At 33.3% G+C, this 72,089-nt stretch overlaps 5 protein-coding genes across 6 annotated transcripts; 2 read left to right on the forward strand and 3 right to left on the reverse strand.

Moving 5' to 3' along the window:
* Positions 1–3,859: 3,859 nt before the first annotated feature.
* LOC25488389 (elongation factor 1-delta) lies at positions 3,860–6,429 on the forward strand. Of its 2 annotated transcripts, none has more exons than XM_013608605.3 (7): positions 3,860–3,973; positions 4,321–4,415; positions 4,527–4,643; positions 4,808–5,022; positions 5,117–5,230; positions 5,921–6,082; positions 6,178–6,429. In XM_013608605.3, coding segments are annotated over exons 2-7 (696 nt in total). In that variant the 5' UTR covers positions 3,860–3,973; positions 4,321–4,329; the 3' UTR covers positions 6,180–6,429. The 2 variants fall into 2 exon arrangements, with proteins under 2 accessions (XP_013464059.1, XP_024631400.1); XM_024775632.2 differs by having other exon boundaries at positions 3,861–3,973; positions 4,318–4,415.
* Positions 6,430–8,101: 1,672 nt separating this feature from the next.
* On the reverse strand, positions 8,102–9,016 carry LOC25488388 (uncharacterized). The gene has a single exon (XM_013608603.3). It carries the CDS (start codon positions 8,657–8,659, stop codon positions 8,234–8,236), a length of 426 nt encoding a protein of 141 aa, XP_013464057.1. The 5' UTR covers positions 8,660–9,016; the 3' UTR covers positions 8,102–8,233.
* Positions 9,017–9,206: 190 nt separating this feature from the next.
* On the reverse strand, positions 9,207–16,551 carry LOC25488387 (uncharacterized). The gene is made up of 10 exons (XM_024777504.2): positions 16,060–16,551; positions 12,987–15,984; positions 12,712–12,878; positions 12,488–12,556; positions 12,251–12,403; positions 11,979–12,142; positions 11,715–11,862; positions 10,043–10,165; positions 9,856–9,943; positions 9,207–9,768 (listed from the first exon to the last, which is right to left on the reverse strand). Exons 2-10 carry the CDS (start codon positions 15,976–15,978, stop codon positions 9,551–9,553), a joined length of 4,122 nt encoding a protein of 1,373 aa, XP_024633272.1. The 5' UTR covers positions 15,979–15,984; positions 16,060–16,551; the 3' UTR covers positions 9,207–9,550.
* A 23,193-nt stretch (positions 16,552–39,744) lies between these two features.
* LOC25488385 (uncharacterized) lies at positions 39,745–40,374 on the forward strand. The gene is made up of 2 exons (XM_013608600.1): positions 39,745–40,081; positions 40,163–40,374. The coding sequence occupies exons 1-2, from the start codon at positions 39,745–39,747 to the stop codon at positions 40,372–40,374; spliced, it is 549 nt and encodes a 182-aa protein (XP_013464054.1).
* A 28,157-nt stretch (positions 40,375–68,531) lies between these two features.
* LOC25488383 (probable E3 ubiquitin-protein ligase RHY1A) lies at positions 68,532–69,862 on the reverse strand. The gene is made up of 3 exons (XM_013608598.3): positions 69,461–69,862; positions 69,221–69,336; positions 68,532–68,946 (listed from the first exon to the last, which is right to left on the reverse strand). Exons 1-3 carry the CDS (start codon positions 69,626–69,628, stop codon positions 68,661–68,663), a joined length of 570 nt encoding a protein of 189 aa, XP_013464052.1. The 5' UTR covers positions 69,629–69,862; the 3' UTR covers positions 68,532–68,660.
* Between the last annotated feature and the right edge of the window lie 2,227 nt (positions 69,863–72,089).

The raw sequence follows: 72,089 nt of genomic DNA on the forward strand, positions 1-72,089 counted from the left end.
CTACTCACCCATACAGGCAAGTAGGCGATTAAAAACCACTGGGGGGAGTATTACATCAACATAATCAATAACACAGATAAGCAGGAATAACATAATCAAATATCGTGTAATGAATCAAATAGATAAATTTCATACATACATTATCACCACAATCCAAGTCTCACCGACATATATTTAACGAACACATCATCATCAATAATCATCATTCACAATTCCACCACTTTCATGAGTTTATCAATTCACATAGTTAATCATGACATGACACAACAATCCATCAAATACAAACATCACCATTAATCACTTACAACCACAAGTACATCAAGTAATTTCACAACTAGGACTCATGTCACCTCATGATATGATCCTAGACACAACACCTATATGCATGCGGTACCGGTCATCACCAATATTTAGGCCGTCGCCCATCATCACCAAAATCATCACCAATTGGATATATAAAAATATCTGTCATCACCAAAATATGTATGCATGAACATATGACTCAATAATAATGCATATGTCCACACAACAACTCACCATATCATCACCAATATTTATTTGCATTTATGCAATCACATCAATAATTCATCACCTCATGCATAATTAATATTATATCATAGTAAACAATGTATATGGACTCACCAATATCATCTCATTCACATAATTCATATCAAATACATCACCTTGAGATAACTTCTCATTCAACATTCAATTAATGATCAAGTACTTCCATATAGTCATACAAAACTAGTCATGAAAGATTTATAAGGTGATTGGCTTAAAGGATATTTTCATCAATGTTCGTCTCTCTTTGACATTTCACAAGAATATTCCATTTTCAAAACCAAAATCAATTAAAGCTCAAGGAAACCAATCACTACCATTTTCAGTAATCATATAATCTCTATTCTATCTTAATCCCATTCCATTTCCTTGAAGATCCCATTTTCCGGAAAAGTCAACGTTCTTGAGCAATTTTCAAAGTTAAGTTTTGATTTCACAAACCAAGTCCAAATTTCATTCAAGGTGATGTTCCAGTATGATTAAGTATGAGACTAATGATTATACAAGTTAAAAGAAGTGTTTTAAGAAGTTCGGATTGGCCCTAAGAAGTTCGGAACAAAAATCAAAAGGTGCTGAAACTGGGCACGTTCGCTTACCCGTTCGCTTAAGCGAACTCAAGTCAGTAGCTTCTGGGCTGTTCGCTTACCCGTTCGCTTAGCGTTCGCTTAAGCGAACAGTCATCAAACATCAACTTTGCAGTGTCGCTTAAGTGACCATTCAAAATTCTGTAGAAAAAATGTTACGGGTTTCACCCCTTTTTTCATCCAAAACTCTCAATTTTGATCTCCCAATGCCCAAACATGTTTCCAAATATTGTTTATAGGTCAAATAACTCACAAGGACACTCAAAAACACATTGAACATGAAAATCAATCTCACTTTTAGCCAATTCACCAAATCAACCCATTTACATAAAACACCAACAACAATTCAAATTCTCATCATCAATTCATGAATATGCATACCCAAGCCATGATTCATCAACAACAACATCAATTAACAACAACAACATCAATTGAACATGGTTCTCATCATAATTCAACAACAACATAGCAAAATTCACCACTTGAGCACAATTTTCACAACTTCACATTTTTACATAATTGAACATGTAATTTCACCAACAATCATACAATTATCATCAATTCATGCATACAAACATAACATCATAGTTAGAGCACGAATTTAGCAACAATTATCCATTTATTCAATTCAACCCATATTCATACAACAAATGAGAAATTGCAATAAATGAACATGATTATGATGAAGACTAACCCCCTTACATTAGATAATGATTAATCCAAACCTAGGCTTCACTTTAGCTCCTAAGCTTACCCCAATTTGATTCTTCAAGCTCTTCTCTTCACCACTTTCTCTCTCTACCTCTCTCTAGAATGATCTTATCAAGTGAAAATGAATGATATTTTCCAATACAACTCATATGGTATCTCCCTTAATGGGCTTAACTTAATTTCTAGTGGGCTTAACCCATTTCTATTCAACTCGCAAAGTTTCTTCACACACAACGGTATAACATAAATAATGGTAAAACATCACTAACGGTAAAATCTCAATTTACTCTAGTAACTTAATGAAATAACTATTCTCACTAATCACTAAAAGTAATTCTCACCAAAACTTATAATTTTATCCGTTCTCACAAAATGACCAAAATACCCCTAAGTCTAAAATGACTAAAATACCCTTCTAACACGAAAATCTATGTAATGCACCCAATGATGAATAATCACACACAAACACACATAAAATACATAATAAAAGTAATTAAAATAAATCTAGCTAAAAATCGGACTGTTACAGTGTTTATTGATGACATCTTGATTTATTCTAAGACTGAAGAAGAGCATGCAGAACATCTGAAGATTGTCTTGCAAGTGTTGAAAGAAAAGAAGTTGTATGCCAAGTTGTCAAAATGTGAGTTCTGGTTAAGTGAAGTAAGTTTTCTTGGCCACATTATTTCTGGTAGTGGTATTGCAGTTGATCCATCGAAAGTTGATGCAGTATCACAATGCGAGACTCCGAAGTCAGTGACTGAGATTAGAAGTTTCTTGGGTTTGGCTGGTTATTACCGCAGGTTCATTGAGGGATTTTCGAAGTTAACACTTCCGTTGACTCAATTGACCTGTAAGGGTAAGTCTTTTGTGTGGGATGCTCAGTGTGAGAGTAGTTTCAATGAATTGAAGCGAAGGTTGACAACTGCTCCTATTTTGATTTTACCGAAGTCGGAAGAACCTTTTGTTTTTTATTGTGATGCATCCAAGTTGGGCTTAGGTGGTGTTTTGATGCAAGATGGTAAAGTGGTAGCTTATGCTTCTAGGCAGTTGAGGATTCATGAAAAGAATTATCCTACACATGATTTGGAGTTAGCTGCGGTGGTTTTTGTTTTGAAAATTTGGAGGCATTATTTGTACGGTTCCAGATTTGAAGTATTTAGTGATCACAAAAGTTTGAAATATTTATTTGATCAGAAGGAATTGAATATGAGGCAGAGGAGATGGCTTGAGTTGTTAAAAGACTATGATTTTGGTTTGAATTACCATCCGGGTACATGTTCATATTTTATAATCTGAACAGATGAAATTCTACAGGAAAAAATCGAACCATAACAGTTGCATGTTGAGGGAATGAGACCTAACTTTTAGTTTGATGTTTGATAAAGCTTCAAATGTGATGATTTTGAGCAAAAAAAAAAACTCAAAGACGAAATGTAAGTGTAAAACGGTAAAAATGGAAAAAGTTATTGTTTTCGTTTTTATATTTATACAGTTTTCAGATTTTAGAATTCAAAAGACGATTTAAAAAAATAGGTTTAAATATGCTTTTAGTCCTTGCACTTTCATCAGATTTTGGCATTGGTCCCTACACTTTTTTTTTTGTTTGGAATTGGTCCATGCACTTTGTAAAAATATTGGTATTGGTCCCTCTGTTAACTTTCTGTTAAAAAAAAACACAAAACTATTGGTATTGATCCTTTGTAAAAATATTGGTATTGGTCCCTGCACTTTGTAAAAATATTGATATTGGTGCCACGTGGCGTGAAATGATTGGGCCACGTGGCACTCCGTTGGTTTTGTGTTTTTTTTTTAACAGAAAGTTAACAGAGGGACCAATACCAATATTTTTACAAAGTGCAGGGACCAATGACACATTTAAACCAAAAAAAAAAATAAAATAGGGCGTTGTCTGGTGGGGTGGGAAAAGTAATAGGAATTGATTTTGTTTTTTTGAGGGAAGTAATAGGAATTGATAAAACCACACTTTTTTTTTTTAAAAAAAAAAACAACACTTCTCAACCTATATAAAACAAAACACTTTTTCAATTCACTCTCACTTTGCATCTCGTTACTACTCTTTGCCTTCAATCTCCTCGCCTCTCTCAACACAGGTAAACTCATTCAATCGATCTCTTCTTCTTCAATTTAAATTCACAAAACCCTAAATTCGATGTTAGCATAAATCTGTAATATATTATCCTGAATCTGTGTTTTTTTAAGGCTTTTTCATTATCCATTGATTTCAAGTAAGATGATTGTTTTTTTTTTTTTTTTTTTTTGTAATTTGTATTAATGGGTTTTTGCTCAATCATTGTTTTAGCTTATCTTCCTAATTTGAGTTTTTCTTTGGGGGTTTCGCAATTTAGTTGCAGTGATTGATTTCAATGTAAAAAAATTGAATTTGAATTTTTTGGTGATTTATGTTAATCATTGTTATGGTATCTGTTTTGTGAAGTAGAAGAAAAAAATGGCAGTCACACTCTATAACCTTAAGGCTGAATCTGGGTTGAAGAAGCTTGATGAGTACCTTCTTACACGCAGTTACATCACTGGGTAGGTTTTTTTTTCTTCTTCTTTTCTTTCTGTTCATAATTGATTGTTTATTTATTTGTTTTATTTATTTTTTTGTTTCTTATGAATTCTGTTTTTATTTGATCTGTTAAGGTACCAAGCTTCAAAGGATGACATCACTGTTTATTCAGCTTTGCCATCCGTTCCATCATATGAATATGGGAATGTTGCTAGGTGGTACAAGCACATTGATGCTTTGTTGAGAATTGCGTAAGTTCCCCTTACCGTCTTTGTCAATTATATTCGAACATTGTAAAATAAATTAGAAATTAGAAATTATAATAAGGATTTTATTTGTCATGACTTGTTATTCAAGTGACTTGTATTCATTATGCAATTCTTTGTCAAATTTTAATTGATTTTTGTGATTGTAGTGGTGTTTCTGGTGAGGGATCTGGTGTCACTGTGGAATCTTCTCTTGTGGCTGAAGAGACTGTTGCCACTCCTCCAGTTTCTGACACAAAGGCCGCTGAAGCTGAGGATGAAGATGATGACGATGTTGATTTGTTTGGTGAAGAGACTGAGGAAGAGAAGAAGGCAGCTGAGGAACGGGCAGCAGCCGTGAAGGCATCTGGCAAAAAGAAAGAGAGTAAGTTTCTGTTGTATCTCATATCCTCGTAATTATTTCGAATCTGGTTGGACATCAATTTAGAGTATTGGTTTTCTGCTGATTGCATTCTCAGGTGGGAAATCATCTGTATTGTTGGATGTGAAGCCATGGGATGATGAGACCGACATGAAGAAACTTGAAGAAGCAGTGAGATCTGTTCAGTTGGAAGGGTTGTTTTGGGGTGCATGTATGTTATTTGTCTCTTAACAATTTTTATTTTTCCGTCGATTGATATTTGTGCATTTCAGCTTTCTTGATTGTTTTCATTCTAATTCTAATATATGTTGTATGATGGGTAACCTTGGCGCAATTGGTAAAGTTGTTGTCATGTGACTGTAAGGTCACGGGTTCAAGTCATGGAAACAGTCTCTTGTGTACAAACAGGGTAAGGCTGCGTACAATACACCAAATGGTGGGATCCCTTCCCGAACCCTGCGTATGCGTGAGCTTTAGTGCACCGGGTTGCCCTTTTTTTTTTTTTTTTCCTTCTAATATATCTTGTATAATATATGATATGATTCTGAATAACAAGTTTCAGTTTATTGTATACTATTTTTCACGGCTATGTCTATGGTGCACAAATAAGATATTGGTGTACTATGCATAAGTTTGTTTTCCACTATTGGGTCAATACTCAATAAGTCCCTTTATATCTCACTTGATCTAATGGTGGAATGTTTTATCCAATAGTGAAATATCTTATTTTTCAATTGTAAAAGAGAAACTATTTTCAAATACTCGAATGCGTAAAAAGTATATATTAGTCTTTGTTTTGTAGAGATTTTGTAGCCATCTTTACTATTAATTTTATTTGTTTGTTTTATTTATCTATACTAGCTATCTCTGTGATTCTGATATTAGTTTATTGCTTTCATAGCCAAACTTGTTCCTGTTGGGTATGGTATCAAGAAACTTCAAATTATGCTTACTATTGTGGATGATCTTGTTTCTGTTGACAATATGGTTGAGGATTATCTTACCGTTGAGCCCATCAATGAGTATGTCCAAAGTTGTGACATTGTGGCCTTCAATAAAATTTGTAAGTAATTTTCAGATTTTATTTTTCTGTTGGTTTTATAATTTTTTTTCTCATAAGCTGCATATCTTAATGCCATATCATATTCTTTGGTACAGAATCTGCAATTCGAATGACATGGAGATCATGGTAGGAGGCAGAAATTGCAATTATTAGAAATGACAATCAAGGGATACTATTATCCTAAGATGAGATTTTTGTTTTTGGGAACCTAGTTGTTGTCGCTGTCATTTTTGTGATACTGTGTCTTTGTGATTTCATCCATTATCTGGATTGTGTTATAATTATTCAAACTTTGAGAATTGTAGGCATGTTGTGTTTTTTAAACTCTGATTCTTGTCTTGCACACACTCTTTGAATCATGTGACATTAAAATTTCATGGGGTGTCCTCTAACAAACCCTGGCAATGCAAATTACCCTAATGTTTCAGAAACATTAAAAATAATTTTACTTAAAAAAGTGGTTAAGTATGCTCTGCCAGGTCTTTTAAGTTTAAGCGAAAAGTTAGATGTATCTAGCATCACGTGCCTGTTTGGATTTTGAACTTATTTTCTTAAGCTCCCCAAGATAACTAACTAAAATAGCCCGTAACTCTTAGAAAACAATTTAACAGGCACAAGTGTTTATCGTAATAAGTTGTTTATCCAATCAGTACCTTAGTCCAAATTTGTAATAAGGGGTGTACATTTAAACTGTTTTCTTTTCCTAGATAAACTCATTCCTTTCATGGTACGGGGGTTAACTTTTACTCAGGTTGAAATTGACATTTGATATTTTCATAGCAAATTGATGTCAACTTTATTATTTTTATAGCAAATTGTTACTTAATGCATGTTGTGCAAAACTATGGTGTTACAATAATTGTTATGAAGCATAGCTTGTACAAAAAGAGAAGAGAATGCTTACCGGACATTCAATATCTATTTTACATCTTGAGAGAGAAAAGAATAAAAATATGAAAATTAATGTGATAACTGTGAATTGTCAATGATGTGATTGGATAAGAGATATCAAAAGAAAATAAAATGTTATAAATATATGAAAATTATAGGTGTACATATTTAATTGTTTGCAAAATCATGATAGTTCATTAGGATATTACTAAATTTACAGTAATACCAAGTGCACTTGAATGAATGATAAGATATCTCTTTTAACTTAAAAAAAGTATTGAGTTCGAATCCAACAATATGATCGCAACAATGATAAATCTCTTGAGGATGAGTTTTGTCACTCATTGCGGTCCTACCCAATTCGAGAGATTAGTCTCTGTTGTTGCGCGGAATAACCGTTTCATAACAAAAAAAAAAAGCACTAAGTTGAGTCAGAGTAGTCAATAGCGCATTGTCGCCTTCTATCTTTGTTAAAATTCCATCTATCTTTCTCTGTGCTTTGTTCTCTTCCTTTCTCCACCGCTGTTGTTTCCTTCCCATTCCCGGCAAAAATATTACGTGCAACCCCACACACTTCATTATTCTCTCTAACTCTTTGATTAGTTTCAATTTCATCTCAAAAAATAGATTATGATTATGATTATTCTATTCTATTTTGTAAATATAATTCAATTTCAGTAGCATTAAGTGAAGAAGAAGAAGAAGAAGGCTCTGTGATTGATTCAATACGTATTAAGTTGAATTGTTTAGTCTAAGTTTGGTCTGTCATCTTACTATGGGTCTTGCTGAAGTGTGGTATCAATAAATTTTGCTGATTAAATAAAAAAAGAGTTAAATACAGATAGACATATCTACCAAAAGTATATTCTTATGGGATCATTTCAATTCTCCATGTGCTTCTCCATCTTACATTTTGTGGACAAAATTATTCAGTCTACGTTTGGTCTGTCATCTTACCATGTTACATGTCCTAGTTCTTCTAAAGTTTTTTCCAGTTCAAAGTTCAGGAAACCATATGAGACACCATATATGATTATCTCTATCTCTCTTTAGTTTTTTATTTTCTATAATTTACATTTAAAAAATACAAAAAAAAAAAAAAGGAACATTGAACCAAGGGAAGGGAAAGGTCGGAAACAAAAAAATATGAATCAAAAGAATGAGATTTACACAATGAATGATGAATGAATCTACAAATATACCATCCAGTGCACAAATTTAAGCTATAAAACCTTAATCAACACGATATGCATGCATGAATCACAGTTCACCCTGGCGACGTCCAGAGGGAAAAGGAGCACTAAACCTAGCAGAAAAACTGTGCGGCAAGTCGTCATCTTCACTCTGAGCCCCACTACTGAAGTTGAGAGCATAGCTGTGTTCATCATATTGGAACTTACCCTTCTGTTGCTTCTTACCATACATGCTAATCTTTCTAATGAATGTCTTCCACTTAGGACCTGCAATCACTTCTGAAACCTCTTTCATCTTCCTCAACTTGCAAACCCACCAAGAATCTTCCCTTTGCTCCAATAGACCTTTACCTTCATCATTGCCTAGCCCCCATTTCAACCCACAAGCACGAAAGCACCCATACCCACATCCACTATCCTCTTGATGATCATTGAAATCTTCTCTACTGTGTTCCACCGCCTCGACCAATGGGCTTCCCTCAAAAGCAGCCATATTTTCAGAGAAATAATACCAAGTTTTTAGAGTTAGATCAGTTGAGGGGTTTTATTTGTTCAGATTCTTTTGTAGGTGACAATCATTAAAAAGGAGAGATGCAAGGGAGATAATGACAAAGAAAATGAAGCTACAACTGTCTTAAAAAATCTTCAAGCAATAATAATATTAATAAAAGGGATTATAGCTTTTTAAACTACAAGCAAATAAAGCATCCTATGAAGTTTGGTAATGCAAACAACAACATTACGCGATGTATCTGGCATTTGGCAATTTCAATTGCCAAGTCGGTAGCTCAAGGGACGGCAATATATAATTTAATATAATAGTATAAAAATGATAGAAAATATTCTACCAAAAAAAAAGATATAAAATATGGATTCCATTTAAAGAAAGATAAAGCAGACTCCAACGGTAAGCTGTGTCACTCTCAGCTGTTGGTGGCTCCCACGTAATTGATAAGAACAAAGAAATTTAATTGCCTGAGTGCACAAGTCAAACCCAGTAGTGGTATTTGTTAAAGAAAAGAAATGATCTTTGGTTGGTATTTAGTACAATAATCACTTTAAACATGGAACAACAGTAACAATTGCAAACACAGTTAAAAGTGCTGTTCCTCTTTACAATATCAATTTTTACAAGCACTGTAAAAAATTTAGAATACTGACAAACATTTTTCTTTTTCTTTTATCTTTTTTCTTTTATAGTACTGACCTTGGGTGTATTACAAGAATAGGTAGTAGTACTAGACAACCTGACACTTATTAACAACCATAGGTTACCTTCTGACACTTACAAGACCTTCATAAAGCAAATATTGCCAATTGGATGGGAAACACAAACCATAGACGGATATAGGATTAAGCATCTCGCTCCTGTAGTTGTAGGAAATTATTTCTGCACCTGATTCTGAGATGAAGCAGGCTGCTGCTGTTGATTTTGTCCTTTGGGAGAGATCTTGGCCGCCATGGAACGTAAATCATTGGCAATCTCGGTAAATGAAGGTCTTTCTGATGGTTCTGAAGACCAGCACCTCTCCATCAGCACTCTCCATTCTGGATCACAAGATTCTGGAACTGGAGGCCGCAAAGTGTTGTTCACAATTCCACCTGAATTATGTTTGGAAAAATCCACAGCTCAATAACCAAAAGCTAATATAACCTGACTCTATAGTATGGATTCAGCCTTTGGATTACCTATGATGGCCCCATAGTGCAAATCAGCATACGGCTCTTCTCCAGTGAGCAGTTCCCACATGACAATACCAAATGAGAACACATCAACCTAGGAGAACAAATATTAGAAGAAAACTAGTTTAGATTTAGAGAATGAAAAAATGTGCGAAAATCATTAAATAAATCAATGTTAATGAGTTAGATAAACCTTTTCTGAAACAAGGCTACTACTCCCATTCAGGAGTTCAGGTGCCATCCAAGGTAGGGTTCCTCTCACACCACCGGATATTAGAGTCTGGCATTTTACTTTGGACAGACCCAAGTCTCCAACCTGGTATCAGAATCAACGTGTGAATAACTGGGATATGGAACATAATACATTTAGTTGCTCTGTGCTGAAAGTAGAACTGTTTTGATTGTGACAGGAAGTACTATATACCCTAAAACCAGTTTAACAAAAAACTGAAAATAAGATGGTGCTTAATGTTGCAGAGGTGGAACTAATTTTAAATCGTTAGTAGATCATGGTGTCAATTGCATTGAATATGTAAACAAGAAAAATAAGGATGAGGCATAGGCAATAGGCATATTTAGGCCAGTAAAACTAACAAACTGCAGGTATGGTCGGTTAACAGAACAATCGGATACTGCGCAAAAACATCTCAAATTACTTGTATACTTCATGTCAGCCAGTATCAGGTGACATACACCAATGATGGTATGGAGTATCATCAATAAGTATAATCCTCAGGGGCCAGTTAAGTCACTTCCATCGTATTCAGGTAGATAGTGAACCCAAAACAATCTTCAATAAATCCCATTGTATTTGATTTGGGAATGCAATTATTCAGTATCAGCTTGGTGGTGGATAGTGGGAGAAGAGAGGCTCGAGAACATTCTTGTATCTTCATTGTAACCTAGTATTCGATTTGTGAATACAGGTATCACATATTCGGAGGAAAATCCCACGAGATGTCTAATAGGAAAGGTAATTTTGTTTATTTAAGTGTGAAACAATCATTGGATATGATAAGATCTTATCAGACTCATCCTATTATTCAATCTATCATTATCTCATCATGGCCAACAAACGACTCGTTAACTCTACACGGACATTTCTATGATATAGGAACATTAGTATGGAGCATACATTAAGGTTCAGCGTAAAATCATTGGTGAATGCTAATAAGTACCTAATTAGAATGTAGTGAAAACTCCAAAATTCAAGATTTAACAATAAATTTCAATTTTTTGTGTTAACCCCACACACAAAAAAAAAAAAACACTAAATTTCAATTTTTTGTGGGAGAGCTATGCATCTTCAATCCTGACTTATACTTGATGCATTTATTAGTAGTTGTGTATTCCTAGTGGCGCTCTAGGGAGAACACTGCAAATCTGTGATGAGAAATTGCAGACTAAACTCTAATGTAATAAAGAACCATTTTGAGTGATATAGCACTATCTTTTTTTGTATATATCAATCATGTCTGCCTAGACCTTGAGTATAGCTAAATAAAATATTAGTCTTTAAATTTGCCTTTCTGATGATTCAAATTTCTTAAATCCGACAAAAGCAGCAAATTGTAAATGTATCTCATCATGCTCCTCCAAGAAAAGCCACCTCAACATATCCCTAACACTAGTATCCAATCACCTTCTCAAAAAGTACAGAAGATGGGTTATATGTTGTCACACAACGAACTCTCACACCATTGAATTGCTAAGAGCCTTATAATATATTGAAGTTGGTTCACTAATTTGGTGCACTAGTTATTCAGCTCCTTATATACAAAGTGATGTGATGAATGTCTAACACAGATGAATGCTGCAGAACAATATTTTAAATATAATATTATCACATCAGAAACATTTAAAACCTTGCATATTGGGCGGTGTGGATCACGAAGATTCACAAGCAAGTTGTCACTTTTCAAGTCGAAGTGCACAATGTTTTTTCCATGGAGGTACTCCATGCCAAAGGCCACATCCATTGCAATCATAAGACGCTTGCGCTTGTCAAGATTCCTGATATCATAAAAAAAAGATGCAAACGTTTATAATATGAAATAGTAATACATAAAACCAGGGTAATGCAAAATAGCCAACAGGTAGAAGTGTGTGCATGCACGGTATACACATACCTTCCATTCTTCTGGCAGGCATTTCTTAGAGAACCATTAACCATATACTCTGTTACTGTTGCCACAGACCCTCCTGGGCCATCAAGAACAACACCATAAAAAGCTACCACGTTTGGGTGGTGCAAGTCAGCAAGCTTGATTGCTTCATTCCAAAAATCAGCTCTCTGCTTGATGCATAAACCGTGAACAATGTAAGCTAGTTTACTGATAATGAAGGAAACTAAGAGACAATGGAAATCAAAATCAATAATAATTCCTAATGAGAAACAGACCAAGCGCTCTTGCTCTGAAGGCTTTCCAGCAAAACACCTATCATTGATCCGCTTTATTGCAACATCAGTACCTCTCCACTTTCCATGATACACAGTCCCAAAGGTCCCAGAGCCCAATTCTACTAGCTCTTCAAGGTCACTATTTTTAATAATCTAGCCACATTCCCACAGCAAGGTTTTAGTTTAGCAGGGAAAGCAATTTTAATAGAAAAAAACATACAGTAGAAAACATTCAACCTGTAATGATCCAACATCTGATGCTGGAAAGCCAAAATTTGCTTTCTCTGACAGATTGCTTTTGTCATCCTAAGGAGGAAAGATAATAATTCTATTTAGAAGAATAATAAATTCAGAACTAAGAAGGAGCAAGAATGTGAGAGGAAGAAACATTTTATTTTGGAGACAGTTCCTGCAATTGCAAGAATGAAAAAAATAATATAAATAGAAAGGATGTCAGTCACCTGAGCTTTTTCTTTACAGTGTACATCTAGTAGATTATTTTGAACATCTCCATCTTCAATGTTTTCATGAAGGGACACATCTCGGGCATGTAAGTCAGGATTTGAAGTGCTTGAGTGCAAAACAGATGCAGCTGAACTTTCAGCAACAGCTTGAAGTTGTTGGTCTTCTGGTGATCAATGAAGAAACCAAAATACAATGAGTATGAAATACGAGATCTAAACTATTTATGATTGATAAGGATAACTGATATGCAAGACTTTAACAATTTACGGACCCTTGGTATATCGTGCTTCTTCTAATGTTGAATTCTGTTTGAATGTCTGATAGAGACCATCATTCAATTGACCATCAAACTTTTGTTCAACACCGTTACCTGAATTCTCACCTAACTGATCCATATAAGAATAGGTTTCTTTCTTTGATGTGACTTTGTCAGGTCTAGGTGGTGGATAGTAGGTACCGTGTATATTCCATGGATCCTGATTGCTAAAAAGTGAGTTTGAAGAATCCTGCACATGTCCAAACCCAACAGGTTGCGAAATTGAAGATAAAACTGCATCATCCTTCTGATGGTTTCCATTCTTCGATTGAGGATTTGTTCCAGGACTTCCCCAAACAGGCGAGTGTGCAACCTCATTGTACTCCACTGGCCTGGATTTATTACCATATGAAATTTCTACAGTGGGATTAGGAAGAGTATCAACCATCTTAATTTGATTTCCATCAGCAATCAATTTTGACCTGCCAATGTTATCCAAATCCACCCCTTTCTTCTCTATAGCATGCTGAGTACTATAATCAAAATTATCATTATTTACAAAAGTTTCAGGATTTCTTATCTTGAGGTTGTCCATCCCTCCATCAATAGGTTTGAGCAGGTCCTGTGCAATCCAATTCTCCACAACATCTGCTTTTGAAATTGTATTAGCAAGCTCATTAGTATATTCTGTTGATGATTCTTGAACCCTACACACAGAATTTTCAACTGATGTGCCACCAACTAAAGGTATTTCATTAACAGGCGTATTCAAGACCACATCTTCTTTGGCCCAGGTTTCAACTGGCACCATGTGCTGGCGGGCGAAATCATCAAGATAAGACAGTGGTGCTGTTCCTGTAAGCCCGTCCCCTGACGACTGTTTTTCACCTGTTCTTGCAACCATTTCCGGGATAATCACTGCGTTTCTGGGATGATCAGACCTATTTCTCTCACCTTCAGCCTCCAGAGGAAGACCACTTGTGTCACCACACGATATAATGTCCCTGGGTCTGGTCCCAACTGCTTGTTCAACATTAACATTGCCTTCCTTCACTTGTGCAGTCACCGACACCCTGTTTGTTGGTTGAGCTCTTAAATTGTCCTCTACCGGGAGACTGTTGTAACTTGGCATTGAATCAGGAACTGAACCTACACAGCTATTATGCTGATCCTGAACCACTGGATCTGAATGAGCATGAGGCAGTTTTTTCTGACACATATAACAATCCTCTACTCTTTGAGGGACCATTACTGGTTGTTGAGGTAACATTCCATCATGATAAAAAACATGCTCTGAAGGAGAAATTTGAACCCAGCCATAATTACCTCCGAAAGGGACTTGAACTGGATATGCTTTGCAACTTTGCTCAGAAATAAGCTGGTGGTGCATCCTTAGCCCTGAAGTATTTTCGTCATAATATTGCTCAAAACCGTTCTGTTGCCCATGTATGACTTGTTGTGGTTGAATAACACTTGGTCTTATACCGGCATGAGAAGATGGCTGAGTCATTGTCACATGCAATGCAGGGATTACCTGTTGGGATGTAAAACGAGCAGTATTATCATGAAAATACTGCTGAGAGTAGATAGTCCCAGACCTACCTACAGGCTGGGGATTTGGGAATCCCATGTGGGCAGGCATTGGGACATAATCTGGATGGTTCAGAACTTGTTGTCGAGGATCAGTGAATGCCTGCAAAGGCGCAGATGGTGGAATTTGCATTCCAGACTGCTGCAAGCCAAATTGCTGTTGGGATAAAGTAACAGGCACCAACTTCTCTACCTCAACCTCATTCTGGAAAGGTGGAGGCTGAGTTGGAGCTGAATTAGCCACAGGTATCCCCAATGAAACTGCAGAAACACTTGAGTGTACCGATTCAACAGGGTCAGAAACCATAACATTTGCAGTAGTAGCATCATGGGATGCAATGACATTCGCATCGGGTGATAAAGTGGTGGACATAGGTAGGCCATTAACATCAACTTGAGCAGCATTTGTGCTATCAGGAGCCTCGAACCCACTCAAATCAGAATTTTGAGTAGATGCAGCACTTGTAAGACTCCCTTTCCTTGTGAGTTTGTTTCCATCAATCCTCTCGAAAATTCCATTCACTGCTTCAACATATTTCTGCCCACCATCATTTAAATTTGCAAACTGTTGCAGACCTGAAGGATCCAATTCGGAAGCAGAAAACAGAAAAACCCTTAACTTAGGAGAACCATCTTTAGACCTCTGAATCAACCTTTCATACTCCTCCATCATATTATCAAGATCATCGGCACAAGAAACCGAGACCAATGCATCAAGATCCTCACCAGGAAGCTGATATTTGATGACAACAGGTTGGCCAAAAGTATCAACCATCTTTTGCACCAAATCATTAAAACTCACATTTCTCTTAACACTTATTATCCTAGTCTGCCCACCAACATACCTCAACAATCCATCACTAGGTCTAGGATAAATCCTCCCACCATAACTACACATAAACTTCAATTTCCGCCCGGAAACAGAATCATCCCCGCTGTTTTCACTCGCCTGGCTAGCGGATTGATTAACATGATCGGAAGGAGTCCCAATCAACCCAACACCAGTACCATTACCAATCACTCTGCTACCATACTGAATACTATTATTACTATTACTATTACTATTACTATCCAAAGCATTACCAGTAGTAACCCAATTACCCAAATTCAAAGGATAACCATTAGAAGTTGCAACAAAACTACCCGAAAGATCAACGGCATTGCCAACAGCAACACGATTGGGGAAATTAAACCCAACATTAGGGTTCAAAGGTGGATGAGGTCGAATACACCATGTTGTAGAAGAACCACCACCAGAAGCAACATTTCCATATCCTACTCCAACCAACCCAGTATCAGGATAATAAACCGGAACCGCCGCACCGGAACCTACATTCACCGACTCATCCGATCGGATAACGTTGTTCACCGGTGGTGGCAGCATAGTTTTAGGGCTAGAAGTTTGATCAAACGCCATGAAAACCTAGAAACAAAAAAAGCAGAATTGAAAACCCTAGTAAAATTGAGCAAAATGAGGAGAAAAATGGAAGAATCATACCAGAAAGTGAAAAAGATGGTGAAGTGTGCGAGTGATGATGTAGTTGAAGTCGGTGATTTTCGAAAAAGGACAAAATCGAATACGCGTTGAATCAATTAATCACAGAGTCGTCTTCTTCTTCTTCTTCTTCTTCTTCTTCTTCTTCTTGTTCAGTTAATGCTACTGAAATTGAATATTTTATTTACAAAATAGAATAATCTATTTTATTATAAATTTTATGAGAAGAAAATGAAACTATGAAACTAATCATCAAAGAGAGTTAGAGAGAGAGAGAGAGAGAGAGTAATGAAGCGCGTGGAGTTACACGTAATATTTTTTGCCGGGAATAGGAATGAAAGAACGGCGGTGGAGAAAAGAAGAGAAGAAGAAGAAAAATAGTAAGAGAGGCACGTGGATTATTCGACCGCTTCATGCAAATACTAATTAATGAAATTAGGGTTCTAAAAAGGAAAGAAAGTGAAAGGGATTAGCTAATAGGTGGGGTCGACTTCCCCCACCAAATCTTAATCTTACCACCGCTCACCAACTTCACACTCTCTCTCTAATTGTTTTTAAGACTTTGTTTTAAAAGAAATCTAAGGAGTGTCTTTGGAATATTTTTAAGAATAATAAATAAATTTTTGAATAAATATGTATATTTGTATTGATAATTGAAATATTTAACTATTTGAAAGAATTCCTATCAAAAAAAAAACTATTTGAAAGAATTATTATTTAATTTATAATGTTTAAAAGAGAAATGTTAGCACTTTTGAACACTCTCTCTAACATTTGTTATTTTTTTATTAGATAAAATCAATGTATGTCTCATCACTTCTTTGTGGGTTCTATTTTCAAAGTGTAGATCCACAATGATTTAAACCAATAAAAAAGTGAGTGCTAGAGAAAGTGTTTAAAAGAGAGTGTTGTTAGCACTAATCATGTTTAAAAAGTATCTTGAAGACACTTGTTAACAAGACTCATTGTTTATAAGGATAATGCATAATATATGCAAAATCTGGTTTGAATCCCGAAAAAGGAAAAAAAAAATGACTGTTGTTTAATTTTAAACTAGTGAGAAACTACTAACATTTCCTTTAATATTGGTAGACATAAAAAAGAAATCAAATGATTTTAAATTTGTATAAATTTTATATAGATGATTTATTTATATAGAAAAATGATAACAAGTGTCCTTGGAACACTAGATAAAAAAACAAATATAGTGTAAATATATTTGAACTTATGTAAAACTTTCCTTTTTTGTTTTTTTTGTTTTTTAACTAGTGTCACGTGAGCACTAGTTAGCATGACACATTTATATATGATAAAAATTTATAATCTAACGGTCAAATTTAAAAAACAATAATTGAGCGATATTGAGTAAATTTAAAAAACAAGAATTCAATAAAACGATATTGAGCAGTATAACGTTAAATTACTACTATAATTTGATTTCATATATATATATATAACAAGATATTATAGAATTTATACAGATAGACGAACAAGTTAGTGTATGATTTTTTGCTGGTAATAATAACTATAACTTTTTTTGAAAAGTATAGTTTAGATGGTAGAAAAATTGCAAAAATATTTGATATGTTGAATTTTGAATTATCAATTCCTTATTTTTTAACAATTAATGTGTGTGAATTTAGTGTTAACCTTTTGAAAGAAATTCTTGAATCTTCTCTCTCTTCCCGTTCTCTCTTGTGAGCCATCGTTAAAACTCTAGTTTATTCTCCTTCATCTATTAAAGAGGGGTGATTTAGAGTCAACTTTTGATCCAAAATCACCTCTCGAACTTGTTTTTCCCTTTCCCTTTTGTTGAAATAAGTTATTTTCACATCTATTTCGTTTTTTCTTTCATGATTTCGTCGTCTTAGTGCGACGTTGTTTTGTTCGTCGTCTTTGTGCGACATTGTTTGTTTTTTTCGTTCGGGTATTTGTTCGATTCAGGTTGCCAGATCAGCTTCAATCCAGTGCAGATTCAATCAATGACTTTTGAGTCGTCAACGTTGCAAATTCGGAGACATGAGTATTCGGGGGACTTAAATATAATCATATGTGTAGGCTTTTCTATTTTGCCGTTTTATGTTATTAACATGGATGTTGTGAGTTTGTTCCCAGATTTATCCATTTACGTTTTAACGAATTTGCATTGTATCGATATACTCTATCAATTTGAATGAAAGAATATCATTTATTTATTTTTTTATAAAAAGAAACCTTTTTGAAAGAAAAAAGAAAGTAACACTTACAAAAAAGATTGATAGTAAACAAGTAGGGATTGTTTATTGAAAATTAAGTAGGGATTCAGTTACTCCATAAAGTAAATAAAAAGGGAAAGTGATAAAATTGATAGTTATATTTAAAATGGAATTCAAATTTTTTTCACCACAAAAAGTTAAAATAGATTTTATAATATATTTTAGATATACTATAGACCATTGATTTGATTACCGATTATCAATTAATGATAATAGTCGGTTCATCTTTAAAAACAAACTAGACCATCGACCCGTGCGTTGACGGTAATAGGTAACAAATAGTTTAGATAAATGTCATGATTGTCATATAATATTTTATAATATTAAGAAGCATAGACGTTGGTACTGTACCATAACATAATTTTCCATGACATCGTCCTTGATATCGTAACGTAACATAATAGGTTAAGTATAGCAAGACGGGTTAACATTTATAAGTAAGAGATTAGGTTAAGTATAGCGAGACGGGTTAACAGTTATTCCTTTCCAAAAAAACAACATATACTTAGGAACATAATTTTATTTTACTTTAGATAAACATTAAATACAAAAGTGTGGATAGAAAAATTAGTTTAAGTATAGCGAGACGAGTTAACATTTATAAGTAAAAGATTTAAAAAAAAAAGCATATAATTAGGAACATAATTTTATTTTACTTTAGATAAACATTAAATGCAAAAGTATGAGGAGAAAATTAGGTTAAGTATAGCGAGACGGATTAACATTTATAAGTAACGTAACATAATAGGTTAAGTATAGCGAGACAAATTAACATTTATAAGTAAGAGATTATGTTAAGTATAGCGAGACGGGTTAACGGTTATTCCTTTCCAAAAAAACAGCTTATAATTAGGAACATAATTTTATTTTACTTTAGATAAACATTATATGCAAATGTGTGGATGGAAAAATTAGGTTAAAATTAGAGATGACATTTTGCATAAATTAAATCTAGGGTTAACATTGTAAACTCACGCGAAAAAATTAGGTTAAATCTAGGGTTAATATTGCGTCACGGGTTAACACTTAGAAATAAGAGATGACATTTTGCATAAATTAAATCTAGGGTTAATATAGTAAAGTCACACTAAAAAATTAGGTTAAATCTAGGGTTAATATTGCGTCACGGGATAAATTTAATCTAGGGTTAATATAGTAAAGTCACACTAAAAAATTAGGTTAAATATAAGGTTAATATTGCGTCACGGATAACATTTAGAAATAAGATGACATTTTGCCTAAATTAAATCTAAGGTTAATATAGTAAAGTCACATGAAAATTAGGTTAAATATAGGGTAATATTGCGTCACGGTTTAACATTTAGAAATAAGAGATAGGATAATTAGTTTGAAAATGATTTTGTTTTGTTTTCAATAAATATAGGATAATCAGGTTGGAAAGGATTTTGATTTGTTTTTCATAAAAATAGGATAATTAGCTTAGGTTGGAGGGAAACGTATCACAAAAATAGGAAACGATTTTGATATTTAGTTTGGATATGATTTTGTTTTGTTTTTTAATAAAAGGAAATAATAGGAGCGATCTTTTGTTTTTTTTGTTTTGGATAAGAATAGGAGGATCTGTTTATTTTGCGATTTGTTTAGTAAAATTAAGCAGAAAAATTAGGAGTGATTTGTTTAATTTGATGGAGATATTTGTTTATTTTGATTTCCATAACCATTAATATTTTGTTTAAATTAAATAGGGTTAATATAGTAAAATTAAGCAGATAAAAATAAGAGGTTTTGTTTATTTGTTTAGTAAAATTAAGGAGAAAAATTAGAAGCGATTTTTTTATTTTTATTTCCCTAACAATTAACATTAACATTTTGATTAAATTAAGTAGGGTTAATTAAATAGGGTTAATATAGTAAAATTAAACAAAGAAGTTAAGTTAAATCTAGGACAAAATTTTGCGTTCGGGTTAACTTTAAGGAATAAGAGATGTAATTAAATAGGGTTAATTAAATAAGGTTAAAATAGTAAATTAAGCAAAGAAGTTAGGTTAAATCTATAGCAAAATTTTGCGTTCGGTTAACTTTAAGGAATAAGAGATGTAATTAAATAGGGTTAAAATAGTAAAATTCAACAAAGAAGTTAGGTTAAATCTATGATAAAATTTTGCGTTCGGATTAACTTTAAGGAATAACAGATGTAATTAAATAGGGTTAATTAAATATGGTTAAAATAGTAAAATGAAGAAAAGAAGTTAGGTTAAATCTAGGGCAAAATTTTGCGTTCGGGTTAACTTTAAAGAATAAGAGATAAGAGATGTAATTAAATAGGGTTAAAATAGTAAAATTCAGGAAAGAAGTTAGGTTAAATCTATGACAAAATTTTGCGTTCGGATTAACTTTAAGGAATAACAAATGTAATTAAATAGGGTTAATTAAATATGGTTAAAATAGTAAAATGAAGAAAAGAAGTTAGGTTAAATTTAGGACAAAATTTTGCATTCAGGTTAACTTTAAAGAATAAGAGATGTAATTAAATAGGGTTAAAATAGTAAAATTAAGCAAATAAATTACGTTAAATCTAGGACAAAATTTTGCGTTCAGGTTAACTTTAAGGAATAAGAGATTGCTCATTTAAAGAGTTTTAGGACGATCCTTCATGAAGAACGAAGAGTCATGCATAGGTAGTGAATTATATTATTATTACTAGTATTATATTATTATTAGTATTATCTTTTTTATGATATTTTCGTAGTTATAAATTAAGTAATGTCCTTCAAAAAAAAATTATGTTAAGTAATTTTTTTGTCAAGGTGAGCAGCGTACAAACTTAAATGACATTAAATTTATCGGACCAATATCATCTTCTTCTTTTTTTTTGAAATAATTTCATCTTTGTTCTTACTACTACTTTAGGAAAACCCGGCACCAGATGTTGTTTATTTTCTCGTTTCGTGCATGCATATACAATAGATATGGATCATATTATATGAATTTGAATCATGCACGAATATTGGAATTCTCCTATTTTGGGAGTGTGGCCATATGAAAACGACTTTCCTTTATATTTTGACACAAATGAAAATGACTTTCCTTAAACCAACATCTGTTTACGCTTCCATTTATGCATTTGCATCCTTTCTAAAATACACAGATGGCGACCCACCACCAATTTATAATAAATGAGAGGATTTTTTTTTTTTAAGACACAAAAATGGTATATATTCACAAAAACCGCAAACACCCCTCTAGCACAAGGCGTGCTAAAGAAATTGCTCAAGAAACAAAGTATCTGTAATGTACGGAACAAGAACAAAAGCAGGTATTAGTCGATATCCAAACAAAGTAACGGGTTCGACTGCCTCTGCTGACAGCCATACATAAAAGCGGCATTATTAGCACGCAACCACCAAAAAGAATGAAACTTAACCTTTCAACTAGGTCCTCTATAGGAGGAGTAATGATATTATGAAAAAAATCTATTATTGCGGTCTTTCCAGATAAGCCAAATACAAAGGAGCCAAATTAACTAGAGAAAAGAGCGCCTATTCTTCGACCCACCTAAGTAATGTGTGAAGTGAAGGAAATGAGCATCAACATTTTGATGATCAACACCTGAAAAGCCAAGCCATAACCGCACATGATGCCAAATCGTTCTGTAAAAATCACAATGCAAAAACAGATGGTTAGCGGATTCCTCATGACCGCAACCCACCACACAAGAGATGTCTGCAACAGTAATAATGCCCCGTCGCTGAAGATTTATTTTAGTTGGCAATCTTTCACGAATCAAACGTCAAGCTAAAATAGACACCTTCACTGGGACCTGAGAATGCCAAATAAGGTTCTGTGAATCATCCCGCATATGTTGATCCTATGTAGTAAGAATCTCATAACCTGATCGCACTGAATAACCCCCTGCAAGGTCAGGGTGCCACTGCCAGATATATGTAATATTAGGCTGCAAAAAAACATTAGATAAAAAGTTAATAAAATAATTATAAAGATATTTGCCAACATAATGAAATTGAAATATAATTAAATAATAAAATATGCAAAATAATTTTTCACTTGGACTACATATCTTAATAATTACATCAGAATTCTTTAGGCGAGCGTTTGAATACTATTTATCTTTAGATTTCAAATTTATAATCTGATCCACCTCATATAATGAGACCACCACGGTTGTTGTTCGTCACGGACGTATGACGTGATTAAATTTTGACAACCATCATATCAATGCACTCAATGAAATCAATATATATGAGTGACATGAAAATTTAATCCAATGTGATCTTTGAATCATGCATATTTTTAAGTGGTCCAACTGAAAAGCTTTAGTGGGATAAAACTGAAGTTTGCAAATTCAATATTTGCATAAATTATATAAAAATGGTTATAACAATAATAACAACATGAACTTTATTTATGCATAAAATCATAACATAAATTATGTGTTTATAACAAAAACAAAAGTACACGTTTTAGACAGATTTATCACACAAATATTTCTTAATATCCGTGATTTTTGTTAAAGTTTTTATAGTAATAGGTTATAAATATAGCACATTTATGTTGCCAAACTATTGTGCAGCTTTAAACCATCACACCTTTTTGGGATCAAACCGCACATTTTCTTTTTGCAATATTTTTTTTAACCTTCTGATTCCAAAGGAAAAGGGTCTCGGGTAAGTTGGAGTTCAGTTATGAAATAAGTATAGTCTGATAAAAAATTGTTACAACCAAGAGTCAAACTTAAAATCTCTCAAACAATTTTTCATTTTGGTGGATCTCATTTACCACTTAAGGACAATCACTTGATTCATCTTCTATTTACAACTTCTATTTTGTTAAGAAATTGATGAAAAGCATTGCAAGATAATGTACAACATAGAAGAGTAGAGAGAAAAGGATAAAGGGAGAACAAGAGAGTGTATTGTATTGCTTCTCAAGTGTGTTCTTTACATTACAATATATGTCCTATTTATGGGACACAAATGAGCAAGTGAATGATCAAACCAATTAAGGACCACTAACCATACATTTACTAATGGGAGTTATAGGAAGGTGGAAGATTGAAGGACATGGACATCCACTAATATTCATAACATTCCCCCTTGGATATCCATCAAAGATATGCCTCATTAAAACCTTACTAGAGAAAAACCCGATGAGAAAAAAATTCTAGTGAAGGAAAATGAGTACAACATCCTTTTGTGTCATGATCTTCCTCATTAAAAACCTTACCAGGAAAATCTAGTGGGATAAAACCATGGTTAAGGGAAAAAGAGTGCAAAACACATTTTTGTCTCCCCCTCATAAAGACAACGAAGAAGTTTAAATAATCTTTTATACTAGTTACTCAAAATCTTTACTTGGCGATGACTCTGTAGAAAGATATGATCTATCTTCATACTCTTCTCCAAATTTGAGGCTCTTGAGATATCTTCATATTGAGTTGTTGAAAGAATCTCCTTTTAAAATTAGAAAACCGCAAGTTTCTTGTATGTATAAAATCATAATATTTAATAAAGAGCATTCTCCACTTCCTTGATGCGGTGTTAGCATTTTCAAACAATTGAGTGATATTGTTCTTTCTCTAAGGTACAAATTATATGCTTGACTTTGCTGCAATATATGTATTGATAAAACTAAAACACCACAATATATATAATAAGCATAATACATTAGTGTCCTCACTTGACCAATTCAAGTTGCTCATAATTTTCTTGAGGACATGATCCTTACTCACATCAAGTGACATCACAATCATTCTATTACATAATCAACTAGATTTGTTCATATCAATCTTTATAGGCTTAAATATGTATTTAATCCCTGCAATTAGGGGTCGTTTAAAAATTGGTCCATGTATTCGCTAATCCTAGCAAATTACCCTTGCAAACTTTAATCATTTAAAATTTCGTCCCTTGTCCCAGTTAATGACTGCCACGTCATTAATATGATGACGTGGCGCTGTTAATTGGTCAACCCACACGTGAAATGGCAGTTTTACCCCTATCTTCATTTTCTTCTCATTCCCTCTTCATTCTCCCCCTTCTGCGTTCTTTTCCTCCCTCAAAACACCACCTTCTCTCCAAATTTTCAACCAATCCAAATCATCACATACCAAAATTAAAACCAGCATTCCCATCATCTCATTGTCCTCTACAAAAGCCACAAATTTATTTGAAGATCCAAGAGGTTCCAATTTTGAGTGTTTCATTTCTCAAGAATTTTCCCAACACCTCTTGTAAAACGATATTGATCATCATCTTTCTTTTAATTACAGAAAAAAAAACGATCAAAGATATCTTGCTAGAAATCGGCTCTATGTCGTCGTGGTTTGTTTTACCTTCGTTGTCCCTCTCTAAAAATTCTTATACTGTTACTGATGTAGCTTACAAACACCAAAACTCACAACCCCAACGGAGATGCCGCCGCAACAAATTGAGCCGGATCCGGATCCGGATCGGAACCACCAGGCACGAAATCATCGTCAGGTAGCGTGAAGAAATCAATACATTAGAGTCCGGAATTGGTCACGAAATCAACGTAAACGTCTTCTCATCCTTCCGTTTCTTGAGTTTATCAGCTAAAATGGGTTTAACAATTATGAATAATGGGTTTATTAGAGTGATTCTGAATTGGGTTTATGAATGAATATGTATTGTTCAATTTGGGGTTTGTACTTATGAATCGGATTTGGGGTTAAATTTATTGCTTCTGCGTTGGTTTTTGACAAATTGAAGAAGATGAACAGTGCACCACCATATACATTGTTCAAAGGAAGAAGAAGAAGGATAGTGAGGGTATTTTTGTCCATTCGCATGCCATTTTGCCAATCTGATGATGTGGCAGTAATTAACTGGGCTCAGGGACGAAATTTTAAATGATTAGTAATTGCAAGGCTAGTTTGCAAGGATTAGCGAATACAGGGACCAATTTTTAAACGACCCCTAATTGCAGGGATTAAATACATATTTAAGCCATCTTTATATAACAAATTTTAGAATCTCGTCAAGAGTTCTAATAATATTTATACGATTATCAAAAAATTATTATAAGAAATTCATTTCCATATCCTTAAAATGGACAAATGATGTCATCTTTTCAATAACTTTGATAGTATGTCTTACGCAAATGAAATCCTTCAAGGAGTTTGATATAATCATCACTATCAAGTGAACCATACAAATATATTGTATCACATATTTCATATAATTTGAGCATTCCATGTGCTACCGAACTTAATCAAGTATGAAAAAGTTCTTGAATTCACTTCATGTGAATGTGTGTCTAAAGAATACATGCCTCTTAAAAATAAATGGTAGACAGTTACCAACAATTCACTTCAGGTGAACATATCAAACTCTATATATATGTATTCTACCATTATAATTCTCTTTTCGCGCGAAAAATCATATATATCCATTTAACTTCACATCTTCGAGTGTGTGGACTACAGGTCCAAAGAGTTTGATTTCACCTGCAGATATTTTCCTTTTCTATAATCTTTAATAGACTTGAATACATGATCCTCATTATTAATTATCACATATAGCGCTATATTATATCTAAAAACACGTTGATGTTGACTTCATTTCGGTTTCATCTTGTTCCATTGAGATCTTTCATTCATGACAAAATTTATTAATACTTCATAAGTTTCAGGTACCTGATTAGTTCTTCGGGAACTGAAAAATCAAATATGTTAGAAAACTCTTTTAGAGTTTCTATATCCTTGTTTGGGTTATCATTCATTTAAGCTCCTTTTCTTATTCAAGGCTTTTCATATTTGGAACCGATTGATCTACCATGCTCCAGGCACAGTTGAGACTCATTTGCATATTAGATTATCCAACAAGGACATCTATTTCATTTGGAGCATTAACAGCTGGTATTTGATTTATTTAACTTTGAAAATGAGTTATATCTTGAGGATCAAGATGAGACAATAATATTTCCTTTATTTGAACTTCAGGTTCATATTTTCAGCTGCTTATTATCTCCCCCTAATATTGGTAAATCAATTGATAATCAACCAACTGGACTGAAAATAAGTTGGCTCAACACAATTAATGATAGATGGAGATTCATATCAAATATATTTTCCCAATATTCTTTCAAGTTTTTTTGAAGGAATCTCAACAAGATTATTGATTTCCAAAATAGAGTTTATAAGACATGGTCTCATAACCAAACTAGAGTTTATAAGGTACGATATGATAAGTATCAATTATACAATTAACTTTAGACGTCTAAAGAATGGATCTTCAAGTCAATTTTTATGAGCATATGCTACTAGTTGTTCAATATCAATTGAGAAATGATACTTATCAAATGATTTCTGAAAAGTAAAATAAACTCTTAGTCAAACTTGTTGACATAATAATCTCCATTTCTTTTATCTAGTTTTTGCATCATAATAGATCTGGGATAACCCAACCGGTCTTGCCAACAATTTGTAAACTTCTAGTTTACAATAATATGTGCTTTCATTGCTATAATTATATAATATGTAAACTTCAGGTTTGTAATAATATGTGCTTCCATTGCACTAATATAAGTGCAGTCAAATCAAAGACATAAATAACTTTTCCACTACACTTATTTTCTCCAGATATAGAGATATAATATCTCCACTTTTTGTTAATATGATATCCATTTAGATGACTATCTTAAAACTCAATGAATTTTTTATGAGACTTAGATTAATATATTTCAATCTCAATGTGTAACTTTGTTCCTTCATGTAACAATATTATAAATCTTCAAGAGCCTTAATTGATCTTGTAGTTCTTCGGAAAATATATCACAAATGATCAAAATGAATCATTATTTAAGCACTCCTTCAGAGATTGTTTAATACACTCAGAGTGACATTTTGAAACATGATTTGTAAACATCTGGTTTACAATAATATAGATTAATTTATTTTAATCCATTTGAAACAATAACGAACAACAAAATAATTATGTTCAAATTAAATTATATAATAAATATTCGGGTTAATAGGTCTTTACCCCCTGTAAAATATTTTTTTTGATTTACCCCCTGTAAAATATTTTTGTTTTGAATTACCCCCTAATAGGCCAAACAAAAACGAAAATTTCTTGAAAAAAAAATAAAATTGGTTTTTGTTTGGCCTATTAGGGGGGTAAATCAAAACAAAAATATTTTAGAGGGGGGTAAATAAAAAAAAATATTTTACAGGGGGGAAAACCAGAAATGACCTATATTACAGGAGGGTAAAGACCTATTAACCCTAAATATTCTAAAGCCTTGAATCATCTTTTGCATTATCATAGATATATCAAATATAAAAAAAACTAAACACAATTTTTACAACAAATAAAACTTTATAAATCATACGCATTTATCAGCGAGTAATTTAGACATCACATATTGTCAGTAAGACATATTTCCAAGTTTGACATCTCCAAATTTTATATTATATGTAAGATCAAGATCGAATAAATTTATTTCGTAAGAAAATATACATATCTAACATATAATAATCTTAAAAGATTTAGAAGTAAATAAGAGAACGTCAATTCATAGAAGATGTTTCAAGAGTTATGTAGAAAAGAGTTTGTGCTTGCTTACCCTGTAGTAATTCAGGCCTTCTAGAAGTCTTTTGCAATAAGAAAGAAGAAAATCATAACCAAACTTAGATCGTAGAATAAGGAAACAATATTGCACGTTTCAATCCATATAATAGAAATATGACCGTATCAAGAAAATCATTGATCAAACACTAATTTCCATAACCACAACATTGGTTATATGAAACCAATAGTATGAACCATTCACTTCTGGGAATGACGTTCAATGTGACCTTTCACCATTTTGATCAAGAGCCAAATACAAATGTGACTAATCTATCAAAAATATTCTTGAAAATATTCAATTATTTTGCTACTTCAGGAGCATTTCGAATGACATAGAAATATACATATTGTCTCATATTTTCTTAGATTAAATAGATCTTATAAATATCAAGTTTTAAATGTGTTGTTCTTCATGAACTCAAACATAAACCTCTATCAACAATGACAAAGGAAATCACAATAGTTTTATTTCTTCAAAAACTATATATATCTCAAACCTTCATAAAGAAATTTGATTGTTTGCAATCCTTCAGGGACAATTCTATTGATCTTCATATATATTTAGTTCTTCAGAAATTATATTACACATGATCTTCATACTGATCAAGAACAATTCTTTTACGCAATCCTTCAGGGATACTTAATATTAAATTATTCAAAAATTTCTTATGATGAAAATCTTAAAGGAAGAAACGATCACAAATATCTAAGTAGTATGGCTTAAACATTAGTTATCATGTTAATGTACTGTAATATGCAAAAACTTAATTGACACACTCTTTCACATAATACATTACATATTTTTATGGATCAGACTTGGATATAATAATTGCTTACCTTTTGAGATTTCATATCATTAAGTTAAATCAGATTATTATTTGAGCTAAGCTCACTAGGACCATGCTCAACAATATATGTAAAACAAAGAGAGCGTGCATTCAGCTTGCAGATGGTCTTACTACAAAGAAAACAATTAATTGCTACACAATTTCAAGCTGACAGAAGCAATCCTAGCAGCACATTCAGCACACTGATGATGAGTAAATTTCGAGTGAATCCTAACAGTTTAATGTTTTGTTGGAAAACATTAAATTCACAGAATAATAGAAGAGGTAGTGGTGAAAAGCATTGGCCACAGCACTGCCATGTGAGGTTACTATAACTATCAAACAGGAATGGAAAAATTTCTTTAAAAAGTAATTTGGCAAATGTTTCTTTTTCAATCATCAAGAGAAGTTAAGGGAACACAAGTAAATTTTAAAAATGATGTTTAAGCATTCAAAGTAATGGTTATTATTCAATTTCTGAAAGAAAAAAAAACTTCGCATAATAAAAGCTTTATTATGGCTTTTTCTTGCAACATTTGGAAGAAAAATCAATAAAAGACTCACTAACAGTGAATGAATGGAAGGATGACAAGGAAACAAAACAAATAAGGATTTACATTAAAACAGTGATAAAAGAATAATACAACAAACAATACCAAAATAATAGGAATCAATTTTACCTCGGATTGTTTAGAGCTTCGTGCTGATAACATGTTTGAAGTTGATGAAAAGCATTGCAAGATAATGTATAACATAGAAGAGTAGAGAGAAAAGGATAAAGGGAGAACAAAAGAGTGTATTGTATTGCTTCTCAACTGTGTTCTTTACATTACAATACATGTCCTATTTATAGGACACAAATGAACAAATGAATGATCAAACCAATTAAGAATCACTAACCATACATTTACTAATGAGAGTTATATGAAGGTGGAAGATTGAAGGACATGGACATCCACTAATATTCATAACATATTTACAATTTTATTACTTGTATGAAGAAAAAAAAAACCTTTTAAAATCATGGCACTCATCTTGCAAGAATTTTTGAAAACACGACCACAATTTCAAACAAAAAACTAATATTAAAATTATGTATATGACAACATATACACACTGATATAATATTATAAATGCATCAATGATTTGAAATTTAAACTTAATTATAAAACAAAAATATATCAAATTGGGTTTTTTTTTAGATTACCCTCTCTTATTTAGAGGGTATTTTACCCTCTTATGATATCAACCAATCAAAATGTAATATACATTGGCAACATTAAATGTCATAAATGAGTCAATTTTTTTTTCTAAAAAAGGAATAAATTATAATCATAAAGTAACTTTTAATACTTTTAATTTTTATTTAATTATAGACATGATTACATTAGAGATCTTTTATCTTATTTATTTTTTACACTTGGGTCTTTTATCTTTATTTTTTTCGCTTAGATCTTTTATCTCTTATAAAAGCACATATACATCATTTTTCTCATTTTTTTATTAAAAAAATACATAATTTTATTTTTTAAAATATCTTTTTATTAAAAATAAAATAAATCCAGAAATATGATGAAGATGTTCATCATCTTCATCTTCTTTCTTTGAATCTTCATCATCTTCATTGAATCAAAAAAAATTCTACACAAATATATCTCAAAATATCATGAATTAATGTTATATTCACCTCAAATCTTCTTTTAAACACAAAAATCAAACCCCTATAGAGAAAGAGATTTAGTTTCATCACAAAAAAAAAAAATTAGTTATATAAATTGTCACGCCGTATATTATTATTATTATTATTATTTTCTAACTCAATATTCAAGCCCGACATAAAAATAACCCAAAAATTGATAGCAGCTTTGCACATCAATTTTGTTGTTTCCAGAACAATCTTAACTTTCGTAAAGCCTAACCCTTCCGCAGTTACTAAGCCTCCACCATTCGCCTTGCAACATTTGTGAAATTAAGGTTTTGATTTTTGTGTTTAAAATAAGATTTGAAGTGAATATAACATTAATTCACGATATTTAGAGATATATTTTAGTAGAATTTTTTTATTTATTTAAAGAAGATGATGAAGATTCAAAGGAAGAAGATGATGAACATCTTCATCATATTTTTGGATTTTTTTCAGTTTTAATAAAAATATATTTTTAAAAATAAAATTATGTATTTTTTAATAAAAAAATGCGAAAAAAGATGTATATGTGCTTTTAAGAGAGATAAAGGACCTAAACGGGAAAAAATAAAGACAAAGGACCAAAGTGTTACAAATAAATAAGATAAATGACCCATAATGTAATATTGCCTTAATTATATTTAGGTGTTCAATCTTAATTAATTTACACTACAGGACTCGCTTAGAACAATTAAAATTTCACATCAAATTTCTTTCATCTGAATGTCCTTAAATTTATCAGTTATATTCATAAAATTTATTCCTCCCATTTTGATTGTTCAATTTTGTCGTTCCCAACTGCCGCATTTTTCAATTTTCGTGAGAATCGTCATGATTTCAAATATCGCGAGAATTGCCGTTATTTCCAGTACAACGTCAGGTATGATGACTTGATTTTTCTTTTTGATTTGATTTTTCTTGGTTGTGAGGTAGTTAATTATAACAATTGAGTAAATCATCCGTTGCACTTTGAGGGCTGCTAGCAGGTGTTGCCGCTGTGATGTTGTGGGAGTTTGCTAGCATTTTTTTGGTTGCTGCTGAAATGGTTATGTGATGAGGCTTTTGTTCTTTTATTTGGACTTAAAAGGCTTTTGCTGATAGTGAGACAACGCGTGTTAACATATTTTATTAGGTTGACTGCTTAAATAAAAAAAATAAGTCACGATACCTGACGCGGTTCTAGAAACAACGAAAATTCTCACGATAATTGGAAATTGCGGCAATTTGGAACGACAAAATTGAACAATCAAAATGGGAAGAATAATGAAAAAGAAACAAAAATTAATCAATATGGAAGAATAAAGAAGAAGAAATTTGAAAGAATGAGATGTTTTTGTTCTCACGTTCGGGGTTCTGGAATCGAAGAAATTTTATAAATGTAAATGATGAATTTAAGGACATCCAGATGAAAGAAATTTGATGTAAAATTTTATTTGTTATAAGTCTTGTAGAGTAAATTAATTAAGATTGAACACCTTAATATAAAAAAAAAATTAAATCATTTGTTGTTTCAAAAAAATTAAATTAAATAAAAATTAAAAGTATTAAAAGTTACATTATGATTAAGAAAAAATCTCTTTTATTTTTAGAAAAAATCTACTCATTTATTTGATATTTAATGCTACCTATGTATATTACATTTTGATTGGTTAATATCATGAGAGGTAAATTACCCTCTAAACAAGAGAGGCCTTACCATCAAATCGTCATAATAAAGTGTCACGCTCATAAACCTGTATAAAAACATAAATTATCTCATCAAATCATAAAAGTATCCAAAAAAACAAGTTTAACAAATTTCTAGAGTAATTAAAAGTTTTAATAAACCCAAAAAGGAGGAGATAATTTCTTCAAAATCGAATTAAATTAATTCAATTTTATCGGATCCCTCAAAACGGGATAGAATTCCAAGTTCATTCAACTAGACTTTATCATTGATTTAACATGAAATTCATACTTTTTTTTTTTTGAAATAAACATGAAATTCATACATTAAAACATAAAATTGGATGATTTTAATTTTTAACATGCGATTTTGACGATATTGCTCATGAATGGTTGAATGAACTATATATGATGCTAAAGAATAACGTAGGTATATACTAACTAGCAGGAATTTTCTTCATAAAGAATATAATTTTTTTTTTTTTGAAGAAGAATATAAATATTTTGAAATGTGAATATTTTGTTTTTTGAATAACATTATTAATATTGAAAAAGATCAAGGATTGGAATATTCGAAAATCCTTTCCCCCGACAAATCACTTCTCAGTTCTCACTAAATAATTAAATAACAGACTAAAATCAAGGAAAAGTTAATATTCAATTAGAGAGATGCTAAAAGATAAAGGGTAGCGTTAACTTGTGCCCTTAGGCAGGGCCGTCCCCGTGAAATAGAAGGTTTGGCTCTTTTTTTAAAGTAGGCCCCTAGTAAAATAAAACGTAATTTTTTTGTGTAGCTAAATTTTATTAAAAAAAAAATCAAAATCAGAAAAAGTTCTAAACATGAAAGGAATTAAAAAAAATTAAGTGAAAGATGTGAAATTTATATAACGGTGTTGTTTGAATTTGTCACTCCTCTGTTGTGAAAAAGGGTAAAACGAATGGTTTATGCGAAGAAAAAAATGATTGTTGTGATTCTTTCAATGAAATAACTTTCTAAATTGACTAATTAAGTGATTATACAAATTAGGAATGATTTGATAGGATCCGATTTATGTACAAAAAGGAGAACTAAAGTCTAGAAAAAAACTCAAACGTGTACTAAAGAAAGAAAATGATATAACATATATATTTTTTATTTAAGTAGGCGGTCGGTATTAGATTTAATTTTTCGTTAGAGGCCCGTAGCATTTGGAGGCCCGGCCTGGTTGAGCACCTTTCATACCCTCAAGGCGGGGACTGCTCTTATGACACATTTTTTTTTTTTTTTTTAAGCAAAAGAGAAATAAAATAACATAAAAGAAAAGAGGTAGAGAGCTTGGGGGACATTAGACCTGACCCGGAAATAACCCAAATGGGGATACATCGTGATATAATAGAAAAAAAAGAAACGACCCTAATCAATCCTAACAAAACGAACTCTCATCATAGGCGCAACCCAGCGAACCCGCGTACGGATTCGAAACCAAGTTACAAAAAAGACGACGAGAGAGCGTCAGTAGGATACAAAATGGTTTTTAGATTGACGTATGGATCGACCGCCAGCATGGTACCAAGATCCACGTTCCAGCAACCCCCTGAACAAATCAGCAGGTATAAAGCTCTTTCGAGCAACAATCCGAGAACAATCACAAGGACTGCAACGGACAAGAAGACGGTACCATAGTGAAGGCGGACCTGATGCATCAAGACCTGCAAATCTCAACAGACCTGAAAATATCAGAGAATCAAGCAAGGAACACCAACACAGCCGGTTTCTCAAAAACACTTTTGAACCCATAACGCGAGTCCAAAGCGTTGACAACCAAACCACCCTTATGGATATCAAACCAACGCCAAATATGCAGTCACCAACACAACTCTGAACCTACAAAACACAACAACACCAAACACAAAATAACATAACAGACGTTTATGAACAATCAATCGACGAATCTCACACCAAAATCCACAACAGTAACCGAGACTGCCTTGTTCCAAGCAAACAGCTACGATCCAAAGGAACGATGACAGAGGAGGACTAAACAAAGCAAGTAGTAGTCACGAGGAAGAAGAAAAGGACAGAGCACCGTCGAACAAAGAGCCATCACCGACGAAACCCACTGGCACGACGACAACCTTAAAGGCTCACAAAAAAAACCCATCCACCAAACGAAATCTGCAGAACACACCTGCAAAACCGAAAGTACAGATCCAACGGAATCACCCTGGACTGGAACTAAATCGACGACAAAGCAGTTGATGAAAAGCAAGTCGCCGGAGGAGGAAGGAGCAACGACCCCTAAAGGGGAAAAGAGGTGAAGCGGAGAAATAAGAATCTCATCGCCTCACCGTTCGTTAATCACTACATCGTGGAAGAAAGGCTTTGGATTGTGGAGAGGTGGTAAGGCGGTGGAAGTAGTCTGGTGTTTGTGTTTACAGAGAAGGGGGAGGAAAAGTTCTAGAGGTCGTAAGGCGGTGGAAGTCCCCTTAGGGCACATGTTAAAAAATTCAAAAGAAGAAACATTTTCTAAAATTTTATGAATTTAATTGATTAAAAAATTAAAGATTAAAAGCAATACACAAATTTCAATAAATTATTTCTATATTTAAATAATTAACTTGTGTCTTTCCAAAGATAAATTTACACATGTCCCGGCTATGCAATGTTCAAACTGAAATAATAGATCAAATTAGCAATTAAAAAGGTTTCGTAGTTCATTTTTCGGAGGTCATGGGTTCCAATCCTTGTAATGAGAAAAAAAAATCTAATATAACACTTAAAATATTAAGTATTAATATTTGTCATAATATTTTTTAAAAATTAAATATGATTCTAGATCTTATTATAACTTTCTTACTAAATCAACGCTACGAAGTCGGCAGTCAAGAGTCAATCTAATAGGGGTGGTTTAATCAGTTATATATAGCTATCTTTTGGTAGGTATAGGTAAACAAATACGATAATAGGGGTGGTTTAATTCGTCATATAATGCTATCTTTTTGTAGGTATGAGATATAAGGACATTTATAATTCTTTAATAATTGTATAAGATATTAGAGTTCTCTTAGTATCGCTAACCGACACGACCAAATATTGTTGATGTATGTGAAAACAAGATAGGGGAAGAAAAAAAAAAAAGGACAAATATCCAATGTTGCATGTGTCGTCTATTTGGAAGTGGAACATGAGATTTGATTTCCATGATTAAGACATTAGTGCAAGTTAAACTTTTAGTTGGTGATAAAAAAGAGCACCAAAGTTTATACTTTATGGTATGCTAAGATAAGTGTTTAGAAAGAGATCACTGTCTTGACGCCGTGTGGAATACGTGTAAACGCGCTTTTACACTTTAATCTTTAGTAAAGACAAGATGAATAATAAAAACGGGCTCTTTTGTCTTATAAGTCCTAGCTCAATTGATAAAAAATGCCGAAATTGTTAGGTCGGACGTCATGACGGGGTTCAAATCCCGATACCTCCACTTTATGTGTGTGAATTTATGATAGCTTTATTATGTCGTCTATAAAAAAAAAAAGCTCTCTTGAAGAAAATTTTTACACTTTAATATTTAGTAAAGACAAGATGAATAATAAAAATAGGCTCTTTTGTCCCATAAGTCCTAGCTATAAAAAATGTCGAAATTGTTAGGCCGGACGTCATGACGGGATTCGAACTCAGGTACCTCCACTTTATATGTGTGAGTTTATAATAGCTTTTTCATCTCGTCAAGAAAAAAAAAGGGCTCTTTTGAAGGAGAAAAATAGACACAATCAATAAAATCAGTGAAATATATGGCTAACGTAGATTACTATCGTTTGCGTAAGAAATTAGTGAAATGTAACAAACTTCATCGATGAATTGACCAAAATCAAAGGTTTCAAATCACCAATGAAGTCATAATTTTTTTTATGAGTAAGAAATGATAGTAACGTAGATTATTGTCGTTTGCGTAATAACAAGATTTATGAGTATATTTTCTTCTAAGTTTAAATGCATTGTTAGGTGTCTTTTTGTTATAAATCACATGATCAAAGAGATGAATATTCATCTCATATTTGAAATAAGTTTGAGAGCTTGATAAAAAGAAAAAATATTTTGAATTCATATTAAATTGTTGATTAAAAGATAGTAGATGAATACATAATATACTCTACATATATAGAGTTTATGAGAGATTATCAAATCAACATGCTATTAAACTCTCGAAAAAAATATATGCTATTAACAAACTCTAACCATACTCTCTATTAACAAACTCTAACCACCTAATAATCTAATATATTTCTGATAGCCCGCCACAAACTTATAGTAAGAGAATTCTTAACCTAAGTTTGGATTTATCATAAGCTCTTTCGTCAAGAACCTACCAACCAAGCATATTGTTGTGTCAAAAGCTCCATTCTTCTTGCAACCTCTTCTGGTTTCTCAAATTCCTTCCCCCACTTCCTCCATATTCAAGTGTTCCATGATATCAAAGTGATTAAAAACAATGTGTTTTTGGATAAATGTTTACTGATCAATTAATGGAAATGGTATATCACCCTCACTAACACTTATGAAACCGCTCACAAGAAGCTAAACTAACCTACCAAAATTGACATTGAAGAGAATCGAATTTGAAACTTTGAGAAGAAGCACACTTGAAGGTCCCAAACCAACACCACTGGATCAACCCAAGTGGGAGAGTAAAAGTTACTAAATCAATTTTAACATAATTTATTTCAATAAATCAAATACACTTTTTCGAGAAAAAATATTTAACTTTATATATATTTTTATTATGCACATATGCGACTAACACAATAAAAAAATATTTTAATTAGAAATTGATTTTTTTATATAGAATAAATATCTCAGCAAGTATCATATAGCATAAATGTTAACTTTTATTAAAGGAAAAACTATATATTTATTTGCTAAATATAGTTTAACATAGGTATTGTCAAATCTAATTTATAATTCACTTTTAAATGAAAAATTGATAGAGAAAAAGGTGTTCAATACTAAAACACACCTTCATTAAAATAGGTGGATGTTATGAATATTTCAATTGCGAAACATCTTTCGACTTAAAATAAATGTATGAGCATTACTGTCACAAATATGTTTAACTGAATGATCATATTTTATTGAAAGTAAAAAATTGGTGTGTCTGATACATGTAAACTAATAAGAGCCTAGTATATATAGGCTATTAAGGAGCAAAAATTTTTAGGCCCTATCAATGTCTTATAGGCTCCTGAAATTTTTTAGGAAAGATAACTTTTTCAATTTGGGAATTACTTTTCCCACCATCTGGGTTTCCTCGCGCGCCCTATTTTTTTTTCTTCCAAAAATATCTTTGAGTTTCTGGATTTTATAATCCGCAATGATGTTTTCTTTTGTTAAAGGGTGAAAAAATGAGTAACGGATTTTTTCGGATTTTGTAATCCGGAAACTTCAAAAAATAGGGTGCGTTACATGATGTTTCCGGATTACATAATCCGGAAACCCCTAAACACCCCTTTTCAAGGTAAAACAGTTCGGATTATATAATTGTAGATAATATAATCCGGAACTGTATTAGCACAAATTCTAAACATGTTTGTAGCATGGATAGTCATTTTGGGGACAATTTTAATCTTCCTAACTCTCTTCCTTCTGTTTTTGGGTCATTGTTACCTGTTCTTAGTAAAAAATCGGGTTTTCGGGCTACTTGATCGGATTGCTCCGACACTTCTCTAGAAAATCAGAAAAAATTCAAGGACCATGACTCCCATAGAAGGGACTTCTTACGGGACTCCGCCCCTCAAAATCCAAAATTCTATCGTTTAGACCCATTTTTCATTTTTTTTTAATTTTTCATATTCTCAGAAAAATCCGAAAAAACTTGCATTAGTTTTATTTGTTTTTTAGAATTTTTTGGTTCTATTTTTATGATTTTATTTGACAGGTTTTTATCATTTTTTACTTAGTGTTTTTGTTGTTTTTAAAACAAAAACTTAAAACTGCTGAAATGTGAGAGAATCTGATGGCTGATTACACATAAGAATTGTTCGGATTATAAAATCCGAAATAGTAAACATGAATCCAGATTTTAAAATCCGGAATGCAGAAGGGCATTTTTGAAAATTTTAGAGGGCGCGGGTGAAAGGGTAAGAAAAGTAATTCCTTTTTTTTTTTTTTTTAAGGATTCCCTTTTAATTTTTACACATTTGAAAGATAACTTTTAGAAAGTATTTCTTTTAGGCCCCCCAAATATCTCTTTAGACCCCTTAAAAATATGAAAATATCCTTTATAATACGTCAGGTAGTTAAATACCGGTGGTGCATTTTAAAATTTCACATTTTGAACCTTCGGTATGTACATACCGGGGGCACATTTATAATTTTTCAGATTTAGCACATTCGGTAGTTATGTTCCGGAGGAACATTTTGAGATTTCTATTTTACGCCTACGGTATATACATACCGTACTCCACCCACATTGTTATATATAAAAGAGTGCAGCTTTTTAGCAGTTATTTTTTATTGTGCATTCAACTTCAATATTGTTCTATACCTTGTGTTTTTTGGCCAATTTTCTTTTTGTTTTCATCACAATCAATAGAACAAATAGCGTCAATTTTCACTCAATTGCAATCATTTAGAAGGTAAACCTTACTTCTTCCTCTCTTATTTTGTTTATGCATAATTTTTTAGAGTTCTGTCATATTCAATGAAAAGTTTGATCCTTTTATTTCTGTAAATTTTATGCACCCTACCAAAAGTTTGTGAATTTTCCAACATAGCAGAGCATGTACATTTGAATAACAAAATCACATTATAATGCTTTGAGTTAGTATTCTCGTTTTTTTTGACACTTTTTTTAAACAAATACATGTCAGAAAGCAACATATATAGTTCTTGAAAAAGAACAAAGACCTCCTTCGTACTGAATTATAATGTAGAACCTCCTTCGTACTGAATTATAATGTAGACAAAGACTATTGATCCATATTAGACAAATGTAATAGAATGAACAAGGTGGAGAAAAGTAACAGTCACACGAACAAGGTTGCTATATATACTAACTTTTGGAACAAAGTATATATCACAGAGATAGGGATAAATGGATTAACTTGGCTTATTTGCAATTAATCAAGTGGAAATAATTTTCTATAGAACTGTCACTTGAACAAAGGTTGCTAGAATTTTGACCTGGAAATTGTCATGAACCATATTTTAAAAGGATAGCCTCATAGGATTTTAAAACACTAAGGATATGTTTGGTTGAGCCGTTAGTTTACACGTTTATAATTGTTGAGGCTAGAAACACCGAACTAAACACAAGCTAAATTAGTAAATCACATTATTATATGAAATACTTTAATATTGTGTCTCGAATCAATAAGTCTAAATGTTTGATCCGTTGAAAGGGAATGTGCTGAAACTATTCTTTTCCAAGACTTTAGATGAAACAATAAGGTAAGTATGAGTAATTTGGAGCTCCACACTCTACTGCACATGTGGTCGGACTTTAAAAAAATTCTCTACTATGTACAATATCCATTTATTATATAATGCTTTTGTTTACTTTTTAATCATTTTATATCATATAATGAGTTTTTTTAACACAATTTATTATTTTAAGGCATTGGTTTATACATTTGCTTGGTATTCAAATGTATTTGTTTACACTATAATGAGTTTTTTGTTTACCATTTTTTCTTATGTAGACATAGATATGGTTGATCTTGTTGGGCCGGATCCAGAGGTCTATTCCGTTGATTCTGCTCTTGGCAAAACTCTTGGCAAACGTCCAGTTGCCAAGGCTTTTAGTATTTTGCCAGGGCTTCTACCCCTGGCAAAATGCAACATTTCTTGTAGTGAGAAAAAGAAGTATGAAGATAGAGAGGAGATGATTAAATGGGCTAATTGTCAAGCAATAGAGGCGGGATTTGAGCTTATAATAGATAAATCCTATAGTGATTCCGGACGTAAAAAAAAACTGAAGCTTGTTTTAGCTTGTGAAAGAAGTGGGGAGTACAAAGGAACAAAAAAGTGTAAACGAGAAGGCATAGGTTCAAGGAAATGCAGGTGTCCCTTTAGGTTGCTCGGTTATTTTAGTGTAGCAAAACTCTAGAGTCTGAATATTGTTTCAGGACTGCATAATCATAAGATGGAGCCAAAGTTAGAAGGTCATATGTTGGCTGGTCGTTTAACTGCAAAAGATTCAAAGATTGTTGGTGACATGACAAGAAATTTGATAAAACCAAAAAAGATTATGTTGGATTTGAAAGGTAGACGGAGAGACAATATGACAGTTGCCAAACAAATATACAATGCCTGTCAGAGATACAAACTGAGTATCTGAGGTTCGAGAACAGAGATGTAGGGGTTGTTCCAAAAATTTGAAGAAAACAATTATGTTTTCAATTACAGAACGGTTAATGGGTCACTGTACAAGATATATTTTTTGCACATCTTGAATCTGTGAAATTGTTTAACACATTTTCTATTGTATTGGTGATGGATTCGACTTATAAAACCAATCAATACAAAATGTCGTTGTTTGAGATTGTTGGTTTGACCTCGACTTAGATGACATATAATGTCGGGTTTTCTTTTTTAACTAGTGAGAAAGAGGATAATTTCACTTGGGCTCTACAAGAGTGTGCTAATATGTTGAAGTGTAAAAAACAAATGCCGAAGGTAATTGTTACTAACAGGGATACCGAGTTGATGAACGTTGTTGCCAAATTTTTTCCAACATCTACTGCTTTAGTGTGTGAATTCTTATTTTAAAGAATGTGAGAGCTAGATGCATTTTGGATTGCAAAGTAAAAGTTCCAAAGGGAAACATGTGAAGTCCTCGAATTTGGTTGACACCATCATGAATGCTTGGGAAGTTATAGTCAATTCTCCATCTGAGGAATTATATGCAGATGCAGTGCTCGCATTCAGAAAGGTTTGTGTACAATTTCCAAAATTTTTGAATTATGTTGAAAGTACAATATTGGAACCTTTGAAGGAAAAATAGTTAAAGCTTGGACCAATCGTGTTATGCATTTTGGTTGCACAACAACTAACAGGGTTGAATCCATTCATGGTACATTGAAAGGATATTTGCAGGATAATAAGGGTGATTTGGCAAAAGGATGGAAAGCAATAAATGCCATGTTAACAATATAGTTCACTGAAATACAAGCCACTTTTGGAAGAAATTCTACTGTTTTGGAACATAAATTTAACGGCAATAAAATGTACAAGAGCTTGGAATATAATGTTTCTAGACCTGCAATGAACTACATTTATAACTAAGCATCTCGAGTAAAAGATTGTGGTTCAGATAGTAAAAAGGGTGGGTGTGTGATACGATGGACGCATGTAGGCATGGCAACAAAACCCATATCCACGGGTACCCACCCGAACCAAATCCAATTTGACGGGTTTTCCCCGCTTTGGCTGTGTAACAGCCCGATTTTTAGCTAGATTTATTTTAATTACTTTTATTATGTGTTTTATGTGTTTGTGTGTGATTAATCATCATTGGGTGCATTTTCATGAATTTCCGTAATAGAAGGGTATTTTGGTCATTTGGCGGGTAAGGGTAAAATGGTAATTTTGGTGAGAATTATTTTAACAATTAGTGAGAACCCTTATTTTACTAAGTTACTAGTGTAGTGATTAGTTTTTATCATTAGTGACCGTTGGTTATATTTTACCGTTGTTAGTAATTACCGTGGAGTGTATAGAAACTTTTGAATTGTGTTAGGATGGATTAGGCCCATTAGAATTTTGAGTTAAGCCCATTAAGGGGGATAACATTAGGGTTGTCATAGAAAATATCTTTCATTCACTTCACTAAAATTTTCCTAGAGAGAGAGATAGAGAGAGAAGGAGGTGAAGAGAAGAACAAGGGTTTTGAAGAGAATAGATTGAGGAATAATTGGGGTAAGATTAGGAGCTGAATTGAAGCAAGGGTTAGGAATAATCATCTTCAAAGGTAAGGGGGTTAGTCTTTATCATAATCATTTGATTAATTCTTTTTCTCTTGATTCTATGCATAATTGATTATGAGAATAAGTGATTATCATGAACCCAATCTTTGAAATTCGTGCTTATGTTGTAGAGATATGTTTGGATATGTTACTTGATGTTAAATGAATGGTTGATGATGAAATAATATGTTCATAATGTATGAAAATGGGTTGTTGTGAAATTATGCTTAATTGATGACTTATGACATGTTGTTGTTGAATTGGGGTGTGAATCAAGTTTCAATTGATGTTGTTGTTGCTGAGATATGTTGTTGATCATGAATTATGGCTTGGGTGTTCATATATCATGATTGTTGTTGAGAAAAATGAGTTGTTGGTGGTGGTTTTGTAAAATGGGTTGATAAAGAAGAAATTTGATTTTGATGATGTTGAATGAGATAAAGAAGTTGTTAGAATGAATTAGGATGGTATGATTTTCTGTTTTAATCACTTGGTTTTGGAGAGAAATCGTTTTGGGAAGAAAACGGGTTTTTGAGTAAAAGTGGTTTTTAAGTGCTTTTGCAAAATAAGTCATTTTGGGATGAGTTTGATTAAGTTGTTTTAATGTTTAAATGTCAAGTTTTCAAGTGTGGTTTGTATGGTCTAAGTGTTAGGAATACATTGGCGAAAACGGAACTGAAATCGGATTCGAAAACAAGATTTTATGCGCAAAAACGTAAAAATGCATTTTGCTGTACTGGTGGGGTGACACGACCGTGCGTCTAGATGACACGACCGTGTCAGTTTCCCCTGTAAATGGGAGCACGACCGTGCTTCCTGATGGCACGACCGTGTCAGTTCTGCAGAATTCCGAAACATTGTTTTTTCATTTTTTTGTGTACTTTTAAGCATGCCAATGGATTCCAAACACCTAACCTTACTCAAACAATTTATAATTAAGCTTCTAAGAGTATCATAGCTTGATCCTAACTTAGTTTTGTTTTGAAAATGAATTGGTTTTGCAATATGGAAGAAATGATATGAACTTGTCGTAATTTGGTAATTTTGATGATTTTGTCGAAACGAACTTTTGTGAACCAAATAGGATTACAAGTTAAACCTACAGCTCTTATAGACTTAGGTAGGACTTGTATGATTGGTTAAACATCTTAATCATGTCAAAAGTGATATTTCGGGTGGGAATGTGAAAGATTGTGAAATTGGGTTTTCTCATACGAACTTAAGCTATTCTTTGAACTGATGTCTAATAGTTTGTAAGTGGCTTAAGCTCATGACTACATGATTGATTAAGATTTTTTGAGAGCTTTCAATTTGTCTAAGTTGCTTTGTCTTGGGAATTATCAATGTTGGCCGTTTGTCGCTTGATACGGTTTTTGTCGGAAATGTTTCCTTTGAACCAATTTTCTTATAATCTATCGTGACTATCCTTATATGACTAAGTGAAGATGTGTGAATGAATGATTGTATTGGATATGATGTTTATCATGAGATGTGTATGCTATCTTACTTAGAATGTAAGGAATGCTTGAATGGTGAAACTATATGTGATAGTTCATGTTGAATGATTATATGTTGGATATGATATTTGTCATGAGATGTTGTATGTTCTCTTACTTGGAATATGAGAATTGTTTGAAATGGTGAAACTATATGTGATAGTTGATGTTGAATAACATTGTTGATTATTGATGATCATGTTGATGTGATGATGATGAATGCTATGATTTATTTATGTGGGCATGTTTTCTTGATAATGCAATGTTGTGGAGATAATCAATATAATTGGGTGTTGTCCTATATATTGAGGTTGAGATTATGAATTGTTGTCGCATTATCGAGTTCTTATACATGTCCATGCATCATAGTCGAGTTGTTGTAAAAGAGTCCGGCTCTTTTACTTCGGAGATTATGTAAGGAGTGACCCCTTACATACGATGTTGACTTGTCCATCGGAGGTGACGACCTTTTGGAGATTTGATACCACATGCATTTATGTGTCAATAAGTGCATATCATAACATGAGTCTTATGTGAAATTCGTGATTGGTGATGAAATGAGATGAATGATTATTGATGAATATTTGTGAATTGATAATTGCTTATGAAATATGATTAATGATTGTGCATGGCTTGTGATTGGTGATTGTTCATGATGTATATGATCGGTGATTGTTCATGATGTATATGATTGGTGATTGTGTATGAATAATTGTGAATTGATAATTGTTCATGATACAAGTAATTGGTGACTGTTCATGAAATGTGATTAATAATTATTCATGATAAATGTGATTGGTGATTGTGAATGAATAATTGTAAATTGATAATTGTTCATATGATTGATGAATACTGATGTGAGATATCGGGGTGTGATGTAAGTATTAATGTGTAATTATTATTGATCAAGTGCATGATGTTTAAATTGAAATATCCATGTTAACTGTTATTTGAATTATGATAATGTAATACTTACCCCCAGTGGTTTTAACCGCCTACTTGCCTGTATGGGTGAGTAGACGTTGTGCAGGAGTAGTGCTCGGTGAGTCTTTGCTTGGGATATCGGGAGCTTTCTCCGATATCGGTGTCGTGTCGGCTCTGATCTAGGCTTGTTGTGTCGGTCTAGATTAGGTTGTTTATATTTCCTTTGGATTATTGCTTTGTTGATGATTGCCCGTATGTTTGGGTGTTGAGATTTATCTTTGGGATAAGATTTATTTTCTCATGGCATGTATATATTTGATCACTCTGATTTATATTCCGCTGCAACTGTTGAGGTTTATATACATGTCTATCGATTTTTGAATTTTGAATAAGACGTAATCTCTATTTCTTGAATAAATGTATTATTCGCATGTTTAATTGCTTTATTAGAAATAGGAGTGTTACAGGCTGGGTTTAGGTTTTTCCCGACTTTAAAACACGGGTATGGGACGGGTAACGAGGATATATGTACCCACCCCAAACCCATACCAAAACCCCTCCCGAATGTAGAAAATCAATTTGTTACCCATTTTATATAAATAGAAACTCAAACCCTAAATCATTTCACTCACACAGTCGGAGTCTCAGAATTTTAGATGGCACTCACTTATCATAGTTATCTCTTTTCACCTTTCATGGCTCACACTCTCGGACTCTCTCTTCTCCTACACCATAGTTATCGATTGTGATCATCCCTTTGCTAGATAATGTATTACAACATTGCGTTCGAGGTTGCAAAATATTATTTTTTTTATAAAAAAAAATATCCATTACGGGGATGGAGCGGGAATACCCGAACCCGTTGGTGACGGGGATGTTATTCGATATCTCATCCCCGCTGGGTATGGGTTGGGTAACGGGTAAGTATATGAAAGTAGGGTATGAGGACGAGGAAGGTAAAACTCGTCCTCACCCCACCCCATTGCCATGCCTAGACGCATGGGTTACCTTGTGCTTATCTAATTTCTAAGAAATTGAATTTAGGGAGGTCTATTTGACTTGATGAAATCAACATTCACTAGAAGAAGAAGTTATGTTTTGAAGTTGATGATGATGTAGAAGAAAGTAATCGACATGTTTCTATTCAAACTTAGTTGAATGCAATTCAGGTATGTTATAAATTTATAAGAAATTATATATTCGACTTTATGACAGACATGTATTATTTTAAATTATTGAGTCTTAGTAATTATTTATTTTTATGGATGTTTGTAGGAAAGATTCAATAAAGCTGATTACAATATGAAGTTGATTATTAAGGAGTAAATACGTGAAATGGCATTCCCTGACACGACATCGTTGACTCCGCCGATTCAAAAGCTTAAGACAAAAGGTGCGCAAAAGTGGAAGAGATCTACTTTGGATGATAGTTCTGATACTCGAGAGCCATCCTTTTGGGAGCATCTTGACGCACAATTTTCCAGATAGCCAAGCTTAGTAGACAAAACCATCATTACAGAAAAAGAAAAGTGTGTGTAGTTACCCGACACCAACACAATATATTCCTAATATTGATCAGATGCCTAATGTTATGAAACCTTATATTGAAAATATTGTGAATGTGGATGGTGATACTTACTGTGTTTATCAAGTTGTAGCTGAAAATCATGGTCTTGGTTCCGATAGTTACGGACTAGTTCGTCTTGCTCTCATTAAGGAATTAACAAGGAAGAGGAATGATTATTTGGGAATATTTGTGGGTGAAGATCGACTAAAATTTCTTACTGACTCACTTTACCCTCCAAAGGAAAAGACCTCAATTGTGCTAGTAGAAAAATGGTTGAGAATACAAGATATGGGACACGTCATTGCAACATTATACAATAAGGTAGTTGTTGTGCTGAAACATGGAAATAACTTTTCTGAAACATGTTTTCCTCTCTGTGCTCGCCCTCCAACAAATCCATCCGCACGGATTATGTGCATAGGATTGATTCCTAACCACTTTTTGCATGTTTTTTTGAGACCCGGATGCCCAATACCTCCAACAACACTGAAGTGGAAAAACTACAAAAGGCCAGAGTCTCAACCTTGGGAGGATCAATTTGTTGCGAGGCAGTGTTTATTTAATGAATTAATGGATATTGAAAAAGGTGAGCAACCACCCAAAGAAACAAATAAAAATGATCTAATTTTGTGTGATGATGATGAGGAAGATATGCTCAAGACTATTTGACTTTTCTTGTATTATTTGATTGGATTTTGGTTATTTGAATTAATGGTTTGTACTCTTATTGCTCAAGACTATCTGACTTTTATTGTATTACTTTGATTATTTGTTTGGATTTTGGTTATTTGTTTTAATAGTTTGTACTCTTGATGCTCAAGACTATCTGAACCTTCATGTTTACCCCCTATGAAACTATTAATTTCTTTACACTTTGCTCTAACTAACGTCCAAACACACATATATCCGTGCATCATGGATGGTACAAAAATGCTTGATGTAAATAGAGATGCCAATACATCTTTTTGAAAATACTGCCACTTGAAGAAAAAGATTAGATATCGGACTCTCAGATGAGCAATTACATATTGATTGTGGTTCCTGTTTAAGCACTTAAATGCAATCAAATATGTACTAAGCAAAACTATTTTGTTTAAATTAAGTATATTATGAGTGAAGGTTTTATAGTGTGCTGAATTGAACAAAAACATGATTAGAAGGCATGAACTGGATTAAGCATGAACTGTAGTCTCAAAACTACAATTAAGCAAAACTATAAATAAGCAAAATCATGATCTGAATTAAGCAAAACTATGATTAATATCTTACCAAACTGTGGTCTCAATTATCAATTGGTAACAAAAACATGAACTGAATTGAACAGTTTCAATACCTGCATATATGCTCATAACAAGCTATAATGCTCAACTACATAGGTTCATAAATTCATTCAATTACCAAATAGATTAATAACAAAGTACAATGCCTAACAACATAGGTTCATATCCAAAGTCTAAATTTCTAAAACAAAAAAACAAAATGCAGACATCACTCGGTGACTTGTGAACTATATTGCCTGACATTTCTCCGCTTACGCTTCAACGACTGATACTGAGTGGCCGGCGTGGCATAAGCTATAATTTATGCTCCAGAGCAATGTACAAAGGAGTACTTGCAAGCTCCTGATTTTGTTCAATGGAATTACTTTCCAAGTCATTGATTCTACAGATGGCAGTCAGTGGATCAACACCATGTTCCTCATGTAACAGAACCTCAGAATTAGCAGGCCTTGGCAGATTATTAGGAACATCAGGTATCAATTTAGGTTGAGAGACCTTATAGAACCACACCAAGTATCCATTCTCTGACTGCCAATCATTTTCCAATAGTTGCCCACGATCTTCTTTAGATATCGGATGCATATTATAATCCTAAAAAGCATGTTCCATCTGATAAATACTCAATGTGTATGGTGCGCTAATAGCAGGAGATCTAGGAATGTTCTGAACATATCTAAATTGCCTCTGCACATGCTCCGACAAGTATGGACGATAACATGACTTGCCGCACATTGTCCACCCTGAAAACCAAATGATGTCCATCACCGGATGGCTCTCTCGATGACTATCATATGTATAGAAATTGATGTCATCAACCTCAAGACGATCCAACGCCACCATGAAACAACATATTACCTCCAACAGGTATATGCAGCAAGCACGAAACTTCATCCAAGGTGATTTTCATTTCACCTACAGGAAGGTGAAAACTACTCGTCTCTGAGTGCCACCTATCTAAGAAAGCAATAAGGAGCCCGTGGTCCACTTGACCATAATTTGTCTCCAAGAGCGGGTAAACACCAGATGCCCTGATGACATTCTAGAACCACCCCACAATAGCAACATCTGGAGGTAATGCTGATTCCAAGTCTATTATTTGCTTGGCATTGTTAAGCACCCAAGGTGTGTTTTCACGTCCCTGAGAAAGAAAAAAAAATATAAATTGTTAAAACTATTATAACCAACAGTCTTACACCATATACCTCACCCTGAGGAAGAAATTAAAACTATTAGGCACGTGTAGGTTGCTTTTGTGGGGAAAAAAATAAAACTATTTGGTGGATGTGAGTTCAAAGTGAAAGACTAATTGGAAAATTTGACTCCTACAAGCACATAGTTAATTGGGAGTATGTGGGACCAGCCAATTAAGGCATTCTGTTTCATTATATAGTGTGAACAAATTAGTTTTCTTTCAAGCTTTAATATTTAATTTAGTAACTTTTTTTCAGAAATATTAGAAGTAGAGCTTCGTTTTCTGTTACCAGAAGAAAAATTTGTTTTGACGGCTTCACCGGTTATTTGGAAATCAGTGTAGATTTTCCATAGGATAGCGGATTCTCTATTCTTTTGTTTGAAAAATGAAAAGGGAGGAGTAATATTAATTCTTTAAGGAAATAAAATTGACAAAGTTAATGTATGTGTATCCTAAAGTTGTGATTAACTATGAAATCAACAGAAAAAAGTAGAAAAAGTGGGCAACACAAAATTGCCCATTTCAAACCCTATAATGCAGTAATTGACCCAACGGCTAACCCTATATGCATTATGAATCTTTGTTCCATATACTTTCTCTTCTTTAATGTTTCCCAAAAAATGGCTCTAAGTAATTATCTAATTGTGATTATGTTTTCTTCATTGTTTGTGCATTTTCTCCATCAATTTTTGTTCTGGATAACTAGCATGATGGTGAGCCGAAATATTTACAAATTTTCTTAATATAGATAGAATTTTCTCTGAAGGTTTTCCTATTGGATATATTCTGATGAACAAAACAAAAAATCTTTGAAGTGGTATGTAGGGAAATTCACTAAACTTATGGGATAAATTTACTACTAAACTACCACATTCAAAAGCAAATAAAATAAATAAAATAAATTTTTACCCCGCCATTCCAAATCTTTGCTGCAATATGTTGGCCAAAATTTGGCAACAAAGACGTATCTGAAGGTCCTCCATCGTATCCCTTTTGAACAACTCCCACGGAAGGAGGTTGTGAACCAGAGGCTGACTGTGATGATGGCATCTCGATATCAATCTGAGACTGGGAACTAGAGCCATTCAGTTCCTCTCTCCGACCACACCCACGACCACGTCCACATGTCCTTGGCAGAGCGTTTAAAACTTGCTCTTTACCACGTCGTGTCCTACCAACATCTTCATTATCCATATCTATAACAACGAAAAAACAAATTTTAATCCTTCAGGAATTTTGTGTTTAAATATGGTTCCAAAGTTTATTGCGTTAATTTAAACAATATTCTTAACTTGGGATTGTACCTTTTGTTCAATGTTATAGAAAAATAGTTCAAGTCCAGAATCCAATATGAATTAGTGGTCTTTGTCATTACGTTAACATGCATTTACTAGACTCCCCTACATTATATTTTTGCCCCACTTACACGCTGAACAATACTATTATACATAATAAAAAATTATCAAAAATAAGTAAAAAGTAATACTCAAAAACTAACATAGTTTAACACTAGATTATACACATCAACAATACTCTCAAAATTAGAACCAGGAGACCAAAATTAGTGCATATTCAATATTAGCAAAATTAGGCCTAAATAATAATCCATAAATAAAAGCATAAATAAAAAAAGAATGAGTGCTACTTGAAATTAAGTTAAGGAACCACATTTCTTAAAGCATATACCAATATCTGTATGTTGAGATATAATTAAATGTCTATATAAATCAACTTTACACTCTCAAGAAAAAAAACTAAATCTTTAGACAAAAAATACATTTGAAATTAGTCTCACAAGGCGCTAAGAGGTGGTGTAAGAAGAAAAATAAAGATGCCGCATATAGGCATAACATCCACCCAAATCACACAAATCAACCGTAACTGATAGCGCACATAATAATGAGAAGCGTAAACCCGTCATTTGGAGGGTTTATCAAAGAAGAAACAAAAATAAAATAAATAAGTAAAATATAATATTAGTGTGTTAGTTTAAATTTCAAATAGTTAGTTATTGGATGTGGTTGTGGATTGTATTTAAGTTTGTTGTTTGTTGTTTTATTTCTTATGTTGGAAGTTATTTGGCCAAAAGAAGTTATCTTCTGAGAGGGCAAACTGCTCTGATACATTTGCAGATTGTATTTCCTTTTGTTAATCAATGAATATCGCAAGTTTACTTGCAAAAGTCTCATCTCTATAATTCTGATCTCTATCAAATTGGTCCGACCTGCTGGATGCCACTGAAAAAGATGGAGGCCAAAGTGACTGCACTTGAAGAGAAAATCACAACTTTGGAGGTTTCTTTACATGAAATGCAAAATCAAAATAAGGAGAACCAGGAGAAGATCATCTCTGTATTGAATTCGAGTAAGGAGAACAATGTGGGAGAATCATCGCACAATAATGACTCAGTTGGTACCAAAAAGGAAAATTATGAATTACATGATGAAGCCTTGGATGAATTTCGCCTATCTGTTAAAAAGGTTGAATTACCGATGTTTAATGGTGATGATCCCGTTGGTTGGATCGCTAGGGCGGAAGTTTATTTCAATGTGCAGAATACTACACCAGAAATCAAAGTGAATTTGACACGATTATGTATGACGGTCCTACAATCCATTTTTTCAAAGGAATGTTAGAGGAGAATGAAACATTGACGTGGCAAGATTTGAAAGATGCACTTCTTGAAAGGTATGGTGGTGTTAGTGATGGGAATGTATTTGAACAACTTTATGCACTTCAACAGGAAGGAACAATCGAAGAATACATTGAAGATTTTGAGAGGTTAGTAGCGCAACTGCCCAAATTACCTAATGACCAATATTTGGGTTATTTCATTCATGGTTTGAAGGACAAAATCAGAGGAAAGGTCCACAACATGATCTCTATGGGGCCCATGTCAAGAGCAAAGTTAATGAACGTTGCTAGAGCAGTAGAACGTGAATTGGAGGAAGGGCGAAGAGATTGGACATCGAGAAGGTCACATGGTTCACTATCTCGACCTGTTTTTGGTAACAAGGTTGTTACACAAAATGAAGGTAGAAAGGGCGATTGGGTTATGGTTCGTAATAACAAAGACAATCGTGATCATTTTCCTGGAGGAAACAGTGGAGGAAGATCCATAGGTGGTTTGCGTGGAATGTTTAATGTTAGACAAAACAAAACACACACTACCAACATTGGAAATTGGCGTGACAAGAATGTGAGGAATCTGTCTTCACAGGAGATTGCTGACCGTCGTAAAAAAGGACTCTGTTTTAAATGTGGAGGCCCGTATCATCCTCGTTATCAATGTACGGATAAAAATTTGCGTGTTATGGTGCTTGAGGATGATTCCGAAGATGAAAATGAAGTAAGAGTGTTGAATGATGAAGATGTGGACACAGGTGCAGGTGCAGAAGAGTTGCAATTGAATTTGTTAACTTTTGAAAATTTGTTGACTTTTGATAGACAAACCGAGTATTATCAAGATATGCCTCAATGCATCAAGTTGCAAAGGACAGTGGGGGAGATACCGGTGCTGATGTTGGTTGATAGTGGAGCAAACAAAAATTTCATGCCAAGGTGTATAGGTTTGGCTTTAGGTTTGCGCATTACCGAGACTCCTGCTAGACATATCAGATTGGGTGACGAACATGTAGCTCCGACTATGGGAGAGTGCCACAATGTTATTATTTCTCTTCAAGTGGTTAAATGGGAGATAGATGTTATGCTTTTTGAGTAGGGCGGTTATGATCTAGTATTGGGGATGGCATGACTGACACAAATTGGATGTACTTGCATCGATTGGGTTGAGAAAAAAATGTGTTTCGACTATCAGGGTGAATGGATTGAGATCATAGGTATTCGTACTAGAGAGTGCACTCCATTACAAAACTATGTTGATGAAAATCATTTTGGTTAGTTGCATTGTGATGTCCAACCAGGTATGGTGACCCCAAATCAGCAGTTGGAAATGAAGTCATTACTAGACAATTTCGATAACATTTTCAAGGACCACAAGGATTGCCTCCTGGATGACAGAAATAGCATGCTATACACTTGATGAATGGTCAGGGCCCATTTAATATTCGACCTTATCGTTACCCTCATCACCACAAAACAGAAATCGAGAAACAAGTGAAAGAGTTGTTGTCCGGTGTGATCAGACCTAGCCAGAGTGCCTTTTCAAGTCCGATTATTCTCGTCAAGAAGAAGGATGACTCTTGGAGGATGTGTGTAGATTACCGTGCTTTGAATAAGGTAACCATTCCGGATAAATTCCCCATTTCAGTCATTGATGAATTATTGGATGAGCTACATGGTGCACACTATTTTTTCCAAAATTGATTTGAAGTCCAGTTACCACCAAGTATGAATGCGACAAGAAGACATTCATAAAATAGCTTTCCGAACTCACGAGGGGCATTATGAATTCTTGGTGATGCCTTTTGGTTTAACGAATGCTCCATCCACCTTTCAAGCATTAATGAATAAAGTCTTCAAACCAATGTTGTGGAGGTATGTTTTAGTATTTTTTGACGACATTTAAGTGTGTTTGCTGAGCAACAATTGGTTTCCAATAAAAAGAAATGTTCATGTGGCAGATTGTCGATTGAGTATTTGGGTCACGTGATTTCTCATGAAGGGTTCTCTATGGATCCATCCAAAATTAGCAGTGTGTTAGAATGGTATGTGCCAAAGAATGTCAAGGGTGTCAGAGGATTTCTAGGTTTGACTGGGTACTACAGAAAGTTCATTCGTGACTGTGGTAAGATTACAAGACCGTTGAACGATTTGACTAAGAAATAAGGTTTTATGTAGGGAGCCAAGGAACAAGCAGCTTTTGAGAAACTTCAGCACAAGGTCACTTCAGCGCTAGTATTAGCATTACCTGACTTCACCAAAGAATTCTTCATTTAAAGTGATGCGTCCGGTAATGGGCTGGGTGCGATCTAAATACAAGATAAGAAGCCTATTGCGTTTTTCAATAAGGGCCTCAGTGATTGTAATTTGAACAAATCTGCATATGAAAAGGAATTAATGGTTGTGGTTCTCGCAATCCAACATTGGCGTTCATATCTAACAGGGAACAAATTCATGGTGTGCACATATCAAAAGAGTTTGAAGCAATTAATGCAGTAGCGTGTAACCACAATGGATCAGCAGAATTGGGTGGCTAAGCTTTTAAGCTATCAATTTGATGTAGTCTATAAACCTGGTCTTGAGAACAAGGGTGCTGATGTGTTGTACCGTCAGTTTGATGTTTCCCCAAACAAGTTGCCTTTACTGATTCAGATGATAGGTTAGCACTTAATTCTATGATTTTCCGTCCTGAATGGCTAGATTTTAAGACTGTGCATGAAGAAGTGCAGCAAGATCCAACATTACAAGCAATTATTTTAGCCTTAAAAAAAGAGGGAAACAACAAAATCTGGGTTTGTACTTCAAAATGGGGTTCTTTTGTATAAGGACAGATTAGTTATGTCAGATTCATCTACTTTCATTCCTATCATTCTCAAGGAATTTCACAGCACTCCTCAAGGTGGGCATTTCGGGTTTTATCGCACTTATCGCCGTTTGGCTGCTAATTTGTATTGGAAAGGTATGAAAAAGGATATCCAAACCTTTGTACAAAACTGTATTGTCTGTCAGTGCAACAAGTATGCAACTTCAACACCTGGTGATCTGCTCCAGCCACTTTCAATACCAAATCAAGTTTGGGCAGATTATGCCATGGACTTCATTAATGGCCTTCCAAAGTCTAAAGGGTTTGAAGCTATGTTTTTAGTGGTAGACAGACTGTCAAAATATGGCCATTTCATCCTTCTTAAGCGCCCCTATTCTGCAAGATCTTTGGCTAAAAATTTCACCAAAGAAGTGGTCTGACTTCATGGAATTCCAGAATCTATTGTGAGCGACAAAGATCCCATTTTTGTTAGCAGTTTCTGGAAGGAAATCTTTAAACTACAAGGTACATATTTGAAGCTAAGCACTGCATACCATCCTCAGACTGATGGTCAGACAGAAGTCGTTAACCTTTGCTTAGAGACTTTTCTTCGCTGTTTTATTGCTGATCAACCAAAGACTTGGGCTATGTGGTTTCCTTGGGCGAAATATTGGTACAATACTACTTTTCATGCTTCTACAGGTACTACTCCATTTGAAGCGGTGTATGGTCGTTCCCCTCCGGTGATTACTAATTATTTACCGGGTAAATTTAAAGTGGAAGCTGTTCAACGAGACTTGGCTGATCGTGATAAATGCTTGTGACAACTGAAGCATCATCTATCACGTGCTACTGATCGGATGAAAACACAGGCAGATAGACATTGTAAAGAACATTCTTTTGACGTTGGTGATTTGGTTTTCTTGAAGCTGAGACCTCATGTGCAACAAGATGTTGCAGCTATAATTTGTCCCAAGTTGTCTCCGAGGTATTTTGGTCCATTTAAGGTCATTGAACGTGTTGGGGTTGTTGCTTACAGGTTGGCGTTACCTCCTACATCTAGAATCCATCCTATTTTCCATGTTTCCTTACTTAAGAAAGTTGTTGGTGATGTTGTGGTTAATTCAACTCTACCTGCTAGTTTGGAGGTTAGTGAAGACTCGATGTGCGAATTAGAGACAACTTTAGAACAAAGAACAGTGGTCTGACATGGCATATCTATTTCTCAAGTTCTTATCCATTGGAAGAACAAACATATTGATGAAGCTACCTAGGAAGATCAAGACTTCATCTCTACTCAATTTCCTTCCTTCAGCCTTGAGGACAAGGCTGTTTCTCTTGGAGGCGGCAATGATAGTGCACAGAATAAAGAGAATGGTAAACCCGTCATTTGGAGGGTTTATCAAAGGAGAAACAAAAATAAAATAAATAAGTAAAATATAATATTAGCGTGTTAGTTTGAATTTCAAATAGTTAGTTATTGCCTGTGGTTGTGGATTAAATTTAAGTTTGATGTTTGTTGTTTTATTTCTTATGTTGGAAGTTATTAGGAAGTTACTTGGCTAGAAGAAGTTATCTTCTGAGAGAGCAAACTGCTCTGATACATTTGCAGATTGTATTTCCTTTTGTTAATCAACGAAAATCGCAAGTTTACTTGCAAAAGTCTCATCTCTATAATTCTGATCTCTATGAGTAACCAAAACAAATTACGGTGAAAATATTTTCAGCATTACATTAGCATCTCTATCATTATTACCAAATCCTTGTACTCCTAAAAAAACACCAAAAATTTAACAGTGTTTTTTTTCATCCACACAAGAAATAAACATTTAACAGTGTAAATCAGGAGAAATAAGCCAAAGAAATTTAAAAATAAAGAAACTGGCCTAGCTGAAATGCAAGCAGAGACGGCTGAGGGGAATAGTTACGGCAGAGTTGAAGTTGCGATGATGGGGATAAGAATGGAGAAAACCATTAAATTTTTTACTAATGATTATAACATGTACAAAGATTGGTATGAAATTTTGGAATAAAACATGCCCAGTTAGGCTGCTAACTATGATCAATTAAACCCATTACTTAGTTAATTCTGCTGTTAGATGGCAAAAATATAACAAATGCATATGTCAATAAGTTCATATAAGCATACCAATATTGTACAACTCATTAATCATACCAATCTTTTTATGAACAAACTATATATACAGTGTAATGACAAGAGTGTCAACAACAATATCATACATGCATTGAACATCAATTGGAGAAAAGATGGGATAAAACCGCAAGTGCACGGTCTTACCGAAGTAGCATGAAAAAAGTATCGTTCCGACAGGGAGTAGTTTAATTCAATTAACCTTTGATGATGATTAGAGGAGAAACGAGTTGTAAGTTGGGGTTTTCAAACGATTGAAAGATAATAATATAAAAGGAGCCTTGGGATCATTGGTTCATCTAAATAACAAGTCCTTCACAAACCAAACTATAAGCTTATAACTTTATGTTAGACCTAATTTCTCAAGACAGTTTCTCTTTTGTTCCTCTAGCAACCAAGCCTATTTCGCTGACTTGATTACTATTAGATTTTGGTTCCTCTAACAACCAAGCCTATTTCGCTGACTTGATCATTATTAGTTCCCTTGAAGATCGAAACTATATGTCTCAAAGATTGCAAAGACTATTTCGCTGCCTTTGCAATCCTTGTCTAAATTCACTTGTTCGAATATCAAAGCTCCACTTTCGTTTTATGAATTGATATTTGAGATAATGGATAAACAATTATCAAACCCTCCACTTTCGTTTCCACAGTTTGATAATGGTTGATCCATGTTAAAGCGGTGAATTTAGATAAGAAATTAGGGTTACATAAGATTATGTCATTTAGACTTATCCAACAATCCCAAGAGAAAGAGAAATCTACCCACTCATGTTCATCGTAGACATGGGGAAGAAGAGAGAAAGCATAAAAGTAAATGACAAGAAAGTAAAAGAAAAGAAAAGAACTTTTATTAGAAAGACAATTGTCACTTATTGAATTCCAAGAAAAGATGAATATATGTGATGGATAGCTACACTATTGATAGCATACATTCGACTTAAAATCTAAGCAATTACATTATTGGAATGTTCCACAAGAAACTGCGGGCTAAAATAGAGTAGCTTAAAATCTAAACAAAAGCAGCAAAAGTGACTCTGGAGGGTGGCACGGCCGTGCCAATGCTAGCACGGGCCGTGCACAGCTTCTGACTTTGGGGAGACATATTTTTGTCTCTGAATCTTCGTATTTTCGTACTAAATCAGCTCCAAGTCCCTTTCTTTTGCTCCAAGACTCAATCCATCCAATATTCGTTCCTGAAATATAATAAAATGCAATTTGTAGTAAACCAACTCAAAAAGGAAATAATACTAATATAAAATAAAATAAAATCTATTTACAACTAAACTAAATAACATATAAAAATAGATATTAAATGACTCATCAAGAAACCCTAAAAAAATTCCTAGTACCCAATTCTGAAACCCTGAAACAATCGATTGGAGAAGGAATGAGAAAAATTGGAGAATTGATTGGCTTACCTTACCTTATTTAATAACAAGAGGCGAGAGGAAGAGTGAGCTGATTGAGGAAGTGATTCCGACGATTATGGGGGGGTGAAGGAAGTGATTCCCGCTAGATGTGTTTCTAACGAGCCACTAGGTCTAGGTTTCCAGTGAGTCCGGTGAGCCACTGGGTCTGGGTTACTCACGATTCATGGCCTGAAGGAAAGATGACGAGCGAGCATGTGACAAGAGGGGGACGTTAGAGAAGAAGAGGGGAGAAAAGAGTGAATGGTAAATGGTGTAATGTAAAAGAAGTATGTTTGGAATGTTCTCTCATATGAGCAAAATTGTCCTCCAGTAGATAAATATCGGACTATTCGGAACTTATATACCACACACGTCACAAAGGTTACTTTCGTCACTTTAGGGGGCCTAAAAAGTAACATTTTTATGAAGGCACAAAGGATAAATATAGACAAGCAACAAAGGCCAACCTATCCTAAGCCCAAAAGAAAAATAAACAAGAACATTACTTTATCGCCCCCCCCCCCCCTCCCAAAAAAAAAAAAAACTTTTATGCCCCTGAATTTTCTATTTGGCCCTTACTTAGAATCCAGCATATAATTACCGGAGAGTACCATACTATGTAGTCAGGGGCAGTATGATAATGCATTCAATAGCTTCACCATATGAAGAAAGTAATGAAGAATTTTTTTCTGTTGTGGAGGAGTGGAGTGATATTTAGGAACGTCTCCAAAGAGTCCCTTACCAAATGAAACTAGAAATCAGAGAGTTTGCGTGAGTTAGCATTTCCGGAGGCCATAATAATGTCAACACCTCCAAGAAAGGTACCAACCAAAGGAGCCAAGAAAAAAAATTAAAATCTAAACAAAAAATAATATCGACTAGTCGGATCCTATCTCCGTGGAAGACTATTGAGTCTCAATTTCCGAATAGTGAATCTTCACCAAAAAAGTGTTTACAACCTAAAAGAAAAGGTGATTGCCTTGACATTTCTCAACGTTCCTCGATTCCAACGCCAACTCTAGTTCCAAATCCAATCTTATTTCCAACTAGTTATGATCTATCAAGTCCTATTCATCACATGCTAAAATTCATGAGACCATTTATTGAGAAAATTGTGGATGTTGGAGGCGATGTGAATTGTGGGTATAGGGCTATAAATGAGTCCATGGGTTTGACAGAAGAAAGTCATGTTATGGTGTGATGACATGTCATCTTATGTTATTCTTAACATGTTTTTCAGTTTATTTTAGTAGGATTTAGCAGCAAAAAAGAGAAGTATTAAAACGATTGCCTATGATTTCGGGACTTTTGTAATGTTTTCTATATTTGAGTCTGTATTTCTAGTTTTCCCAAAACATAGCAATTTTAGGGGGATTTTGAAGTAATTCACGAAAAAATCAAGCAAATCGGCAAATCAAGAACATCCGAACAATTGTGAAGATTCAAGAAACAAGAACGAAGATCCAATAGGCCTTAAGAGACTTACAAATGGGAGGAATGTTGGAAAAAAATGTGTTTAAGAATACCACTTTGAGTTTTGATGATAACAAGGTATTAAAAATGTCAATTGGATATGCTAATATTTGACCAACGGCCTCGTCACTTGTATAGTCTACCTAAGATAAATAAACGTGACATATTTTACTTATTATTCAACAATGAATATACAGAGGGAAATCGAAGAATCCTAACCACTGCTTACTTTTTTGCAACCAAAACAGGTAAACTTGCTATGTTGCAAACATATAAAAATTTCAAGTCTTTTTAACCATTAACTTATATATCGTCAACTTAATAAAAATAAGTAACGTGAATTGTTTGGACGAAAGGACAACCCCTGTGGATATGATACTCTACTTATCACTTTATTACTTGGTAAACGATTGGTACACTTGCCATTAGTCTTGTTGTGCATCATGGTGAGGAGAGCATTTATTCAAGAGAAGAAAGAGCATAAGAACAATATATGAGAATATATGGGGTGAGGAACGTTATAACTACATGCCGGATATGAGTCACATCATTGCAACTTATTACAATAGGCCTGTGGTGGAGATAACTAGCCTTGAAATTGGAATTACAGAGACTTTTTTCCCAAATAGAGGTAGGCATCCGATTAACCCGAAAATCCACATCATGTGTCTTGGAGTAATCCCAAGTCATTTTTTTTAAAGATGATTGCCCACTACCTCCATCATCTACGAAGTGGAAGATACATAAGAGCGAAGAGACGACATCATGGTATTTGAATTTTTGGATCAACACAATCACTTTCAAACACCCATGAAAATTGAAAGAGGAGAGAGACTGTCATCACCCAAAAAAGTTTCAAACCAAGACAATCCAATTTTGTGTGACATTCCTGAAAAAGAAAAAGATGAACTTGAATTTCTTGCGGAACATGAAGATGATTTAATTGCATTAGATGAAATATGACACTTTTTTGTCAGTGTTCATTCTATTTTTTTGTCGATATACACCGACGTATTTTTTTGGATATATAATGTAACGCCATTTTTTATGGCCAATATGTAACTAACCTTATATGAATTATATATATATATATATATATATATATATATATATATATATATATATATATATATATTTGACTTCTATGTTGTGTGCAAGACATCAACATTTTACTCGGTTATTAATGTTCCGCATTTATTATAAATACATGTTTAAGTTTCAGCATTAATGTACTTTACTGTTCATTTTGTTTTATTTTGATATGTTTTTTTTTAAACTTATGTCAAGTTCAACATGTCTCAAAATGCACAAATTGAAGGTCATGAGAAATGTTCCGCTTTCAAGAAGAGGATTAAGGTTTTCTTAACTTCGACAGGCACTTTTGATAACTTGAATACACAACTGAACAAATACTTTGTGTTTCGTGGTGAAGATCATAGTACATCTCATGTATTTGTAAAACAACCGGATTATGATCTTGGGACAGACAAAGAGGAAGACATTTGGAAAATGATTTATTATCCTAAGCTTATTGAGGACGATAGTGACGTAGGATTTATGTTTAGGAGGTTTGTTGAAAATAATGTGTTATATCTATATGTTCGTTCCAACTGCAGGTGCATAGAATGTTCATGAGAGATTTGATGTGATTTAGTGTAATGTGTTGCATAATGCTTCACTTTTGTCGAATTTCGAAATTGGCTGAAAAATAGAATGCAGTCTGCACTACATTCAGGGCCGTCCTTAGGTAATTGGACGCTCGACTCTCATGTAAAAATAGGCCCCCTAATAAAATAAAATAAAATATTTTTTCAAAATAGCAGTTATCTATTTAAATTGAAAATAAGATCTTTAAAGACTAAAAAAAGGTGTTTATTGTAACTAATACATAAAAGATCAATTTTCTAATCAATAATATAAAAATACAATTCAAGCGAATATCTTTATCAATCTTCTAGGTTATATTTTTCCTTAGTTTGTACAAAGCCAAAAATAAAAGGTTTATAATGTTTTTTTAAGAGAATAATTATAATGTTTGTTCTTGCAAATAAAAAAATTATAATATTTGTTGTTAGAGTTTAACTATCTTATACAATAAGTATCGGCCAAAAATTACAACAAGTGTTCTAACAAAATAAGAAAAAAAATTATGTTATGTTTTCATTTGTAAATATATAATCAAATATGTTAAGGGGAATTTGGCTAAATTGAAGAGATGATAGATGAACTTCAAATCCATAAAAAATAATGTCTAAGTCAAAGCCTTGTCATACTAAAAATATTAATTATAGAAGCAAAAAGGAAAAGAAAGGAAGCAAAAAGGAAAAGAAAATCATAAAACATGAAACGTGAGTGTTGAACCCATGACCAGAGCATTACGAGCTTGCTATTGTAACACTAGGTTGCTTCAGCCGGGATCGGTTATGGTGCATAATGAAATCCTTATGCACCGTGCATAAATCCCAATATAATTGTTTCCTACACCCCCAAAGGAAACAAAACAAAACAAAACAAAATGAACCAAACGCAGAAACAAACTGAATCATCACCGTCGTTCATCATCATCACCACTGGAATCTTCAATCTCATCATCAACACCGTGGTTCATCATCATCACCGTACCAGAATGCCAAAACCATTTTGCTTTGAAAATGGTTTCTGTGAGTTGTACTCCAAACCCATTTTGCTGTGTAAATGGTTTCCAGAATCTTCAATCTCATCATCAACACCGTCGTTCATCATCATCAACATCATCATCACCGTACCGGAATGCCAAAACCATTTTGTTGTGGAAAACCATTAGATGTACTTAATGGTTTCCAGCAGTTGTACTCCAAAACCATTAAATGTACTTAATGGTTTCCAGATCCAGAATCGGTTTAGAAGAGGTAGAGGGAGAGTTCGTACAACCTACCACAACAAGATTCGAACCGGATCGGAACAACACTTCAACACAACAACAAATCCGAACCGGATCGGAGAAGAAGACCAAAACGCGAAACGGATCTGTGAAGAACAAGAGGTAGTTTCATTTTCTCTTTTTGTTCCGTTTTTTTACTCGTAAATCTACGCTCGTATGAGTTTTTTTTTTGAGAAATCTAAGGCGATATATGAAATCAACACAAAAAAGGATGTCTAAAACCGTGATTTTTTTTGATTTGGATGGAATTTTGAACTCCGGCGCGGTGGTGCCACCACCGGCCACTGCGCTAGAATCATCATGTGTGGCCGGAAGAGATGAAGACTCGTATGAATTGTAGAGAGAGAGGGAGAGCTTTATGTTTTAGTGAGAGAAATGTTTGAAGCAAATGAAGTTTGATTTGGTGTAATTTGAGAAGCCTAGAATTATTACACGTGTACACTAGATCTAATGGTTGTGAAGTGTTTATGCACGGTGCATAAGGATTTCCTTATGCACCATAACTTTTGCCGCTTCAGCCAACATGATATATAACTAACGCTAAATATATTTATTATTTTTTACAGGGCTATAAATTTTTTTATGAGACCCATACCTTAGGGAGGCCTAGCTCCATTGAGCTATTTGCACCTCCTAAGGGCCGGACCTGTCTACATTTATGAGTGTAAATGGTAGTTAACTACCGTCGAAAATATTTCAGTATTTTCCATGTGTTTTTAGAAAATTCTTGATATGAGAAAAACAATTTTCTAAGAAGATTATAGATCTTTTTGCTATTACGATAAGTCATTTGTAAGTTTTGTTAGAATATGTCAACTAGAGAATAGTGAATTGGTCTCTATTAGTGCATTTCCTCTTCAGTAATTTTCATCAACAAGTGGCACCTTTCCTTTCAAGGTTTATATTTGAGATTCTCTCTGTCATAAGGGCATAAATCATCGAATCTTTTTTAGTTGAGATTCTCTACCACGTGAAAAGCACGACAACAAATATCAAACAAGATCAGGGCTCTTTCTTATTTCTTTTAATTTTAATATAAAAGTGATATTCAATTAGCATGTTTCTTAAAAAAATACATATTAAATTTCCTTATTAACTAGATTCATGAATTAAATTTACAAAAGTTATATGTCGAACAATTGATTAAATTGTCTCTATGAGCTTAACTCATTTAGTAAGAAAAATGTATAATATATGCAAGGTATGAGGTTCGAACCCCGAAAAAAAAAACAAAATTGATTAAATTTAAATTCATGATATCTACTTTTTCTTTTGTTGAATAAACTCTCCCTAAACTACTTTTTCTTATTTTAGTTCTTAAATTATGTAAATATAAGAACTAAGATTAAATGGTGAATTATGTGTTTTTTATGGTGAATTATGTGTTTTTTTATGGTGGATATGTTTGATGATGATTTTGGTGACGATTATTTATTTATGATGATAATTTATGTTGGTGTGCATTTGTATATGTATAAAGAGTTGATGAAAAGTGTTGATGATTGTGGATGACTTGTGTTATTGTAACACCCCGTTTTCCCAATATTTAAAATTTCTTTAAAAACATAACATTTATCAGAGTAAACATCAAACAACGGGATATCACATATAACGTAATCCAACAGTTAAATAATAATTTAACCAATATCTTAAACATTTGCAGCGGAAAATCTTAACCATAATTCATGAAACGTTTTGGCACGCAGGCCCAACAAGTATCTCAAAAGAGTTAATCAAAACAGTAAATATTCATGGCAGTTCACGTAAGAGAATGAAGCATGTTATAGCATAAAATCCCATCCCGTTACGTATCAGAGCGACCTAGACGACACAGTGAAGGCAAGGCCACTCACGACGGCAACTGCACACTAAGCACGATCACCTGCAAGTTACCCATACGAAGGGCAACATTTTCAAGCAGAAGGGGTGAGATTTCATAATAAAATAACATTAATCAATGTAATTGCGAATCATAAATTAACATCATAATCATTCCATTATTAACTTTGCATAAATGCTAAACATTTATCACGTAATCATATATCCAATTCATTATGAACAACGTAACATAATCAATAAACACTTATCACGTAATCACATATTCATTCATTATCAACAAGGCATCTTAATCATGACAATGTGACAATGCTCCTAGACTCCTTATATGCATGTGGTACCAATCGTCATCATAAGTATTAATATACTTTAATCGTGCGGAGGACAAAGCTCCTATAAAACGTGCGGAGGACAAAGCTCCTAATATTCGTGGTGAGGACTAAGCTCAATGATATGCTATGCATGGACACATATGAACAAAACATCGTAATCAACTTATCAACATGCATCCAATAATTTGGAGCTAAACTTCATCATATAATTATGCACTTAGTTAAATAACGGAAGCAGCATAAACAGGTCACATAACAAGATGATATCATTATATCAAAGCACATAATTTGTATCATTATCACATCTTCTTATCTTGCATGAATATACAATACAATAGTTCATATTCAATTAATATTAATATAACTTAAACAACTCTACAGTCTGCATTAAACGACATCACTAGGTCTCATTACCAGTTAGGGGTTCACTCTTGATCAATAAGTGCGACACAGATCGCATAAACACATAAACAAGTTCATCCTGGTTGTACTCGCGAGGCGAGAGTACTTACTCGCCATGGCGAGTACCACTCATCTCCCAAACTAATGTTGTTCTAGGTTCCCTCTGATCCTACATTCATTCCTAATAAATACTAGGTATGTTCAGGCATTCTATGGCAGCCAAGGTCCAACTAAAAATGTCGAAACACAAAATATGACATGCACTCTGCCTAAGCTCGCGAGGCGAGGAAGGGTTGCTCGCCATGGCGAGTTGCACCAAACAACTCGCGAGGCGAAGGGAAGGGGCTCGCGTGGCGAGCGATGAACAGAAGCACGGGCAGACTAGGGTTTTTCTCAAAAATCCATCACACAACATGGTTCAAAGCCTAATTTTGATTCCATAATCCATCCTAAACATGTTCTAAGGTTAAAGGACGGTTTCTACATCAATCTAAACAAGTTTTACCGTTTGATCATCAATTTTTAGGGTTTTGACCTAATTCCAAAACTTTTCTAAATCAATCCTAACTTTGTCAATTAATCATCAGAATTACAACGATCAATGCTATTGAATCATTAGTCTCACCCTTACCTTGTTTGAAGAAAATCGCAGCATTCTTGGTCTCTTGCTCCTCTCTAAGCTTTTCTCCCTTTTTCCAAAAGTTTTCACGTACAATGGTTTTCTAAAGATATTAGGTCTTCCCTATTTATACCTCTTTCTAATAACTTATCTTATCTCACTTTCTCCCCCAAAACTATCTAAAATATCAAAACAGCCCTCAACTAAATATTTTATATTATTTTCAAATCTTTATTCTATTTAACAATAAAATAAATCTCATATCATAATCAAATCCTCTAAAACTCATAACTTATCACGTCATCAATCAAATCACTAAATTCATCGTGAATCACCAAAACATAACAAAATCACGCATATATTATATAATTATAATATAATTGCCTAAACTCGATTAAATAACGATTAAACGAAAGTGGGCGTTACAGTTATAGTGTATGAATATATGTGATGTTGAATCTGTTGGAATAAAATGTGTTTAACAATACCCTTTGAGAGTTTTGATGATAACAAGGTATTAAAAAATGTCAATTGGATATGCTAATATTTGTTCAAGTGTGCAGGATCATATATCCAAGGTTAAGTATTTTTGTAGGTTCTGGAAGAACAAATTAAGAGCTATGGAATCGACAAAAAGGAAGCTTGAAGCATCTGAACAAAAGTGCTCCTGAAGTGATGATGTCATCAGAAGCTGAAGATCACCTGAAGCTAAAAGTTTATTAGAAGATGAGAGACTTAAAGCTTCAAAGGTTGTTCAATGGATTTAATCACACCTAGCATTGCAGAAGACCAGGAGAGTGAAGCAATGACTAATTCAAATGAAGTTGAAGGCATTGGATTCTTGCTTTTTGAAGAGCGTTGACAAAGTACAATTGTACGAAATGTACAACCACTACCTCCACTACTCAATTTGTGTCTCTACTACTGGACAAGGATAACAGCTATGCCTGCAACAATGTTCTTTCATACTTGGAATGGATTTGAAATTGATCCTTCATAGGACAATAACCATATCAGGCAAAATATCATTGGTGATTGATAAAATCTTCAAACGACTCTATTTTGATGTGCTGGCAATTCACAACGTCTCTTTTACACCTCTATATAAAGGAGTGAAGACTTAGAGAACAAAAAGACTCAACAACAATTTAAAAGCGCCAAAACTCAGCTGAAATTGTTCTGCATCAAAAGTTCACTTAGAATTTCTTATCAAAGTTTATATCTTAGAAATTCTAGAGTCTTAAGAGTCTGTATCTGATTTGTTTTGTGAACACCACTGATTGTATATCTAGTGTTCAACCTCAAACAATTTTCTTTGTAATTCTGTTTGAATAGAAGTCTCTTGCAGTTGTGCTTGAGCATAAGAAGTCTCTTGATTGTGTTCAGGAGCATAGGAAATCTCTTGCAGTTGTGCTTGAGTCGTTTGAAGTCTCTTGCTAGTTTTAGCAGTGAGCAGTTGTAATCAGATATTACATTTTAGTAAACTCTCCTTGGAAGTGCAAGGGGGACATGACTGACTTCCGGTTTGTGGAAGGAACCTGTATACTTGTTTTGTGTCTTTCTTCTCTCTCTGTTTTATCCGCTGCAATTAGATCCTAAACATCACTTCAGAAGTGGAACTCTATCTGCTTCTGATCAGTGTTTTCAGCTTAGGAGAAAACGAAGAAAAAGCTAACACAATTCACCCCCCCTCTTGTGTTTTCTCACCTTCTGAGTCATATGTTCATGCATTCATGGTCAAGTTCAGTGTTGATGATAAGTGTTGATGGTAGATCAATCGGTAAAATAAATCTGACATCCAAATGCTACCACATGTATATAGAGTCGTGTCTAAAACATTGCATACATGTGAGTCAATGTGATATGTCTCATTCTTGATTATGTGAATGTTTGTGGAGATGTGTACATGATTATTTTTGTTTTGGTGACACTTATACATTTGTGGTGATGGTGAGAACGATGTAAGCACATCTTGATGATTTCATTGGATGATGACTATTCTTGGCAAATTATGGGAATGGTATTAATTGTGTGAATTCAGTGCATTGATGTGGATTAGAACGCAAAAGTCGTCAATTTAATCTTAGTTCTTAAAATGTTAGACCATATACAATACAACATCTCGTTTGGGTTTTTAAACGGGTCCTGACTATAAATGTCACTCGTTTCATAATTAATATATTAGAAGTACATAAACTCTTCAACCCAACACCCGAGATAAATTATTAAATGATTTATAGTAATAACTATATATCATTAAATTTTAACAATAATTTATCTATTCATTCATAATTATATAAATTTGAAATATTGGATTAATTAATTTCATTATAAATTATAAAAAAGTGATATTTTTTTTAATTTTATTAATAATTAAAAAACTAAAACTTGAAGAAAAAAATCAAATTATAATAAATTACAACACTTGATTTCATTTTTAACTTTAAGATGAATAAATTATTTGATGTAGTAAAAAATAGTCTTTCATTGAAAATTCATAGTTGATCGATTAAATATAACCGGTAAGTATTATTTAATTTATTTTTTTACTATTAAAATAATATAATAATTGAATAAGGAAAAATCTACAATTAATTATGTATGTGGAATCCACATGTAATAAGAGAGAGATGGTGCCTATAAAAGCACTTGTCTCCATAGACATCCAATTAATTGGTGTCACATTGTAGATGGTCTTAAGGACAAAATTGACGTATTTTAATATACCTTGAGGATTAAATTGACAGATTTAATAAATATAATTTTAAATTATTGCAACAGGAATGTTAGAGAGTATTTATAATATTTATATACTCTAGGAACTAATTGAAAACCGATGTTAGAGACTATTTATAATATTTATATACTCTAGGAACTAATTGAAATAACTAATGATTTATTCTTGTTATTTTGTCTTTTGTAATATATCCCATCCGTTCGTTTTTAATTGTCATGAGAAATTTTTTGTTCCTATTTAACTGTCACTTTCAAAGTTCAATGCAATATTAAATGTTATTTTACCAATATTACTCTTAAATATTTATTGCGGAGAGAGAAACATATGAAATGACATACTCCCTCTGGTCCTTTATACAAGAAACAAAAGACATAAAACATTAGGACCAAGGAAATACATTGAAAATAGTTATCTTCATTTAATACACCTCTACATTTAAAAAAATTCCATGAATATCCTTAAATTAATTACTCTTAATTCCACCAACTTACTTACTTTTAATATTCTCTCTCATAATAAATAAGGGCACAAATGAAATTTAGCTTCAGACATACTTGAAACTTGGTCAATATTTCTTATAAAAATGACCAAAAAAATTTCACTTTTGTTTCTAATAAAAAGGACCGGGGGAGTATTAAATTAATAAGGACACTATGGTGAAAGTAAAAACAATTGTATCAAAAGTAGTAACATATATTGATTATCTTGGTTTGTGTAAAATGTCAAAAAGTGACGGTTAAAAAGGAACGGAAGTAGTAGTTTCTTAATATGCATCTATTATTAGTTCATTACTAGTTTAAGAAAACGCAAGTCAAGGAAAAAATTCCTCACTTCATTCATCCAACAAAGTCATCAACAAATTTAGACAATTAAGGTAAAAGTAAATAAAAATCTAGAGGGAAAGAATGGTAGTTCTACAACATGGACAGTGTGAATTATTTTCTAACCAAGGCTTCAAGCATGTGGAATGGAACTTGTGTGCACAAGGTAAAGGAATCAATTTGTCTCCAATCTTAAATGATTCCAAACACACAGCACAATCCTCTTGTTCTGATGCTTTCCAGCTCAATTTGCTCCAACTGAACTTCCTTGGACCACTTTTCTTTGTCCCATATACCTCACTTTGTAACTCTTCTATGCTTTCTTTTCTACCTTCCACACACTTCATGTTCTTTTTCCTAGTAATACATAACAATATAGTTTCAAAATAAATAAAAAAATAGACTAAATATCATTCACCGAATTTAGATAATTAATCAGAACAATCATCGTGAGTTTAGCTCAGTTGATATGGACAATGCATAATATATGCAAGGTCCGGGGTTCAAACCCCAGCCACCACAAAAAAAAAAAAAATTAATCAGATCTAAGTTCTAGACATCATAAAAAATCAAAATAAAAAACTATTGTTTTAGGAAAATAAATAAAAAAAATTGGTTTATTTATTTATACCTTATGTTTTCTGATACCCTTTGTGATCTGAATTTGTCATCCAATCTTTGTTTGGCTGCTCTAGCTGCTCCTACCATATTCTCATCTTGGTGTGACTGGTATAATATATTTCTTTGCTGTTTTAAATACAAATCCATAAATAAAATTAATAAATAACAAGCTCAAAAATATAAACAAAAAAAAAAAAGGGAATGAATAAATTAAATAATTGAGTTGTTGTGAAAGATGAATAGAACAAACCATTGAAGAAGATGAGGAAATACGAGATTCATGGTTACTTGCATACAAACAAAAAGAAGAACGTCTTGAGGTGTTATGAGAAGAAAAAGATGGTGAATCAGAAAATCCTCCACACTTATGGACACGTCTTCTTCTAGCTGATTCAACTCCTGGAAGCATTCCTGCCATTTTTGTCCTTTTTTTTCTATGTTTGAACAAAGCACAAATGCTGTGTTTCACTGTTTTTAGTTTGTCTTGTTTTTGATAATAATGCTTTGGTGATTGACAGGTGAATGATTAGAACTGCTTTTGGTGATGCTAGTGGGTTGCTCTAACTTTTAAGATAAAAATTAAGAAATGAAGAGCTTGTTTAGGTGGGTTTATTATAGAAAAGTTGATTGTGTTGTTTTTGTCCAAACCAAATAAATAAGTATAAGAGGTATTCCTTAAGTCGGTGGACAGAATTAGACCATGGGTTTGAAAGATTTTCTTGCATCATTTTTCATGTCCAATTGATTTTTCCTCTAAAATTTCATACTTATTTTGTTTTATAATATTTTGTATTGTTTGTTTATTTTATTTAATTTTTTATTACATGGCTTATTGTATATCTCATTTGTGTTTTTTTTTTTTTTTTTTTATCTTTTTTAAAAAACTCTCAATCCATAAAAAAAAAAAGATGATTTAGGAACAAAAAAAACTGTCTCTTTTTAAAAAAACTTTAAATTAATGGAAAACCTTGATATTTACCTAAAACATTGGTCAATTCACAAATAATTTTGGTTTACTAATTATTTACCTAAAATCAATAAATAATTAAACATATGAAATAAATGAATTGAGTGAAACCAAAATCTGGAAAATCTTTTTATTTGAGATGGTGAGTGCTCTCACATGTTAAAGGGGTAAAAAGGAATGATGTTAAATTTGTATGAGAATTGTTGTTGACAGATTGCATAAGGTTGAGGCACACGAGTAAAATACGTTTTTGCCCCCTCAGCAGTTAACTGTCGAGGAATTTGAAACCGGCTGCAGTTAACTGCCGAGGAAAACCTCGGTAGTTAACTGCCGAGGAAAACAATTATGTAAACAGTGGGTTCTGTATAATTCTAAAACATTTCCAAGCCATTTTTCGGCCAGTTTTTACCTGTAATTAAACCAGAGTATTTTCAAAGGCAATATAAATCATACAACATTGAAACTCGGTCATAAACAAGAAAAATACAATATCTTTTACAATTGTCCATAATTAAATCAAACCGATATTTGGTTCAAATTACACAAACGTTTGAAATTTGTAACGCCCTCTTTGAATTATTTGATTGTTTTAATAGGTTTAGAATATATTTATATGATTATGTGATTTATTAAGTGACTTATTTTATTATTTATGTGATTTAAATGATTATGTGGTGTGTCGTTATTTTATTATTTAATATAATAAGTCTTGAAAATAGAAATAAGATTAAGATTGTGGGGCTGTTTTGAGAATTTAGAGAGTTTAGTGGATTAAGTGGAAATAAGATAAAATAGATGGGAAGAGATAAATAGGAGAAATTAGGTTTAGAATTATTTTTCACGTACAACCAGTTTTGGAGAAAAGGGAGAAAACAAGAGAAGATGAGAACGAAGAGGGAGAGAGACCGCCAATCATCAATACTAAGGTAAGGGTGAGACTAACTTTCTCTAATTCTAAGTATTTTAATTCTGAAAACTAGATTTAACATGTTGTAGGTGGTAATTTTGATGATTAGAGAAATTAGGTTTTGGTTTGGAATTGATTGTTAAAGAGTAGGTAATTCAATGAATTAACATAAGAATTGAAGTTCAGACTGTAGAATAAACATAGGTTGAGTTTCCTATCAAATTTGGGATTTGGGTTGATGAAATTGGGGCTTTTGGAGTGAAAACTGGTCTGTTCCCGTAGATTTGTCCGTCGCAACTCGCCACAGCGAGTACACTTACTCGCCTCGCGAGCTACACTTTGACAGCATCCCTTGTTTCGCGTTCTTGCGTCTTTTTCACACGTTTATGTTTTGAATTGGCCTTTGGTATAAACATGAAAGTTGTAGATAATTGTGTTAGCTTTCCAGTGGCTTTGGTTTGACTTGAAAATGATTTTTGGTGTTTGAGATATGATGAAAATACTCCAAGGAGGTCTTAGTGAAATCTTATGAAAATTCAGCATAACCATTTCTAAGTTAATCCAAAACTTATGGGATAATTCCAAACCTCAAAACTATAAGTATTATGAGTTCAATTAAGGTGTTTAAGAGTATTTAACCTATGTTGTGAGTTGGTCCTTCGGGTAGAAACGAGGTTGTTTATAATATTAATGTTCTTCAGAGAGTCTGAAATTAAGATGATTAATGTTGTTGGTTATGTGAAATAATTATATGCCTTATGTGGAAAATGTATGATATTTAAGTTGTTGATTTTTCATTAATATTGTTATGTTGTGAATTGCTTGTGCTGTTTCTGTTGCTGTTGAATATTGATCAAGTTGCAGATGTTGGTTTAAGTTGTATAAGTTGTAAGTTGTCGTTCCAAAGTATTGGAGTCTTAAGTTGTTGATGTTGTCTAAGTTGTTGAAGTCGTAGTTGAAGCTGTTGTTGGTGACTGTTTATGTTCAGATGTTTCATAAGAGGTG

The sequence above is a fragment of the Medicago truncatula genome, chromosome 2 (genome assembly GCF_003473485.1).
Source record: "Medicago truncatula cultivar Jemalong A17 chromosome 2, MtrunA17r5.0-ANR, whole genome shotgun sequence".
Taxonomy (NCBI): Eukaryota; Viridiplantae; Streptophyta; class Magnoliopsida; order Fabales; family Fabaceae; genus Medicago; species Medicago truncatula.

What these genes read in the sequence shown, in the direction of transcription:
- LOC25488389 (XM_013608605.3), top strand. Translation starts at nt 4,330, where the DNA reads ATGGCAGTCACACTCTATAACCTTAAGGCTGAATCTGGGTTGAAGAAG. An exon ending in GATGCTTTGTTGAGAATTGC is followed by an intron (nt 4,644 to 4,807) that starts GTAAGTTCCCCT and finishes TTGTGATTGTAG; the next exon opens with TGGTGTTTCTGGTGAGGGAT. An exon ending in ATCTGGCAAAAAGAAAGAGA is followed by an intron (nt 5,023 to 5,116) that starts GTAAGTTTCTGT and finishes TTGCATTCTCAG; the next exon opens with GTGGGAAATCATCTGTATTG.
- LOC25488388 (XM_013608603.3), bottom strand. Translation starts at nt 8,659, where the DNA reads ATGGCTGCTTTTGAGGGAAGCCCATTGGTCGAGGCGGTGGAACACAGT.
- LOC25488387 (XM_024777504.2), bottom strand. Translation starts at nt 15,978, where the DNA reads ATGGCGTTTGATCAAACTTCTAGCCCTAAAACTATGCTGCCACCACCG. An exon ending in ACTGTAAAGAAAAAGCTCAG is followed by an intron (nt 12,557 to 12,711) that starts GTGACTGACATC and finishes TTTCCTCCTTAG; the next exon opens with GATGACAAAAGCAATCTGTC. An exon ending in CACACCGCCCAATATGCAAG is followed by an intron (nt 10,166 to 11,714) that starts GTTTTAAATGTT and finishes TTCTGATACCAG; the next exon opens with GTTGGAGACTTGGGTCTGTC.
- LOC25488385 (XM_013608600.1), top strand. Translation starts at nt 39,745, where the DNA reads ATGGTTGATCTTGTTGGGCCGGATCCAGAGGTCTATTCCGTTGATTCT. An exon ending in GTGTAAACGAGAAGGCATAG is followed by an intron (nt 40,082 to 40,162) that starts GTTCAAGGAAAT and finishes ATATTGTTTCAG; the next exon opens with GACTGCATAATCATAAGATG.
- LOC25488383 (XM_013608598.3), bottom strand. Translation starts at nt 69,628, where the DNA reads ATGGCAGGAATGCTTCCAGGAGTTGAATCAGCTAGAAGAAGACGTGTC. An exon ending in TTTCCTCATCTTCTTCAATG is followed by an intron (nt 69,337 to 69,460) that starts GTTTGTTCTATT and finishes TATTTAAAACAG; the next exon opens with CAAAGAAATATATTATACCA. An exon ending in AGGGTATCAGAAAACATAAG is followed by an intron (nt 68,947 to 69,220) that starts GTATAAATAAAT and finishes ATGTATTACTAG; the next exon opens with GAAAAAGAACATGAAGTGTG.